At 35.7% G+C, this 72,089-nt stretch overlaps 2 protein-coding genes and 1 long non-coding RNA gene across 6 annotated transcripts; 1 reads left to right on the top strand and 2 right to left on the bottom strand.

The window, feature by feature from the left end:
* Positions 1 to 841: 841 nt before the first annotated feature.
* Positions 842 to 7,913, bottom strand: GJB2 (gap junction protein beta 2). Its single transcript, XM_012545177.2, has 2 exons — positions 7,341 to 7,913; positions 842 to 3,171 (listed from the first exon to the last, which is right to left on the bottom strand). Exon 2 carries the CDS (start codon positions 3,147 to 3,149, stop codon positions 2,469 to 2,471), a length of 681 nt encoding a protein of 226 aa, XP_012400631.1. The 5' UTR covers positions 3,150 to 3,171; positions 7,341 to 7,913; the 3' UTR covers positions 842 to 2,468.
* Positions 7,914 to 32,942: 25,029 nt separating this feature from the next.
* Positions 32,943 to 47,609, bottom strand: GJB6 (gap junction protein beta 6). 4 transcript variants are annotated; one of them, XM_012545178.3, is made up of 3 exons: positions 47,302 to 47,609; positions 44,232 to 44,381; positions 32,943 to 34,652 (listed from the first exon to the last, which is right to left on the bottom strand). In XM_012545178.3, exon 3 carries the CDS (start codon positions 34,632 to 34,634, stop codon positions 33,849 to 33,851), a length of 786 nt encoding a protein of 261 aa, XP_012400632.1. In that variant the 5' UTR covers positions 34,635 to 34,652; positions 44,232 to 44,381; positions 47,302 to 47,609; the 3' UTR covers positions 32,943 to 33,848. The 4 variants fall into 4 exon arrangements, with proteins under 4 accessions (XP_012400632.1, XP_031816687.1, XP_031816688.1 ...); XM_031960827.1 differs by lacking the exon at positions 47,302 to 47,609 and adding an exon at positions 46,614 to 46,685; XM_031960828.1 differs by lacking the exon at positions 47,302 to 47,609 and adding an exon at positions 46,345 to 46,544.
* Positions 47,610 to 47,849: 240 nt separating this feature from the next.
* Positions 47,850 to 49,499, top strand: LOC116422480. The gene is made up of 2 exons (XR_004233157.1): positions 47,850 to 48,001; positions 48,972 to 49,499. It is a non-coding gene; the product is annotated as an uncharacterized LOC116422480 (long non-coding RNA).
* Positions 49,500 to 72,089: the final 22,590 nt, after the last annotated feature.

Here is a 72,089-nt window from a genome sequence, read left to right as displayed (position 1 = left end):
GTGAATTGTATAAATTGCTTTGAAGTTCTGGGATTTAAGGCTCTTCATTTTGCAAGGGCAGGGTCAGCATCATAAATCACTACCACCACCATCATCTTTATTATTATTGCCTTTGAGAAGAGGACATATAACTAAGAGTAATCTGAATTTTGGTAGCGTCCATAACAGGTCAGGCAAGTTGGCAGGATTTCATGAATATAGTACAACCTCACACACAGGTACAAAAGTCTGGTCTATCTGGTTTATTTCCATGGAAATGTACACCAAAGAACAAAATGCAATTTTATAAAACCAGCTTTGGTTACAAATAAATACAGAAAGAACATGCTATAAAAGCATACTATATATATATATATATATATATATATATATATATATATACACACACACACACATATATATATATATATTTATTCTGCTCTGGTTAGTTTTCCCCATTTTAATTTATTTGTTATCATGATTCAGCTAATAGCCAAATGGATAATTTAAAATCAAATTCAGTGAGCTTTATATAAATATATGTATGTGTGTGTGTGTGTATGTATGTGTATGTGTTTGCCAGAGGCTTTTATGACCCAGAAACCCAAAACTTACACAATCTATATCCATCCCTTCTCTTAAGAGGTTCCTATTTCTCACTGAGCAAAAAAGAATAGTTATATGAAAAACCCTTGACAGGGTTTAACTCCTCCTTTGCTAGGCTTCTGTGTAGTGATTTTTACATAGCTGGAGCAGAAGAGTGTTGGGATGTGTAAATATATTATAACATCTGTTTTTAAGACTTTTGGCATGAAATGTAAAATAGAAATGTAATTATATACAAAATAGATTACCAGTAAAATTGAGTTGCTATTTTATTAAAAATTCAGTCTATTGAAAATAGCTATTTGTATGACTCAATTATGCTTTGTAATACTTTAAATTTTTAGATATGACACAATTATTTTAGTTATGAACTTAAAAGTTAAAAAAAAATCATTATTACAAAAGGTTTCCCAGTGCTAGGATTAGAAACTATCTGCCTTTGCAATGAATCAGATACCTCTGTTTGAGAACCATTTCAAGAAATTAGGATTCAACTTGTCCTTAAAGGAACTTCTAATCATATTTTTTACTCCAGTTGTATTTATTTAGTTCTTAGTTTTGTCTTTTATTCATCAGACTTCTAAGGCTCCTGCTTTAGAGCTCGTTTTTTTCTGTTTCCTATTAACTCTTAATAGAAACAAACTGCTGAAAATAACTGAATTTCATATGTTTAATAATCAGACTGATCTAAGCCCCAATTCAGATACTCACTAAATATCTGTTATATTCAAGACACTGGGGACACAGATGAAAATGTCAACAGGATTTGTCTTCAAGGAGCTTACATACAGTATCTGGAACCTATTATAATAAAATAATTACCATCTCAATGCCATCATCAAAATTACATTATAAAGAAGACAAATGTCATAGGGGAATATAGAATGTGATATGAGAGAATCCAACTGCTTACCATCTGATGCCAGATGTGTACCAGCAGTCAAAGTTTAAAACTAAAATTTTTTTTTATGGACTATTACGTTCCTGCTTAGGGTAGCAAAAGCCTGCTACCATGAATCAAGAGTAAATACTTCTCTGTGGATATTCTAACAAGATAAATTCTTCAGAGATGCTGATCTGCTGTTATTACTTATATCAACAATATTTTGGAGGTCTTCTCTGTTTCATTGTAAGTTATCTGTGACTAAAAGCCAATATTTTAAAGACAATTAAAAGATAGCTAAATGCATGTTATTTACATTTCATAAAACTGAAGATTTGAAATAAAAGGAATAGCAGTGCTATAGAATAATCACGGCATTTTGTCAATCATAGGTAAAAAGGATATATCTTGTTTTACCATAAAAAAACCCTAGAAAATGAAAGTTGTAGCATAAGAACTGTACAGCCTTAGTAATAGACTCTTCCAAATGACGTGTCTACATTTTTCAAAGTCTCCAATTTCTATGTATTCAGCTTTAATTTGTGGTTGATTAGTGAAGTCATTACCACAAGAAATAGACAGATCAAGCTCACCCATAACTCTTTCAGGCTCTAGTCTTCTCTTTGCTCCCACTATTACAGTCAAAGAAACAAAAGCACATTTCCACTTTTTAAAAAGAAAAGCGTCTTGGAATGAATGCTCTCAGCATAGGGTGTCATTGCAGCTAACTTTTGTTTTAAAGAACAAAAAGCTAAAAATAGGTAGAATTGGACCTTTCTCTGAGGCCTACAGAGAATAAATCTCCAACTAGAGATTACTGGCATTGTTATCAAGAGTATCATGTAAGGACTACAGGGGTTTCAGTTAATGACATATTTTAAAAAAAAGGATTTGTATTCTTTATTTAGGGTAATATTGGTGATTGTGTCCTGACAGCTAGCAAAAGTTGCCACATCCATTTTGTCTCATCTACCTTTTTATCTGGCATTTGGGCTATTATTTAAACTGGCTTCTTGGACTTCCCAGAACAATATCTTATCAGCAGATAACACAATTCAATGACATTTAGCAATATGCAAATCCCAGACACTGAAATCATAAAAACAGTGAAGACTGTCTTTTCAGTGGGTCGAGAAACAAAGCAGTCCACAGTATTGGGGCATGGCCAAGCATTACATTTCACCATCCGAGTCATGGAGAATCCGTTGTACATAAAATAGAACACGTACATAAAGACCGCTTCAAAGATGACTCTGAAGAATATGCTGCTCGTGTAGGTCCACCACAGGGCTCCTTCAATGCGAACCTTTTGTCTTTTGATTTCTTCTATGTCTTTATATTCAGACTTTATCTCTCCCTTGATGAACTTTCTCTTTTTCTCATGTCTCCGGTAAGCGATGTGCATGGCCACCAAGAGGGCTGGCGTTGACACAAAGATCAGCTGCAGAGCCCAAAGTCGGATGTGAGAGATGGGGAAAAAGTGATCATAGCACACATTTTTACACCCTGGCTGGAGAGTGTTGCAGATAAAATCAGCCTGCTCATCTCCCCACACTTCTTTAGCAGCCACGACCAGGATCATAATGCGGAAAATGAAGAGTACAGTGAGCCAGATTTTGCCAATGCTGGTGGAGTGTTTATTGACACCCCCCAAAATAGTCTGTAGTGTGCTCCAGTCCATCTTCTCTTCTTCAGACTTTGCACTAAGAGACAAAAAGGAATATAATCAAGCCCAGAACAGTAGAGACAGAGGAAAGGAAGACCAAAGGTCTCATGTTGACTGATGAGAGCTCTGAGACTCAGCTGAGCAAACTATCTTAAATTTTTCCCCCCAAGCAAATACCAACATTTAAGCAATCTCAGCAGAAGCAACAAAAAGTGGTAAAAGCAAAATCAGCGATTTTGTTTGTCATAAGGATTAAATATATAGTACCCACGCTTCCTTGGACAAGTTTTAATGTGTTCTCTAAAGGTTGGGCTAATTACAAGGAGTTAGCTCATCTGGAGAATTCACTCTTTGGCAATTTAATAATACTATGACTCGAGAGTGAAACAACACCTTAAAACTTCAGTGTTAGTACACCTATGAGCTCAGAAATTACAGAATTGTCTAAGACAGTGGCTCTCAAACTTTACTGCATGGTACCCTTCAGTTTAAACAATACATTATCGGAATTCCAATAGTGAAATCATCTAAAATAATATTTAATTCTTAGGAACAAGATTTATTTAAAAATGTGGGGTGTTTCAAAGTTTTTTGCAGCACAATTTGAGAAACATTTCCCTAAGGGAAAATATAGGGAATATTTTTGTTGACATTTCATTGTCAGTATAACTGAACCATCTTTCCATTTCCTGCAAAGAGTTCAGATTTGGGATTACCAATTAGATAGATTCTGCCCTGGGCCAAATTTGCTTTAAAGGCAGAGAGGTTGGAGAAAACTGAGTCAATAGGGGTCAAGAAACAATTTAAATGAGGCCATCTGACTGACAGTGAGTCAGGTCCCCTGATGGACCCATCACCTAGAAAACAATTGTGCTATTATTTCAGAATTTGACTTGTAACAATAGCTGATACCAGTGGTGTAGCTTTATAGACAAAGTCCCCTGGGCAAAATTTCTCAAAAGGGAACTCTTTCCCCTTAACTAAAAGCAAAATAAACAGGTCTCCAGTTCTCTTACATCCAATAGCTAGTCACTCAGTAAGTTAATTGATGAGCTACACTACAATTTAGGAGCCACCTTCTAAAAGGATATTATTTCAAGTCCTAGAAAATGTTCTTATAACCTAAGTAACTTGAGCCCTGCCTTTAATTTTGGAAATATTTCAGAAGGTAATGAATTATGAAAAAACAGTTGAGAATGACTTGACACTATTATCTTAGTAGATTAATAACCATAGCTTATGTTAGTTATATGCTAATCTACAAAAAAACTGATGGGGGGAAAGATGGAGAAATTCACAATTTGGGCAGTACCAATAGCCATTGATTCAACTCTCCAACTTTCAGGACACAGGATATGAACAATCTTCATTTACATATAGTTGCACACCTTCTGTCATAATCAATACCTTTTTTAAGAAAAAGGACCGCCCACCATACTATCCTAATGAGTAACCTGTTTTCCACCCAATTTAATAAATCTGAAATCTTTCTCTTATTCAAACATCTATGCTCTTCTGATTTTGGGCAAGTTTTGTCCTGTTTTATCACCTAAAGCAAGGACTCAAAAATGTCTTTTCATTACAGTATTACAGTTGCAGGCAACCAGGCACCTATTGACTGACATTCAATATCTCAGTTGATAACATCCTGAGGGCCATTATCAAATATCTCATTGGTCACTAAACCAGAAGAGATGGAAGAGGTTGTGAAAATGGCAAAAACCATATAATTCAGACTTGAGTATTGAAACACCTAGCACAATATAGCTTGAAAATGGGAAACTGGAAGAAAGTTAAGAATTACTCAAAAATAGATCTAACTATATAGGGTGGCCTTCCTGGAAGTCATGAATGAACTAAATGTCTTTTTTGAGTTTCTATTCTTATTTCCATTCTTATTAAGTTATTGGAAGTATATGAACTTGAAGCAAACAGGGTTTATAATAAAAAATCAGATTATGAACCTCAAAACTTTCTAGTGTCTCCTCTGCCAAAGTCGCTGATCCTTATTAAAAAAGGGAATGAAATTCTATTCTCAAAGAGGAAGTTCCTGACAGGATATATTATAGAGCATTTAAGCTTTTGACTCTTCCCTAGCAAAGAACTGGAACAGCATGGCAGAGTCGGAAGTAGGCTAGATTGGATGAGATAACATTGTAAAGTACTTTGCAAATCTTAAAGTACTTATATAAATGCTGGCTATTATTAGATTGAAGTAGAGCACCTGGATTCTAATCCTAACCCTGTCACTCTCTACCAGTCACTTCGGACACTCTTGGAGCTTTGATTTCCTCATTAGAAGCAGCTGATGAGCACAGTGAATAGAGTACTGAGACTGGAATCAGGAAGACCTGAGTTCACCTCAGAGACTTAGTAGCTTTATGACCCTGGGCAAGTCAATTAATTTCTACTTGCCTCAGTTTCCTCAAATGTAAAATGGGGATAAATAATGGCATCTGTCTTGAACAGTCACTTAGCAGAGTGCCTAGCACATAGTAGGTATCTAGATTGGATTGGGACCTTTACAACTCTAAGATTTTGAATACTGTTCTCATTCTAGAACCTAGAGATCAGTCAGTTGTGATTTGAGGAACAAATTATCCATTAATTGATTTTTAAAACAAAACAATTCCCACACACAGAATAGCAAATTAAAAGACAACTCCAAAATATCGACCATGTCAAAAGTTAAGATGATTTGAGATAAGCACTGTATTAGTGTTCTCAAAAATCTTTCAGAACTGGAGCCACCGTCATGACCCAGGCAGTGGATCCATACTCTGTGTTTTCACCCTGAACCACCCTGCAATTATGGAGTGCCACTGCCAGAGGGCGAGATGAGGCATCCTGGCAACCTGAGGCAGCATTGGATGAATCAAAGGAAGATTTTTTTGGTACCAGAGAAGGGAAACGGTGAATTCTGCACCCCTTTCCTTTCTGCCAGTAATCCAAGTAGAAGCATTGGCTAGCTAGCCCAGAGTCAATATCTGACACCCACATTGAGCTTCTAGCTTGGGTCAGTTCCCTCCACTGGTCCCTCCATCCTCAGCCTGTGATTTTGACTGACCAAGTTCTGAAGCTAGGGAGCACATAAGACTGGATATTGCCAGACTCCAAAGTCCCAATATAGCATCCAGGTTCAAAGGGTATGAAACAATGTGTGTTCATACCTCGGGTAGTCTGAACATGCAGTATCTAGTTATTTCCTCTCTTCTCCTCAACTAAGGTGCATTACTGAATGAGACAACTGTTCTAAAGAAAACATTTTCTCATCACGGTGCAAACTGCCCACAAGCCTACTGTAAATAATATTCGCAACACCTTCCGGATAAAGAACACCAAGGATGAACAAACACTTTATTTGTTTGGATAGCGTCTCTCTCTCTCTCTCTCTCTCTCTCTCTCTCTCTCTCTCTCTCTCTCTCTCTCTCTCTCTCTCTCTCTTCTCTCTCCCCCTCTCATTGGGGAGGAAAAGGTGTTTTTAAAAGTAACCTTTGGCCTGAGGCTGTTATAGAGAGAGCCATATACGGAACAGATCTTTCCTTTAATTTTGACCTTTCTCCACCAACTTGAAGGAAATTCTTATTACTTTACAAAGGTGGTTGTGGCGAAGAAACAGCGAAGGTGTTCTGTGTGGGGCATTGCCATATTACTTAATTTAAAAAAAAAAAAAAAGTGATTTGTCTTCTCCCTCTCAGCGTCATGTAAACCAAATAATTAAATGACCCCAATGAGAAACAATTGCCCAGCCGCACATTTTCTATTGTATTTGACCCTGAAAGTTCAGTGCCCCTTTCCTCCCCCGTGTCCACTCGATTTATGGCCCCCTTCCCCCACTCGGGTGTCCCCATTCAACTTTTCCTAGTCTTGCGACTTGTGAGAGCTGCGGATTGAGTCCGCGACCCCACACTGGAACGCTCGGAAAGCTGCTCTTCAGAACTAGGTCGAAGAAACTTGTTGATCTGGCCTCTCAGAGACTATTCAGATCTCTCCTCAAGGCCCCCCAAGATCCATCTAGTTCGATCCGAAGTCGTACTCCGATCACAGTTCGTCTTTTCTTACGCTCCCTCCTTTTCCAGACCCTAAGAGCCTCTCTTGGCAAGCCGGATTCCTATGAGAATTGATCTCCAGGTCACCCACCGATCCCCCGGACCATCCGGTGCTACCGGTTCTTCCCTAAGCGCACGAGAGAGGAGCGAGCCTTACCTGTGTCAGCAGCACCTGGCGGCTGGTAATCGAAAATGGCCCGGGTGGACAAGGCTGAGCTGGGGGGCCAGGGGAGGGCTCAGCCCCCAACTCGGCTGATCAGGGGACTGTAGCTCGGGAAGACACCGGCCGCTACCACCTCCTTGCGCAGGCTCGTTCCGTCGGTCCCCCGGCGGTGTGGCTGGTGTGGCGTGTGTACCTCTCTCTGAGTCACCGAGCTGAGAAGTGGAGAGGCGCCTCTGAGCTTTTTAAGTTTTAGACACCTGTTTCCAGACTTTTAACCGCACCCCCCACCCCGCCTCTTCCCTGAAGCTATTTAGAAAGTTAAGGAGGGGGAGACCGTGCAGAGGCGGCTCAAGCGAACAGGTTAGGGGTGCAGGGCTGGACTCGCAAGGTTGTGAAGGCGAGGGGGGTTGTGCGTCTGCGGATGGCCCTTGGCGAACGCATTTGACTGCGAAAACCAAAGCCCAGGTCTCTATGTCCTCAGTCCTCCAAAGCCCCTGCCCTATACAGCGAGTGAAGTCCTGAGACTGGAACTTCTGGGCTCATAGGTAGGGCGGAGAAGAAAAAATAGTGGGAAGGGGCAGGAAGGGGAGGGTTGGTATATTTGATGCTCTCACTGCTTACCCCAGCGATTCTACTCAGTGAAAACTCCAGAAAAGGGGTGAGAAGTGTTTAAAAATCTCTATGGAAGGAGAAAAAAAAAAATTAAAGATTGCGAGCAAAAAAAGAAAGAAAAAAACAAAAGAAAAATCTGAAACCTCCCACAATATATATGTGCATATGTATATATTCTCTTTATGATTTGCTTTTTTGTTATGGTGGTTATTATTAGATTATTACTATTATTATTGATACCATTACTACTGAAATGATGAGTGAAGAAGAGGATCTTTTTTTATCTATTTTCTTCTTTTTAGAAGTGAAGTTGCTTCCCAATACTATGGGACACCTCTGCCTATCAATGCTGCTCTAGTTAAACTCACTACCCAAAACTAGCAGAATTTTCAGATACACAGCAGTACAAATTTTCTTTATCTGCTGCATACAAATGAATGCATCTACAAAAGTGGAGGAAAGACTAGGAGATCCCGTGGCAGGGAAAGGGGGAAAGGGGAAAGAAGAGTTGAGTGGTTGTTGATTTCATTTAAACAAAAGCACACACACAGAATTCTCATTTCATTTCTTTCATTATTATATCTAAGAGTTTTCGGGAAATGGGTGAGCCTGGGATCAACTGTAAGTATTAAGAGAGAGAAGAAAAGGAAAATAATGCAAAAGACAATGTTCCCGGACTCTTGAAATTTTTTTAACTGAACTCTGTGTACTAAATTGGAAATACAAGTCATATATGGTAAGAGTAATTACTAACCCCACCCAGTTCTGTCCGGTAAACTTTTCTCATGCGATGAGGCATAAGGCTCCTCCCTTCTTCTCGCCCCCCCCCCCCCCCCCCCCCCCCCCCCCGCCAAAAAGACAGGTAAAATAAAAAGGAGATGCCAAAGACTGCAATCTTTCAATTCATTTGTTTCTTAAAAGCAGACAAGTGGTGGTAAGATTGGAAGCTGTAACCTTAGTCTGCCTCAGTTTCCTCATCTGTGAAATGGGGATAATAATAGGACTTATCTCCCAGGGTTGCTGTGAGGAGAAAGTGGAATAACTTTGCAAACCTTAAAACTCGATTTACATGCTAATTGTTATTTTTATTTTCTCGGGAAAAAGGCTGCTGATTTGGGGATAATGCTTTGGCAACAACGGCCCCCTAAAAAGTATTTGGTTTTTAAAAAATTTTGTTTAAGCATTTGTTTTCATTCTTCTATCCAAACTTAAAACTGTAGCTTGTTTTATGTTCTTCTGAGTAAGCTAAATAGTACACTGGATAAAGTTCAAGAGGATCTGAGTTCAAATTTGATCTCAGACATTTACTTAGCTTCCTGATGCAAGACAAGTGACTTGATTTCTGTTTGCCTCAGTTTCTTATTTATAAAATGGGCATAAAAGCAAACACCTTGATTTGAGGATCAAATGAGAAAATATTTTTTGAAAGTGTTTAGCACAGTGTTTGGCACATATAAATATATGAACAAATGCTTATTCCCTCTCTTTATCCCCTTTCTCTGGATGAAGCCTTAGTTTTGTCCTTTAGCTAATTTCTTCACCTCCTGGCTCTGACTTAGCCTGAGAGAAAAGTAGGACCTGTCCATGGAAGATTGAGCCATGACAATTTCTGTTAGAAAAGGTAGGAGATAGCCCATTGGTAGGATCAGTTGATATAGCTTATTAAAAAGCAATTAAATCAAAATAATATCTTTTGCTTGGAGCTGGTGGTGCTAATCTAGGGTTAGAATATAACTTTTGTTGTTGTTCATTGGTTTCAACCATGTACAATTCTGTGATCCCATTTTGGGGTTTGCTTGGTAAAGATGTTTGGTTGTGACATAGGAGTCTACCTGGGGAAATCCTTCCCAAATATTAAACTGTACCAAACGGTCACTTCTGAATATTATTATTATTTATGACTTATAAAAGTAGGCTATGGTAGATTTGCAACTCACTTTGCCATTTCATACTCCAGCTCATTTTACAGATGGAAGACACTGAAATAAATTGGATTAAATGGCTTGCCCCCGGTCATATATAGCTAGTAACTATCTGAGATTTAAAATTGAACTCAGGTCCTCCTGACTCTAGAGTCTAGAGCCTAGGCCCAGTGTTTTATGTACTGCATCACCTAGCTGCCTCAGAATGTAACTTAAGTATCCAGAAAAATAAAACAGGCAATATGATTAGTGTGGGCCACCCTTCAGATGGGATTGGTTTGGTGGGATTATTTTGATCAATGGATCATCTTCCTTAGTCACAACACTAGGGATAGTGATAGGGACTGGTAACTAATTTTATTGGTATAGGGAACTCCCAATTTAGGAAAACATGTACCAATGTAGGTCAGCACCATTTCTGCAATTTATAGGAAAGAGACAGAGACAGACAAAAAGAGAGACAGAAGAAAGAGGGAGAGAGAGAGACAGAGACAGAGACAGAGACAGACAGAAGAAAGAGGGAGAGAGAAAAGAGAGAGAGAAAGAAGGAGGGAGGGAAAAGAGAGATATCCGAGGACAGAGATAGGAAGGGGAAGAAAATTGGAAATAGATCTCAGGTAATCAGGTCAAGTTGGGTGGTCAGTTCATTTTCATTTTGTAGCATAGTTGATAATACATTGGAATCAGGGATACTTTGGTTTAAGTCCCATCTTTGAAATTTGCCAACTGTGTGACCATAGGCAAGCTATTGAAAATAAAATAATATACATTTTAATGTAGATACAACCTTATTGTTAAAGTAGCATCAAGGCTCCTAATGCAGTACTTGGAATTAGGAAAACTTGATTTCAGAACCTGTCACAAACATTTAATAACTGTATGACTCTAAGCAAACTACTTAATTTCTCAACCTCAGTTTCCTCATTAAAATATCTCATTTTACCTTTATAACATCCCTATGAAGTAGGTACTGTTATCCCCATTTTAAGGTCAGGGAAATTGATAGCGATAGAGGTAAAGTGACTTGCTCAAATGTCTCACATTTATATCACTTTATTGCCTGCAATGAGCTCTCGCCACTCTATTAAGTGGTTGGATAGAGAAGTCTCATCTCCATTTAGAGACTCTGAGAATTTAAGGGATTTGTTTATGGTCATAGAGCTTCTAAATATATGAACTGGGATTTCAACTTTTGAAAGATGTTGGATAGAAAGCTACCCTTGAAATCAGAAAATATTGGTTTCAAGTTCTGATTCTCTAGCAAATAGATTGTGTCAATAGACAAGTGGTTTATTAAATAATGGGGCACTAGACTTGGAATCAGAAGGACTTGAGTTCAAAATTACTAGCTGTATGTGACCCTGGGAAAGTCAATTAACCCTATTTTGCCTCAGTTTCCTTTTTTGTAAAATGAGGTAAAGGAAATGGCAAACTACTCCAGCATCTTTGCCAAGAAAATCCCTCAAAAATAGAATCATAAAAAGTTGGACACAATTGAAACAACTGAATACCAATAAGTTATTTAACCAAGAATCTCTATAAGCTCTAACCTAGGCTCTCTTAGACTATTCCTAGAGAGTTGTCTGTTTTACTAACTTTTCCATCTATGAGTAGTAGAACAGATGCTAATTTGCATTACTAAGAGCAATTTCCTCTCTTGGGATTTCCCAAAATCAATAAAATCACAGGTCTAAATCGATCCTTCCACTTCCAACAATAATAACACCAAACTATGGTGATTATAATTAAAGTAATGGTTTTATATACAGTGATTAACAATACCTTCTTATGAGCAGCTGTTATTTAATGTATCTTACTTATTGTAATCATTTAATGATTTGTACAGCAATACTTCCATTTTGCAGATGAGGACACTGAGGCCTAAAGAGGCTAAGTGGATTTCCCACAGTCATATAGCTAGTGAGTATCTGAAGAGATATTCAAATGAGGGTCTTCCTGACTCCTAAAAATTGTGAGATAGCTAGTGAATTAATTATACTCTTCATTTTATTGCTGAAGAAAAAGGCTTTTAGAAACTAAATAACTAAAATGGTAAAGCTTCAAGAAACACAGTGGTTTGACATCTCTTGGCCTCTCAAAACCCACAGATGATCAAATGGATTGAGACCATTAGTGTTTGTAGTTATTTTGTGTATCACATCTGACTGATTTATTTTTTAAATGAACCAAAGCTTGAGTAACTCAACTTCTATAGAAATATGGTTGAAAAATATCCCTTTTTTGAACTATTCTGAATTAATGATCTCTGGACAGGTGCCTAGTGGGACAGACAACACCTTGTATTTCCTCTGTGAAGGACGCTCTATAACATGAATTAAAATTCTCTCCCTTCAATTGCTGACTCACAAATTATGGGTATGTGATGGCAGCAATGTTGAAAGTCTAGCTATTATGTGGCAATAGAGGGCCAAATTCTGCCTATTGAATAAGGCTCATGAGGAGCATTGTCTGTGATGATTATTCACCCATCTTCTTTCTGGATTTTCCTCAACATAGAAGACTATTAAATAACAAATAACTCAGAAAACTTTCCTTAAAATAGTATCTGATGATCATTTCTGATGGACGTGGCTCTTTTCAACAGTGAGGTGATTTAGGCCAGTTCCAATGGTTCTGTGATGAAGAGATCCATCTGCATCCAGAGAGAGGATTGTGGGGCCTGAATGTGAATCACAACACAGCATTTTCACCTTTTTCATTGTTGTTTGCTTGCATTTTGCTTGCTTTCTCATTTTTTCTTTTTACCTGATCTTTCTTGTGCACCATGATAATTGTGGGAAATACGTATAGAAGAATTGCACATGTTTAACATATTGGATTACTTGCCATCTGGGGAGAGGGTGGAGGGAAGGAAAGAGGAATTTTGCAAAGGTGAATGTTGAAAATTATCTATGCATATGTTTTGAAAATAAAAATCTTTAATAAAAAAAGAACTGCTTTGGCTGCATCCCATAGGTTTTGATACGTTGTCTCATTGCTGTCATTCTCTTGGATGTGATTACGTTTCTATGATTTGTTGTTTGATACACTCATTTTTTGGAATTAGATTACTTAATTACCCACCCCCCAAAACCCCAATAAAAATAGTATCAGAAAACTAAAACTGTGGTGTGTCATCTAGAGAACTAGGTTATTAATAAATGTGATGAAAATTCTTTATTAATTCTATGAATACATGACCTAGTCATTGTGGCTATGTCCACATTATTCAAAACTACCATCCATCTGTACTTCTCATCTGTGTGATTTTTGCCTTTATCCTTTACAAATCCTCCACAGAAGACATATCCAGTATACTAGAGGCTTTCCTCTGGTTCTTTAAATATTTCATGGATATCAATGGAGCACTCCAGATGCTCTCCAGTTATACATTCTTTTTATTATGTTAGGTGCCCGGCTTCTCTTCTGAGCAGATATATTCTCAGTGATGCCTTTTATAACTCTCTTTACTTGCAAGTCACTGTTTGCAATTTACTGTAGCCTACTTATATAAATCATAACAAAAATAACAATATGAAATGGGAGGGGCCATTTGATACAGTTTAACATTTGGGAAAGATTTCCCCAGGGAAACTCGTGTGTCACAACCATGATAGTTTTCTGTACTTTTGATCTGAAATGTTCTCTTCTTTTTACTTAAAATAGTCAAATCATTTGAAATAAAATTCTGAGTTTGAGTATTCAAATGGCAATAAAAATAAAACTGTCTTTAGTCTTTGTAAACTAAACTTTTCCTACTTATTTTCAAGTCAAAACTTTTTAGCAAAATTCTAACGCTAAAATTCAGAGGACTTACACAGATAGTATAAGTCCACCTGAATTGTTTTACTCTACTCTTATTTTCCCCCAGAAAAATAAAAAAAAAAACTGGGAGAGAGAGGTAAGAAAATTTTTAAACAGAGGACATGTGTATATCGAGAACAAAAGTCAATATTATGATTTTGACACTTATTGAAGTAGAGAAAGTATTCTCTGAGTCAGAGTTTCTAGGTTCAAATCTCTGATTTACTACTTGTATAACTTTGGGCAACTACTTTAACTTCTCTTGGCTTAAATTTCTTTATCTGAAAAATAAAAGTCTTGCCCACATGGTTTCTGAAGCTTCTCTCAGTAATAGGTCTGGGACTGGGACTGTTTTTCAGGATAATATTTTGATTATTCTTGCAAGGACATTGACATGCCCTTCCCCCTCCACCTAAGCAAAAATAGAATCAAAATTTAATTTCAACTCTGACTCTAATCCTACAAAGAAGTTTATGTCAGATAAGCTTGTTTACATCTTAGAATACAATTAACTGCTATACTTTTTTTGGTGGAAAGTGATAAAAAATTACTACCATCATTTAATTCAATAAGCATTTACTAATAAGAATAGAAGATGAAAAATGATGATGCCTTTCATCTAATCTAGTAGGGGGATGAGAGATGTGTGCAATAATTATGATGACAGGTGGAAAATGATAAATGTGTCAGAGAAGCCAGAGTGACCTGAGAGAATAAAGGAGGGACAGATGATTTCTCATTGGAGAAATCAGGAGAGGGTTCATGGAAAATATGATACCTGAACTAGATTTAGCAGGAGGATTTCAATGAACAGAGATAGGGGTGAGGGGAAAGTGGGACTCCATATGACTTGGAAATGGATTTGAACAAATACAGTGATTCAGGAAAAACTAGGAGTTGATGGAACAACAGCTAATAGTTCATTTTGGTGAGATCATGGATAGAATGAGAGAAGAGCAATGTTATAAAAGAAAAATGGAAAGTTAGGTGTGAGCAAGATAGATCCATATAGATGTTTATACCTAAATCTCACTCTTGTTTGTCTGTTTCTGTCTTACACACACGCACACGCACACACACAGACACTTCACTGGAAGACCTTGAATAGCAAGCTAAGCAATTTAAAGAACTTTTCCCCTTAAGTAGCCATTAAGGGACTAGTGATTTTTAATTCCAACTATAAGCAGAAAGGAATATTGCCAGATCCACACATCAATCAGGAAGGATGCAAATTCCCCACTATTGAAAATCAAATTTTAAATCCAGAATTTCTGTCATGGGGGAGAAAATAATTCATCTATTATTCACAGAATGATGCAGATACCATGCAGAATATGTTCATTTGTCTTACAGCAATATTCATGTCCCAGTAAGAAATCGACAACAGGTAGGGCTGATTTTGGATGTTTTTCTGAAATTTGAGGGTCTTGTTGCTCAGAGTCTTAACTTATATGCCTTTGCCTGAAAAATGCTGATTAAAGATGTTTTAACTCCTAGAGTCCCAATGAAGTCTATGTTTAGAACCAGGGAAAGTGTTTCCCCTGGAAAAAATTGCCTTCTTTGGGGACAGGATCGGAAATTTTTGATACTGGAATTAAAATTAGCACTATCTTTTTGCTAGCTACGCAATCTAAAATTCTTGTTTAGATATCTCTCCTTTCCCTTCTCTCTTTTATTAGCAAATGGGCTTCTCTACTGAGGTAATGGTAATTTTTGTGATTGCCAGTAAGAACTCTCAGTCACTTTTTCACGTCTGCAAGGGTAATTGCATTGCAGAAAACGGACATGTGATACGCAAAGAGTCCAGTAGATGGCAGTAGGAAGACTTGACAGGCAAAGTTCCATTTAGAGATTTTGCAAAAGACCCAAAGCTAAATAGAAAAATGATCGTCTTTTCTTCCTCGTATTTTTGGATAGAAAGACAGTCATTTTTATGGAAGTCAAGAATTATAGGTCCTTAATAGTGATCAGGACTTAGAGTTAGGATCAAATCCTGCCTCAGATACTTCTTGTGTGATCCTTAATTTCTGTTTGTTTCCATTTCTTCTTCTTTGAAGTGAAACGAATGGATTCTTTAGTCTGTCCAGCTCTTGATTTATAATCCCAGGAATCTTGTCTTTAGTCGATTCGCCTTACATTCAAAACTTGTTAATTAAAGTGATGTACATTAGCAGACCCTGTGTTTGCCAGAGAGAGCAAAAAACAAACAAACAAACAAACAAAAAACCCTTTGTTGACAATTCTCCATGACTGGCAGCCCCCAAACTTTGCTTCTGGTTGAAAAATAAAGCTATGCATGAAGCTACATGAAACTTTTTCTAGATCAGTCTACACTTGGGTGGGCTCTTCTCCACACGCTCATAGGAGTGGTTAAAGAAGCTCAATGCTGATGAGTGTGATAATATGAATGTGGGTACTCCTTCCACTGAATCATTTAGAAACCATTAATAAGGATATTTCTCAAATTAAAAAAAAAGAAATCTTTGTACCTTAATATAATGTCAGTGGAGCTGTGAACGGGTCCAACCATTATGGAAAACAAATTGGAATTATACTCCAAAAGATACTGAGCTATATACCCTCTGACCCAGTCATGCTTCTATTAGGTCTATATTCCATAAAGAACAAAGAAAGAACAGGGCTTATATGTATAAACTACAGTAGTGGCAAAAAATTGAAAATAGAGGGGGTACCCATTAATTGGGGAATGATTGAATGTATGGATATACATATGAATGTAAGGGAATACTACTTTAATTTTTAAAATTAAGGGGATAGTTTTGTAAAACCTGGAAATAATTCTATGGATTGATGTAAAGTGAAGTGAGAAGAAACAAGAGAACCATTTATATAATGACAACAATATTTTAAAGACAAACAATTTTAAAAGACTTAGGTGTTCTGATGAATACAATGACCACCACAATTTCAAGGAATTCATGATGAAACATGTTTCCCACATCCTGATAGAGAGGTAATAGTCTCAGAGTACAGATTGAAATATGTTTATCTATTTATTTATTTTTGGACATGGCCGTTGTAGGAATTTGTTTTGTGTGACTATTCATGTTTGTAACAGAGGTTTTGTTATTCTCTCTTTCTCAATGTTGAGAGTAGGAGCTGGGGAAGGTGAAAAAGAAAGAATACAGATTTGAAATAAAAAAATAATATAAAATTATAAGAAAAAATAAGAAATTATGAAAATTTTGTACTATCCAGAGTGTTGAAATTGTTTGGGTTTTTAAAATCTTTCAAGGACAAAGGAGAAAGACCTAGTGTTAACAAGAGAATCAGTAGAAACATCTTGGGACCTCCTGTAATGTTTCAGCTCTTGTCTAGGAAAAATTTTTGATTAATCTAGAATCACATTCATTTCATGGAACTCTGTTGTTTATTCTTGAAGGTCCCTATTCACATGTAGCATGTTTCTGTTTGTAATAATCTAAGCAATATATCTGTGTACAGTATGCTAATCTGTATAGGTAGAATTTGTAGAAAGAAGACCGGATCTGAAATCAGACAACCTGAGTTCAAATCCTAGCTTTGCTTTCTGGTTCAGAAATTAACCCCTCTGAGATTTGGTTTCCTCAGCTGTAAAATGAGTTATTGGACTAAGAGCCCCTTAATTAAAACATTTAATTTGCATTATCAGACCCTATGTCTGTCAGAGAGACAGGTGAGCAAAAAACCTTTGTTGACAATTCTCCATGACTGGCAGCACCCAAGTCTTGCTTTTGGTTGAAAAATAAAGCTATATATGAAACTCTTTCTAGATCTGTCAGCACTTGGTGGGCACTTCTCCACCCTGCTCCTAGGAGACTCTTTATGACCCTATTTGGGTTTTCTTGACAGACACTGGAGTGGTTTGCCATTTTCTTTTCCAGCTCATTTGACAGATGAGGGAACTGAGGCAGAGTTAAACGACTTGGCACAGTTGGTCAATGTCTGAGGCTGGACTTGACTTTAGGCCTTTCTGACTCTAGATCCTGTGCCCTACCTATATCTAGCTGCTCATATCTAACATTCTACGAACCTACAATTCATTTATTTCACCTTTGCATTTGTCCCCTTTGTTTTGAGGGATCTTATTAAAGCAAAACTGGTTAACCTCAAAGCCCCCATGTAACCACTATGACAGAGGCAGGGTAGCTGATCTTTGGTGAAATAAGGTAGCAATTATTGTTATTAGCCTTAATAAGAATACCAGCCTCTTGTCTACTCTGGGCATGTATATCAAAAACAAATATACAAACAACCCTTCTCTCTCCCCCTTAAAAAAACACCAAATAAACCTTACCATCACTACTACTACTGCTACTGCTTCTGGTCCCACTACCACCACTACTACAGGAGGTCCTAATCCTCAGGGCTAGTGTTTAGGCTGGCTTATTATACAGTAGTGTTGAATTTTATACACCATTGGCAGGCAGAGGATCTGATAAAGCATATCATTTAAATTATTAACAAGTTTTGAATATAAGGCATATCTATTAAAGACAAGGATAAAACACCATTACAGATTCCTAGGGTTATAAATCTAGAATTGGACAGCATTGTATAGACTAAGAAAATAGCTGTTTCATTTTAAAGACTAAGAAATTGAAACTAACAGAAATTAAGGATCATATAAGAAGTGTCTGAGGCAGGATTTGATCCTAACTATCCTCTTTGTGATGGAGCAATGTGACTTACTAGCTGTATGACCCTGAGCAAGTCCCTCAACCCTGTTTGGCTCAGTTCCTCATCTGTAAAATGAGCTGAACAACTGAAAAACAACAATGTGACTTATGAGGTTTGTTTTCTTAGGTTTCCCCCTTGTGTCTGCATATGACCTTAAGAAAAGTCATGGATCATAAAAAAGGGAAAAGGACCCACATGTGCAAAAATGTTTGTAGCAGCCCTTTTTGTAGTAGTAAGGAACTGGGAACAGAGTGGATGCCCATCAATTGGAGAATGGCTGAATAAATTGTGGTATATGAATGTTGTGGAATATTATTGTTCTATAAGAAACCATCAGTATGATGATTTCAGAGAGACTTGGAGAGATTTACATGAACTGATACTAAGGGAAGTGAATAGAACCAGGATATCATTGTCCACGGCAACAACAAGATTATGTGATGATCAGCTGTGATGGATGTGGCTCTTTTCAACAATGAGATGATTCAGGACAATTCCAATGAACTTGGAAAGAACTGTCTCCATCCAGAAAGAAGACTGCAAGGGACTGAATGTGGATCACAACATAGTCTTTGTACCATTTTTTGTTGTTATTTACTTGCTTTTTTTTCTTGCTTTTTTTCTCATTTTTTTCTTTTTGATTTGATTATTCTTGTACAACATAATAAATGTGGAATATTGTATGTATGTATAGAAGAATTGCACGTTTAACATATATTGGATTGCTTGCTGTCTAAAGAAGGGGGTAGGAGGGAAAGAAGGGAGAAAAAAATTTGGAATACAAGGTTTTGCAAGAGTGAATATTGAAAATTATCTATGTATATGTTTTGAAAATAAAAAGCCTTGATAAAAAAAGAAAATAAAAGAAAATTTAAAATCTGTTATTAAAAAAGAAATGCATTAAAACAAGAACAGAAGAGAGATTTTTAAAAATAAAAAGGAACTTGAGGGTTAAAAAAAATCTTGGTAAGGCTTCATTACAAACAGCTAGACTTTTTCTTGACAGAGAACACAAAGACAGAATGACATCGGTTTTGTATTACAAAGTCAATGATAGCTAACATCCCTGATAACAACTTTATCTTTTCCCTATTCTCTTTGAATTGCCTGAATGAAAGGCCATGGGACTCTCAAAAACTAATATATAAACCACAAGACCTATGAGTTTTTAGGTTGCCTGATGATACCTTTTATTTCATCCCTGCCCCTCAGTCCATATGCATTCTCCTTCAGAAATGGAAACTCTAAATCTGCTCAGGTGATGTTTCTGCCAACAGAGATTCCATGTTGTCCCATGCTTAGTTTCTTTACTTTTACATAGAAATAACAAGGAGTTAAAAGCCAGTGCCTGATTGGTTGAGATCCCTAGTGCAGGGTTATGTTCTTATCTTCTTGCATCATACTACAGTAATCCCTTCCATATCTTGGCTTTCCCCATTGTGGTTTTATGGAAGTGGCAAAGACTTCCAGTGGAGTATACAGAAAGTTTTGAAATTCAGAAATGCATAAAATATATGTATAGTATTGAATAATATCACATATTTTATGTTAAAAATAAATATGCATATATAATTTATATCAGATTGCTTGCTGTCTTGGGGAGAGGGGAAGTAAATGAAGGAGGGAAAAAAATTTGGACAAAAATGAATGTTGATAATATTTTCACCTTTTTTGGTGTTTGCTTACTCGTTTTTTCCTCATATTTTTTTGATCTGATTTTTCCTGTGTAGCTTGATAAATGTGGAAATATTGCACACATTTAATGTATATTGGATCATTTGCTGTCTAGGAGAGAAGGGAAGTGGGGAAGGAGAGAGTAAAATAGGGAACACAAGGTTTTGCAAAGGCGAATGTTGAGAACTATCTTTGCATGTATTTTGAAAAATAAAAAGTTTTTAAAAAAACAAAATAAAAATGAATGCTGAAAACCATCTTTAGATGTAATTGGAAAATTAATATACTATTAGAATAAAATTTATTTTAAAATAATATCACATATTTTATCTTTTAATATGATAATAATGAAGACTTCTTCTCTAATATGAAAGGAAGGCCAAAAATTTTTACATGAATTGTCTAGATCAAGGGAACAATTCTTCTAAACATCTTTCCATATTCTTCACGAACAAGTATTTCTCAAGTGCCTATTATGAACCAAGTATTATGCTAAGGAGCTCACAGTCTAATGGGGAAAATAAGATGCTAACAACTCTGAGCAAATATATAATAAATTGGATATTGTCCAAGAAAGTAAGTACTAAGACTAAGGAGGATTTCTAAGGAGGACTTCAAAGTCTAATAACAGATCATTTCCTCTTTCAAGACACATAATATTAGCTAATTTTACTTAGGGTAATTTATCACTGTTCACAGCTTATAGTATTTAGTTAGTGTGATTTACCACCATTATTTATTAAAATACTACAAAAAAAACTGTATAGCATATAATAAATTCCAAATGGCTCATCTCAGGATTCTCAGAAAATGAAAATTTGGGCTAGTCCTTTTCCATGTTTTGAAACTTTTTGTTTCTGGACTTATGATTTCATTAGTGTAAAGAGTTTCAGATGAAAAACTGCCTCTGCAAATGCAGGGTCTGGAACTTGTTCATCTTAATGACCATAAAGACAATTGATGAAGAGGCTAAGTGACTTGCCTAGGATCACATAGTCAATAAATATTAAAGAAGGAATTTGAAACTAGGATTTTCTGATTCCAAGTCCAACTCTCTATTACTGGATTACATCCACTGTCTGCCTCCTCTACTCCTACAAATGAGATGATGAACACAGCTAGAGGAAGTCTCATAACTGTTCTTCTTACTGGGTATATTTCAAATTCATCTTACCCAATCTCATCTTGGCCCTCATTGAAGTGACGCAGTCCTTTCCTTCCTTCCTAATTGATTCTCTAGATTTTTCCCCACAAAAGTTATTTTAAATTCTTTTTCCTTTGTCAAATTTCCCATGCTTCCATCTCTTTCCTCCAGCTAGAACACTTGCCTCTTACTTTACTGATGAAATTGAGACCATTCAGAATGAGCTGGCTCTTTTTCCATTTTCCCTTGCAAAACTCCTGATATAATTTCTCCTTCTTTCCCCCATCTCTGACAAAGGGATAACTCTTCTTGCTGTGGCCAATCTTTCTATGTATACACTTGATCCTAACCCCTCTTGTCTTCTCTAGAAGATTGGGTCCTCCCAGGAGATCATTATATACTTCAACAAAAATACTATATGACGATCAATTCTGAAGACGTGGCCATCTCCACCAATGAGATGAACCAAATCAGCTCCAATAGAGCAGTAATGAACTGAACCAGCTACACCCAGAGAAAGAACTCTGGGAGATGACTATGAACCACTACATAGAATTCCCAGTCCCTCTATTTTTGTCCACCTGAATTTTTGATTTCCTTCACAGGCTAATTGTACACGATTTCAAAGTCTAATTCTTTTTGTACAGTAAAATTACTGTATGGACACGTATACATATATTGTATTTAACTTATACTTTAACATATTTAACATGTATTGGTCAACCTGCCATCTGAGGGAGGGGATGGGGGGAGTGAGGGGAAAAATTGGAACAAAAGGTTTTGCAATTAATGCTGAAAAATTACTCATGCATACAACTTGTAAATAAAAAGCTATAATAATAAAAAAAAAGAAGATTGGGTCCTCAATCATCTCTGCCTCTCACCTTCCACACTTCCTATCTACTGGTTCTTTACTGTCATCTCCAAATTTTTTCCTCAGACCTTTGCAACCTGGCTTCCAAACTCATCATTCAGTTACAGTTAAAACTTCATAATTGCTAGATCTAATGTTCTTTTCTCAATCCTCACTCTACTTGATCTTTCTGATGCATTTGAATGAATCTGATACTATTGATTACTTTCTCCTCTTGGAGACTCTCTCCTCTTTGTTATTTTTGGACATTATTTTTTTCCCCTGGTTCTCATCCAACCTATCTGACTGCTCCTTCTCAGTCTCTTTGCTGATGTCATTCATATCATATCCCCTAACTGTGGGTGTCCCCCTGGATCTGCTCTCCCCTCTTTTCTTCTTCCTCTATCACTAGTTTCCCATGGACTTAACCATCAATTATATGCAGATGATCCACACATACACACATATGCATGTATATTGACAAATGCATAACACACACATATATATACAAAGATAAAAATGTATCTCTCTCTCTCTCTCTCTCTCTCTCTCTCTCTCTCTCTCTCTCTCTCTCCTAGCTATCTCCAGTCTTTTCTCTAAACTGCATTCCCACCTCACCAATTGCTATTGGACATTTCAAACTAGACATCCTGGAGTTATCTCATATTTAAAGTGTTCAAAACCAAATTTGTTATCTTTCCGCAAAAATTCTTATCTAGTTAACAAGTCAACAAACATTTTTAAGCTCATACTATTCATACTATACTTTCCCCATTTATATCAACGGCATAATCATCCTTTCAATCACTCATGTTAAAATCTGAGCATTTTCCATGGCTTTTCATTCTCTCTCACCCTCTGTATCTAATCAGTTGCCAAATCATACCATCCATAGTAATCTTTGTATGTGATCTCTTTTCTCTTCTCACAGCTACCATTGCCCTTCGGCCCTCTTCACCTTTTCACATCTCATTGGTCATGAAGGTCCTTTATAGCCTTTTAAAGGCAGCACCAGCAACAGAATCTTGCTCTGTCCTTGGTAAACCTGTCTCACTTTTGTGCTATAGAAGATAAGAGTAGTGAGGGCATATATGATTTTTTAAATTATAGCTTTTTATATGCATGGATAATTTTACAGCATTGACAATTGCCAAACCTTTTGTTCCAATTTTTCCCCTCCTTCCCCCCACTTCCTCCCCCAGTGGCAAGTTGACCAATACATGTTAAGTATGTTAAAGTATAAATTAAATACAATATAAGCATACATGTCCAAACAGTTATTTTGCTGTACAAAAAGAATTAGACGTTGAAATCGTGTACAATTAACCTGTGAAGAAAATAAAAAATGCAGACAGGCAAAAATATAGGGATTAGGAATTCTATGTAATGGTTCATAGTCATCTCCCAGAGTTCTTTCGCTAGGTATAGCTGGTTCAGTTCATCACTGCTCTGTTGGAACTGATTTGGTTTATCACATTGCTGAAGAGAGCCACGTCCATCAGAATTGATCATCATATAGTCTTGTTGTTGAAGTATATAATGATCTCCTGGTCGTGCTCATTTCACTCAGCATCAGTTCATGTAAGTCTCTCCAGACCTTTCTGAAATCATCCTTTTGGTCATTTCTTATCAAATAATAATATTCCATAATATTCATATACCACAGTTTATTCAGCCATTCTCCAACTGATGAGCATCCACCCAGTTTCCAGTTTCTGGCCACTACAAAGAGACCTGCCACAAACATTCATGCACATACAGGTCCCTTTCCCTTCTTTAAGATCTCTTTGGGATATAAGCTCAGTAGTTACACTAGTGGATGAAAGGGTGGCATACATGATTTTTATGAAGCAGCTTCTGCACATTTAAGATTGGGATCTCCCTCGTCAGGTTTTGTGCTGGTAAATGTTTAACAATCAGCAGTCCAAAAAAAAGTGCATAAAAGACACCCTTTTTAGTTTAATCTGTATTATTAAGATTTTCTCCATCACTTTCTTGAGTCTAAAGAATCTATAAAACAACAAATCAAGCTGTAGTTTGCAATGAAAATTTAAGAATTAGCTTTCAAGAGTTGATGCCAGCTGGCTCCGTCCTTTGATGGATCACTGCCCCCATCCTTTGCTCAAAATCAGGCTCTGAAGAATATCGTTTTTGTATATCCTTCTTCTCTCTAGTTACTAACAGATCCAAGTCACAAGAGAGAGTATAAAGTATCCATACCTATTTATCTTGACTTTAGGGGAGCATAAAAAGGTCTGGGTTTAGGGAATGAGATTAGCCCAAAAGTATAACTTCCATGGGAGGGAAGTATTTTCTTCACAGCAGGACTATCCTAGGAGGAGCACCCCCACTGGGGGTTCACTCAGACTGGATCTCAGACTGGATTGGCAAGTTGGGTCATTAGAATGTGACTAAAGCCAGATTACACATCCCTAAAGACTGGAAGTATTGAATTCTTTCCCAACTTGATTAAGTAAATTGTCCCTTTGATTAACTAATTCAATAGAAGTGTCCAAGAATTGTTCAAACCTAGTTTACATATTTAATTCATTGGTCAATTCAAAGAAATCTTTTCACTTGTTAAATGTATTAGGGCTCAGAATGTCTTCTTAGCTAAATTAATTGTGAGTTGTTCCACAAGACACACCCCTCTTATACCATGAAGAATGCTTATGGAATTGGAATCTATTGAATTAAATGACCTATACCATCTCACCCTACATGGGACATGCACTACCATTGTGTTAGGAGGAATATGTTGTCAGCCAGTTGTTATAGTAACAGCCATAACAACATAATCCAAGAGATTCTATGAAAACAAATACCATAGTCAAGTTTTCCATTTGGCTTCCATTAGTCTGATGCAAGGAGCTGTCAAGGGGGTGAATGATAGCAGGACAAGACTGGCTTGGCAGGGCCCAAACTCAGTCCTAAATTTATCTAGGAGGGACCTAGCAGGTCAGAATTCTGGGCCTAAGTAGGAAAATACTTGTTCATAGTCTTATAATTAATATCCTACTAGATATCAGCTAATCCAGGAAGATTTTGGTAGGTTCTATAGGCCTAGGCAGACAAGAAGCAGGTTGGTATATTCTAATCCCAGGGAAAGGGAAGAAAGGGAAATGAAAATTTATATAGAGTCTACAATGTGCTAGACCCTGTGCTAGATATTTTAGGGCAGAAACTGTTTACTATTTGCTTTTTGTGCTGCTTTTGGAGTGATCCAAGACCTTCAGGCAACTAAAGGGAGATCACTAGGTTGATGGAGACAGGGACCAAGATACAGGGATTTTCAACCACTTTTCTAACCCTACTTTTGTCTTTCTGCTGTGGAGAGCAGTCATTCAGGAAGCAGATGAAAACACCTTTCAATGATTGTCAACCAGCAAGTGGTTTTTAAGTGGCTATTATGTGCCAGTCACTGTACTAGGTGCAAAAATAAAACAATTTCTACTTTCAAAGACTTATCTGGGAAAATGATACACACATATATGACTGTTTTTTACTTCACCCTACCATGTTTAAGGTAAATGATAAGATGCTCAATCAATCTCATTCATAGGTCTTAAACTAAGTATGGGAAAATCCTTCAAGTTGTCGTGACATTCCCTTAAGGATCTTGTTCAGATAGGATGAGCAAACTTACCCACATCAATAAGTTAATCTTTAATCTTTTCCTTGTCTGCTCAACGTTTTGCTGCTGCTTACAAATGCATGCATGTGTTTCTCATTCTCAAAAATTTTTTTTAACTTTTAAGAGTTTGTGCAAGCTGTCTCTAGAATACCATTGCCATTTTCCAATAAATATTTCCCCTTCCCTTTTTGTAGCTAAACTCTTTGAGAAGGTTGTCTATAATATGTGTCTATACTTCACTTTTGGATGATTGCATCATTTCACTGGAGCTGCTGTGTCCAGATCTCTTAGTGATCTTAATTGTCAAACCTAGTAGCATGGTTGTCTCACAGATCTGTCCTGGCCCTCTTTTTTTCTTTCTTTCCTGTTCTAACTGTATAAAATCAGTCCAATGGGATAGAATTTGAAGGGAAGGAATGAGGAATTTTTCCCGGGAAGTATTGTTATTTGACCCTCAGTGATGGAAACTGTTAAGTTAAAAGTAGCAAGGAGTCAAATGAAGGCCTTTCTTATGCAGCATCAAATGTGCTATAGTTGAAATTAAAAAAAAAAAGTTCTGAATTGAGAATTGACTAGATCATGGGATTTAGGTATTACTTTTTCTAGTATGACCTTGGTCAAGTGGCCACCTTTTCAGACCTCAATTTCCATATTTTTAAAATGAGGAAATTAGACTAAAAATGATCTTTAGGCTCCTTTCTGTGTCTAGAATTTGAGAGGGGAGTCCATTCATTGTCAGGTTTATAATTATCAGGGGTATAACTTTACAAACTCTCCAAATCCAAAAACCAGTAAGTAAATGAGACATATGGGTCAGTTGTGTCTCCCAATGAGCCTCCCATTCTCCCACATGCAGAATTCTAAATTAGATACTCTATATTTTTATGAACATCTTATGTGCTGTTCATTCATTCATGGTCTGAGTCCCTTTCTGGGAATTTGCTTTTAGAAAATGGTTTCTATCCATTTCTTCATCATGGACCCTTTGGGTATTATTTTTTATAAAATCATGGTGTTTTCATTGTTGAGTTTTTTATTATTATTATAGCTTCTCATTGAATTTCTTTTTCATTTTATGATCTGGTACAAATTTCAGATTTGACCTAAAATAGCTATGTAGGAGCTAGTCTAATAAATGTTGACAACCATGAAAACTCACAACTCAGCATTACTTCCTCCCTTGGAATCTTTCCCTCTCTCTGATAGTACAGTTCCTGATATATAGTAAGTACTCAATACATGTGTATTCACTGAATTAGTCACTGAAGGGAATAATAAATTTCAGTTAGACATTAATGAAAATAAAGATGATATTTTCCCCTTTTTTTTATACTAATGGACCCTCTGAAATCTATCCACAGATCTCTTGAGTCTGTGAACCTCAGGTGAAAAGCTATTTTAAAAAGACAAAAAAGACCTACATCTATAAAGCTTACTCTGGGAAGAAGTTAAATTGGAGATAAACACATTTTTACTTAATTATTATTTTTTCTTCTTCTAAATGCTTAAAAGTCCAAAAGAAATGCCCATGATTGTTAAGGCCCACAGTACCTCCCAGAAGATTGCCTCTGGGGTTCCATAACATTAATTTATAATTACATCTCAAGCAACTTTACCACATTTGATTAGGAAAATAAATTCTTGTTAATAAGGATGTCAGTGTATGCCAATAAATCATTGCTTAATTGTATCAGAGTTTGGGATCTTGGAGGTGGAAGTTTCCAGTAGCTGGGAAAATATAGTGGGAAGAGCATTGGATTTGGAATCTAAGAAACTTGGTGGATTCCAAGACTGGCTCTGGAATGTAGCCACTTATTTGACTATGGGCAAGCTAGTTCATCTCCCGAGCCTTAGTCTCATCTGTGAAATAAGGGTGGATGATTAGATGATCCTTAAAATAGCTCCAGATTCCAGATATAGATAGAAATTAAGCTTGTTAGCTATGTGGCTGTGGATAGTTGGTTTGATCTTCTGAGCCCTTGTTGCCTCATCTATAAAATGGGAATAATGGCTATCCCATAAGGATGCTGTGAGGAAAGTATTTTGAGAACATTGAAAGTGCTACAAATGTGAATTATTATTATAATTATTATGGAGACAGCTAAGATATCATCTACTAGTTTATAATTGTTAGATGGCTCAGTGAGTAGGACACTAGGCCTGGAGTCAAGAAGACCTTAATTCAAATCCAGTGCCATATATTTACTATGTGACCCTGGCAAAGTCATCTAACCTCTCTGCTTAAATTTCCTCAACTGTAAGATGGGGATAACAGCATCTTTGTTTCAGGGTTGCAGTCAAGATTAAAATGAGATAATATTTATAAAATACTTGCATGTAGTAGGTACTTAATAAATGTCTGTTTTTGCTCTCTTCCTTTAGCCTACAAAATCCCAGAAATTTTAAGACTGAGGATAGTACTAGAAGGCACTGCAAAGTTACAGTGATCTATGAAAAATGGTTCTAGAGGGAGATTGTTGAGGTTCAGAAGGGACTTTAAAAGGTTGGGGGTCACAGATTGATGTTATGAGGTTTTTCAAAAGAATTTGCAGGCCTGAACCTATCTCCAAGTCAAAGGGCAAAGTTTATTATAATTGTAGTGCCAATTGAAGAAGGCTAAGTTCCAATAGGATTTAGCAAAGAACCAGGAGCAAGGAGATAAATTTATAGGGAAAAAAATAGAGATCAGGTGCTTCATGTCACTGATATGCCAATTTTATGGTCTAGAGGTAGAAATAAGGAGTTAACTCAGGAATTTGGTTATCATCAACTAACAGATTATGAACCTGACAGTCAGAAATATTTTTAGGACTATCCTAAGGCCTGAAGACTTAGAATCATTGAAAGACAGATTGCTAGAACAATAGGACTCTAAGGTCAAAGAATCTCAGGATTATTGCTATATTTCCCTTAAAAGCTGTACCCCCTTCAAGATCACCAGATCTGAGGTCTACGAACTTGATTTTTAAAAAATAATTTCAAAAATTGTATTTTAATATAGGTGGTTTCCTTTATTCTCTTGTGTATTTTACCTTATGCATTTAAAACATTATTCTGAGAAGATAATAGGTTTCACCAGACTGCCCAAAGGGTCCATGACATACACAAAGATTCAGAATCACATCTATTCTAGAGGAAGAAGGTTTAGTGTCTGAAAACCAGAAGGTTAGAATTAAGATTGACTTTTTCATCAAAAACACTTTGTCTTCCAGGAAGGGAATGGACAATTAAAAGTGATTATTCTGCATCACTCTACTTGATCAATCTTAGGTTTGTAAAGCAAATCTTGATATCTATTTATTCTTAAATTACATATATATTTTTCCCACAACTGAAGGAAGATACAGCGTCACTACTATAGGCCACTGAAGGAGGATCTATCAAACTCCTGTGACTTTTTTAGGTCACAAAGAAACAGATGAATACAAGCTCTATATTTCTTTGTCTCCTCAAAACTATGAATCAGCAGGCAAGGATTTTCTGAGGCAGGATTTTCCGAAGGGCAACCTGCCCTTCTCTCCACCCCCCAGAAATCATATTTTGACCATTAGGCTGTCTAGGGCCCATTGGAAGGCAACTTTATTGAGGCATAGCACTATGAATAAATAATACGTTTTACAATTTGAAGGCTAGTTACTTTTAATTTTGGATTTATGCTGTTTTTTTAAAATAGTGATTTCCTGATCTACCTCCAATGAACAACTCTTTTGTAGCAGAAAAAAGTTATAATTAATTGACAAAATGACTATCTTTCAGGGTGAATGTTACTTTCGTTCCAAGTTTCTTCTCTTTCTACCAAATGGGAGAAAATAATAAAGTTGGCGCATTGGTGATCCATTGTTGTGTAATTTGGAGTTAAAGATATCATTGACAAGAAGCAATATGAAGTATTTTCCAATTTTTTTCTTGTGTACTATTGAAGAATAAAAACATATCCTTAGTTCATTTCACAAATACCAGTAGCTTGCTCACTTTTAGGGGTCAGAACCATCTTCATGGAAGCACCTAAAGCAGATGATAGATTTCTGATTTGTTCTTATATATATCTTGTCAGTCTGTCCTCTTGTTAAAGCTAATCATTATTATATTTCTGAATAGATCCAAATTGCAACCCAATGCAATCTATTTCTTACATTCACAGAAGTTATAGCACATTAGCCAGGCTGCTAACTCAGTCAGCAGCTGGTGTTTCAGGTCTTCCAAGCTATGAGGATGATCTGAAGTGAAGAGTCATTGCTATATATCACCTCAGCTAGTATGTTTTTTTTTCTACTTCTTCTAAATTGCAACATGGATGATGAGTTGGACTTTGAGGAGATTATTATTATTATTATGTTTTTAATATGTTGAAAATATGCCATTTAGAATTTGATTATATATTTCTAGAGATATATAACTGGGAAAAGTAGACTTGTTATGCATCCAACAGTTCTTAGACAACAGATGCAAAAAGGATTTGAAGATTTTGACTCTGACTTACAAAATGGTGGTGCCATCGACAGAAATAAGGACTTGAGAGGAGGGGCAGATTTTGAGGGAAATAGTTGATGGGAATAATTTGGGGCATATTGCATTGAAAAGTGTTAACGTATTGATACAATACAATAAATATTTATTGTGGATCTACTATATGCCTGAGTGTGCTAAGTTTAAATGGAAGCTTTGGGAGGATTTTTATTTACTCAGTCATTCAGCCTTCCAGTTAGAGGAGCAGAGGCAACTGAGGGTATTGATGAGGTAGGAATACCAAAGATGATACAATCTCTATGACGATGACTTTCCAGGTAATGAGCATCTACTGAAAGGTGTGGAGGCAGGACATGATGGTGAATCATATCTAAGGACATAACTTACAAGAAACGAAGGTGTTAGAGGGTGTCAGTAAGTGAACTCTAGACAGTAGTACTGGAGATAAAACTAGGTAATGGTGGATAGAGCTCTCACACCAACTGTATGATGTTGGGGAAAACACTGAATCTCTGCTTCAGTTTCAACTATAAAATGGGGCAAAAAACTGCCTACCTCATAAGGCTGTCATATAAGTCAAATGAGATACCATATATAAAGTGCTTTGTAAAGCTTAAAACTCAATATGAATGCTAATCTTGCAGCATCTACATAAAGATAACAATTAAAGCTACAAGAAGTTGAAAGACTAGAAAGACAAGAAATAGAACCAGGAAAATAGCCTTGTAGGAATAACTATACTAAGAGGGCAAGAATAATTGGAAATGTCAGGGATCTAGGAAGATTATTTTGGAGACAGTTAAATTATAAAGGAATATCACATAAGTCAAAAAATGATGGAGTATCACAGGAAGAATGCCTAAATGCTGAATATGTCAAATGCTATAGAAAGGTTGAGGAGGTCAAGGACTAAATTGCCAAAGACTGAGGTTGGCAATTGGGAACAGAGATGATTCAATTTTGTGGTGGGGATAGAATCTAGATTTGTGGGAGTTAAATTGTTGAGTAATGAGAATGTAGAGGCAGAAAATATAAACCATTCTTTCCGAAATTTCAACAATGAAGGATACTAGAGAGATAAAATGTTCATATAAGAAGATAGCAACTTAGCAACCTTTTGTTTTTTAGGATGAGAAAGTTAGGCATATGTATAGGCCTTTCTGTCTTTTATCCTTTTCCCTGTACCAACTTTTACAACAATATTCTACATTCTATTCCTCCATTTCCATTATGTCCTCCTTTCTCTTCCCTATTTCTCTAATCCTTATAAGCTTTCTTATACTCCCACCATTCTCTAGGAACTGCTATCACAAATGTTATCAATGGCCATCTACTTAAACTATCAATTGCACATGACAATTTTTTTAATCAGTTTTATCTTTTGAAATCACCCTAGTGCTTTTTGAATACTTGTTTCTTTTCCTTAAAACTCTTTTCTTATGGTTTCTATGACACCCCAGCATTTTGAATTTCTTCCTGTCCCTCTAATAGTTCTCTTTTTTCTTATGCTACCTTCTCATGTTTCTATTGCACTCTAAGTGTAGATGTTCTCCAAGATTCTTTCATCAGGCTTTCTTAACATTTCTGCCCTGTAGCAGGGTTTCTGACTTCAAATCCAGTACTCTAATTACTGTTACACCTAGTTTTGTCTCTAGCACCAAAATTTCTACTGAGTTCTAATCTAATCCAGTTAAACATCTCTACTGGGATAGTTCTTGTCCTGGTGATTTTATTCATGCTAACAGGTTCAACTTTCATATTTTAATCAATGGTGCCCGTTTATGTTTTCAGACATATGTCTTATCTCAATTCCATTTCCACATTTTCATTTGCTCACAGGACAGGTCCACTTTGAATGCCTCATCTGACCCTCAAATTCAATGTCTACAAATGAATTTATCATATTCAAACCAGCTCTTCATCCTGATTTCCTTAATTCTATTACTGGCACTACAACTTTCCCAGGTACCCAGACTCAAAACCTAAATATTATTTTTCTTTACTATCTTCTATGTACAATTATATGCTAGCATCCATTTGCCTGCCTGATAAAAAGGACTTTCCAATTATGGAGTCAATGCCATTGGTAATATTTTATGGGTCATAGTATATTTCTATAGGTCATAGAATTATAAATTAAGAGCTGAAAGGTATTTTAAAAGCAATTTAATCCAACCCCACTCTCTTAATTTTACAGTTGAAAAAACTGAGGTCTGGAGAGGTAAAGTTACTTGCCCACTATAGGAAATGGAAGATCTTAGGTCTGAATTTGGAGCTTTATTCCTCCAAATCCAGCATTCCTTTTCATCTGTAATATTGTGCCTACCTAAAAACATTGGGTATGAGGACTGACGAACATGAGATTCCCTTGTTCTAATCTGCCATAATAATGTGCCTTTAGGGAAAGTTATTCTAAGAGCTGATGAAACTTAATCATTCTTCTCACTATCAATGCAGAGCAATCCCAGAGGGGCCTTAGGCTCCTCATTGGTAAAATGAGAACTTTGGACAAGATAGTTTCTAAGCTCCTTTTGAGAGTTCTATGTCTCATGATTCTCAGATAATTAACTAATGCCCAGTTGTGCATTTTTCTAGGGTTGAAGAGCTGAAAGAACAGCTGTCTTAATCACTTCTTCTGATGTCAGATGGGACAGCAATAACCTCCAGAAGTCTCCAACCCATTGGAAATTCCACCCATAGTAACTTGACAGGTTTCCAGGGCAGAACTCTTTATGAGTCCTACAGATATTCACAGTAATGGTACTCCTAGGCATTCAGATAACAGATCCTATAGAGCACCACAGTGTTTTAAGCAATAGAGTTTTTCTTTTATTCAGGTGATCACATTCATGTTTCAACTCTTCACAGGCTGAAATCCAGTTTCCAGGCTAGTTTTTTTCTTTCTTTCTTTTTTTTAAAGGCACCCAGATTCATATAGTTCTGTATGTCTTCTGAAAGGTACATTTTTGCAGTGAAAACACATTGTACGACAAACAAAGCACTTCAAGTGTATTGAAGAACACATACAAGAGCCAGAATTCTCCCCTCTTCCCTCATCATTTGATAGTATCACTATTGGTCATATGGTTGTCATTGAGCCTTGTAACATACTGCATTTACAAAACAGATTTTTCTATAATTTAAAAGTTTAAATAACTGCAGTGTCATTATTAAAACTTACAGTTTCACTCACCCCCCCCAAGAATACTGCAGCTATTTTCATGACTTACCTGTGTACTACATCATACTTAAGTAACATGGAACACCTAACATTATAAAAATACTTTTTATATGAATAGGAATTCAGAACTAAGACAAGTAATGCTATAAAAAACATTTGTAATAATAACAGTATTACTCTCTAGACAAAATATATCCTCCCTCCTAGCAGTTGAATATTTAATAACTTTTTAGGAAACACACCCCCTGAGAGGGTAAGACAGATGTCTACTCAAGATAGACTTAAAAATATTTTAGTACACAACTGTCAATTTAGTCTTTCCATTTTTACAGAATTTTTCACTACATTTCTGATAATGTAGATGATTAATTCTCCTAAAAAATTTCCTTTAAATCTCTATTTGTTATGAATGTCATTGGTAGCCATTAAAAAATCAACCTAGAGAGAGTAAATATTTGGTATTGGTACCCAGCTGCTGTAGGTGAAGGTTACAGGTTTCTCGTTAGTAATTTTATTTTAATTTAAAATCCTTTAACTTGGAAAACCTGTGATTGCATTTTGGCCACTGTCTGAAATCAACTCATTCATTTCATTTTGTTTGCTTTCTTTTATGGTGTGATTGGGGTGATTTCTTTGAACCTGTGCTCTTCTGGACCTTCTGAAACACAGTTTCATCAGTAAATAACATAATTCAGCCACGTTTAACAGCATGCAAATCACAGATGCTGCAATCATGAAAATGGTAAAAACAGATTTTTCAGTGGGTCTTGAAATAAAGCAGTCCACAATATTGGGACAAGGATCAATACTGCATTTCACCACCCAGGGTAGATTATAGCCATTGTAAAGAAAGTAAAACACATACATAAAGGAGGCTTCGAAGATAATTCTAAAGAAAATACTGCTAGTGTAAGTCCACCACAAAGACCCCTCTATTCGAACCTTCTGTTTTTTAATTTCTTCTAAGTCCTTGTATTCAATCCCTTTCTCTCCTTTCCTAAATTGTCTTTCTTTCTCATGTCTATTATATGTAACATGCATGGCTACCAGAAGTGCTGGAGTAGAGACAAAAATCAGCTGCAGGGCCCAAAGTCTGATGTGAGAAACAGGGAAGAAGTGGTCGTAGCAAACATTTTTGCATCCTGGCTGCAGAGTATTACAGACAAAATCTTCTTGCTCATCTCCCCACACTTCTTCAGCAGCTACAACAAGAATCATGACTCTAAAAATGAAGAGGACAGTAATCCAGACCTTCCCTATGCTGGTGGAGTGTTTATTTACACCCCCAATGAAGGTATGCAGTGTACTCCAATCCATCTTCTTGGTGACTTATTCCTAATGAGAAAAAAAAAAGCAAATGTTACTCAAAATTTGGACAGGTATTTTTGGAGAAGCATTTAAAGACTTCAATAACTTTATTTTCTCCTTAAGTATACTGTGTCTGCCCCTTAGGGGGCACGGTGGTTAGATTGCTAGGTCTGAAATCAAGGAGAACTGAATTCAAATTTCGTCTTAGACACTTACTAGCTGTGTGACCTTCACAAGTTACCTAACCTCTGCCTGAGTTTCCTCAACTGTAAAATGGGGATAATAAGATAGGTGTTAACCTATCTTGTAGTGTTATTGTGAAGAGCAAATGAAATATTTGTTAAAAAAAGTACTTAGCATAATACCTGGCTTCTAGTAGATGCTATAAAAATACTTATTCCCTCCTCCCTTCCCAATAGTTCTTAATTACAGGAGGTTCACAGAATGTCCTTTGGGAAATTTATTATCCAATAACAAAACTGATAATTACTGTTCCTATTCAGCCGTCTTTACTGAAGTAAAAGCAAAACTGTATGCAAAGTATGCAAGTAAAAGCAGACTGTATGACTTCTTGGCATTCATACAGAAAGATAAGTAAACAAATTAATTCCCATCACTTTTTTATTCACTGTGTAAATATGTATTATGTAATCAGTTTGATTTTCCAAAAGAATTAAAATATAATGATTTTTAGTCATTAAAATAGTTTATAAAAAGTCATTCTTCAAAGTTGAGTTACATAGAATCTTTGTGTTCAGTAGATTAGAAGAATAAAGTTGAAACTGAATGCCAGTGATTATATATTACATATACCAGTTATGTTTACCCAAAACTTGTGGTCAGTCTTCCACTTCAAATATTTGCCATAGTATTTGGAAGCCCAATTTTAGAGATATCAAAAGCACTTCTGGAGAGGAGGACTAGCTTCTACAAAAATAACTTTAAAATTTTTGTTTTAATTTAAAACATTATTTTGGACAGTTTCTTTTCATGCAGCTACTCCTGATAGATGCAATGAATGACACCAGGAACTGAAGAAAAGGGAGCTAGTTATGTTAGAGCTTGTGTTGCCATTTTATTAACCTTCTAAAGATGTTCTTCCTTATGCTGAGAAATCTGTTGCACTAATTCTTTCTTATTCTCCATCACCAGAGAAGCCCCTCAAATAGGCATTATTTTCTTTGTAAAAAATGTTTTAGTGATGTGTTTTGGTTTTACATTATAAAAATTTACAGATTATCCCCATTCCATGAAAACAAATGCGTAAAACTTATAATATAGTAGCCTCATCTGAAAGTGCATGATACATTCCATGTTTGTAGCATCTCTTCCTCTATTTCAAAAAATAAAAATCTATTTTATGACTTTTAAAAGTTTCCTTTTAACAACTTTAACATCTTGTACATGGATGCAATGATTATGGTACAATCTGATCTCTTTTGAATGAACGAAAAGCTATTTGTTAAGCTCCCACTATGTGTTAAGCATTATGGTAAGGTTTAGAGATACAAAAATAGAGAGAAAAGCTGCATTCTAAGAGCTTACAAGGAAAAACCACATGCAGTCTTTTAATGCATAGCAATGTAAAGGAAACCAATTGCATTGAACTATAGCTATCCATTTTTTTTTTAATGTGACAAAGGAAAAGAGTGTATTCTGGGAAGCTGTAGCGACAGTAATGGATATGATACTTCCTTTCCAAATCTAAAGTTACAACTTGATTGTTGCTTTTACTATTCACATATGTAGCCATTTTATTTCTTTGTATACCTCTTTTTGACTCTCAGGGATATAAATTGTTTTCTTAGATAGTCTCATCTCAGTGATGGCAACACTATTATTATCTCTTCAAACATTCTTGGTTCCCCTGTCACCATCCACCTCTGAGATTCTCTTGGGTGCTAAAGTGTGCATACATCTCTATCCATAGCCCTGAGATATTACAGGACTTTGCAAAACAATGCTAGTTGCCATTTCAGTTGCTTTTCTTGGGCACTCCTCCCTTCTGTTTTTACAAAAGATCATGCTCTAGGGACAGCTAGATGGCACAGTGGATAGCACACTAGACCTCAAGACAGGAGGACCTGAGTTCAAAGCCGGCCTCAGACACTTCACACTTACTAGCTGTGTGACCTTGGACAAGTCCCCTAACACCAATTCCTTGCCTTGTCTTTCCCTCCCCCCCCCAAAAAAAAGATCATGCTCATAGATACTAGGAATTTGGGGACAGGTATTAGAAACACACACTTCCTTCACAGAATTACAGACCATTTGTTTATAATTTTCATGCACTTAAACTATAGTGTGGGGATATTAAAACACTTACTTTACTATACTAGGAGAAGGCTTACAAAAGTTAGGAAAAATAGGACTTTCTATGCCACACATTCCATTCTCTCCCACCCCCAATCTTGCCCTTTGCCAAAAATGTACAGACACAAATTATGGGAAGACTCTTCCCTCCACTGTGCTTATGTGAGAGTCATGGTTCATTGCTAGTTTTGAAAGAATTCAAAGAGATTCTTTTATAGTGACAATAAAGTTCATTTACATCATAACTGACAGACTAGTCTCTAAGAGAGTCTAAGAGAGAGGAAATTTGGGAGAGTTTTTATATACTGATACTTGGGACTTAGGTAACAGACTAACAACCACACATAGGGAGACCAAGGTTCAGATAAGGGAGGAGCCAGGATGTCTGTTCATCCAGGTAAGGAGACAGGATATCTTTTAGCAAAGTTTTGTCAATCAGACTTGATGGGTCACTTATTCTACAATGAACTAGTCTTCTAGGCACTCCAAATGATACAAAATAATTAGAGGATTTGAGATCTGGAAGAGAGTTTAGAAATCATCTAGTGCAAGAGTTCTTTGGCAGTCTTCAAACTTGTTTTGTTTTTTTTTTCTTATAAAATATTGATAACTATATATAATTTATATATTGATAGATATAATTAATCTTTTTATAATGCTATGTATTTTCTTTAGCGCATTTAAAATATTATTCTGAGACAGGACTCACAACAAAGGGTAAAGAAGCTCTGAGTTCAGTTGCTTCATTTTAGATATGTGGTAACTGAAGTCCAGAGTGGTTAAATATTTGGTCCAAGATCATAAATATAATAATAAGCAGCAGAGTCAGGATTCAAATCCAGGTCTTCTGAGTAAAATCCAGGATTTTAAAAATTATATTATATGAATTATAAGTGAAGCTGATTAAGAATGTATTGAAAGAAACAAACATGGCAATCAATACAGAAATCAATAAAAATTAAGTCCCTACTCTGTTACAGATATTTTTCTAAGTGTTGAGAATACAAAAAGAGGCAAAAGACAGGCTTGCCTACAAAGAGTTTATCATCAACTCAAGCTAATCTCGGAACACATAAAAGATAGAAGCAGATGCCCACAAACAAATCATTATTGATATCAAATAAGACATTAAATAGGGAAGATGAGTCCTTAATAATAGTTAATTTAAAAAAAGGAATTACTATAACTTTTTTGGGGGGTGCGTGTGAGTCAATTGGAATTAAATATCTTGTCCAGGGTCACACAGCTAGTAAGTGTTAAATGTCTGAGGCTGGATTTGAACTCAGGTCCTACTGACTTTAGGGCCAGTGTTCTATTCACTGTATTCTTTTAGCTGCCTTCTAGCATAGAACTTTTAAGAAGTGTCATGAGACTTAAAGCCCAGAATGAAATGAGGTTTGTGGAATAGCCCAAGGACAACAAAGCTTTTTAGAGTTATGCTTGGAACAAGATGCAGAATAAAGAAGGTAAAGGTTCACAATTTAAGGCAAGTAATGTTATGTCACATAAAAGAAAAAAAAATCTATTCAATTTTAATTTTGCATTTGTATTCTTCATTAAAACAAATGATCTTCAAATTGTAAAGGGTAGACAGAAAATGGGAATTCAAGTCTTAGGAAAAAGCAAGAGATTCTATAAATTCCATTAAATGAGGCCAAATTACAAAGCCTAAATAAATGATATCATAAAATACTGAAGAAAAAAAAACAAATTTGCAGACTGAATTTATAAATTGTGAAAAAAATGACAGACAGGATTAGAGACATTCAAAAGTTGATTCAATTTTCTGAAAGGAGAGCAAAAGATTCTGGAAATTCCAAAAGGGTAAATTTAAAAATGATCACCAGAAAAACAAATCTGCATCTTATAGAGCAACCTTTGCAAAATGTATTGATTACTGTTAATGTGGAGAGTGCTGTGTAATAAAGCTTTGGATTGTAGGGTTCTTTTTTGTGGCCCTGTCTTGTTCAGTGCATTTTAGGCATGGTTTCAGCCAAGCCATACAAGGTATTCTCTGCATCTTACCCATATTCTCCTCCTCAGTATAAGTTCCTTTATAGCAGGGACTATATTTATTTTAGTCTTTATATCTTTGTACCATGAAGATACAGATCTCCCTGGTATGAAGCAAGTAGTAGGATTTAATAACTACTTGCTGAATTTACCCACCCAGACAGGTTTCTGATGTTTGTAAGATGAAGGCTTATTTTCTAATTCAATTAGAAACAAAGTTGGCTTAATGTATTTAAATCAATGTAAGTATAGTCTTTGGAGTACTTATGTGTGCCATTTAGGAAGCTCTATAATGTTTCAGAAGTTGATGCAAGCAGAAAAATATCACCTCTAAATAGGAAAATAGAGAGAACATCTTCTATTTGGACATTATGCTGAAAATCATCCACAATGGTGGCAAACACTTTTTGGCAAATATACATTTTTTTTGTTTTAAGCCTTTCTTGACACTAACAAGTAGAGAGTTGGACAAAGGACTCTGTTATTGCATCTTTAAGGAATTCTGTATAATTTTAATATATTTGTGGGAGACATCATGTTGGAGGAAAACTTTCAAGGCAGCCTTTTGCTTTACTGAATCAAAAAATTTTAAAAATAGTTAACAAATAATAAGTACAAGAGAGAACTTACATTCTTTGTACTTTTGTGTTGTACAGTTTTGTAGTTGTAAAGTGGCAGTCTTTTATAGAAAATAATTCAGTAATGTCTTCTGCTCCCTTATCATTCAAAGGATTTGGGCCTTGTTATTCACATAAAAAAGTATATTAAAAATACCTGCTGTTCACATTATGGTATGCAGTTGGATGGACAACCAACTGAGATTATTCATTAGCACGTATCTTAGGCAGACATTGCATGGACAATTAGCTGAGCTCAGGATTGAACAGAAGAACAGCTTCAATGCCCTCTGGAAAACGTGCAACACTTTTAATAAGTCTGAATTTCTACCTGAACCAAGCCCATCATTTGAATAAAATTCTTCTGATGATGCTCCATGAATTTAAATTTTCCTTTACATTCCATTTCATTATATTACATGTCCATCAAGAGGCACTGTAGCCTTAGCAGATAGAGGTTGGATTAAGTCCAATTTGGGTTTAAGTGCTTCCATCTAACACCCTATCTGTATGATCCTGGATAAGTCACTTAACATTGCATTGCTCTAGGCAGCTCTCAAAGACTCAAGTTTACTAGAAAGTTGGTAAGCACTGGCGCATAGATTTTCCTCACTAGGGAGTTCCTGATACTAGTGAAATCACAGTAAGGAGATATCCTCTTCCTACTACTCTCTACTCACCAAAAAACAAACAAACAAACAAAAACAACCCCCAAATAATTGAAGCCTTTCTTTTAAGAGAGAAGCACATCATAGTGTCTACATGAAACTGATACACTGAGTTTAATGAATTTTGAGATGTGGAGGAAAAATTGAAGGGAACTATAATCCCCAGTCAAAGCTCAGATCAGCTTCCTTTGAGCCTCTCTCCACTTAAAAAAGAAGTAAGGGAGCCAAAGGGAAACTTTAGTAGGAATAGTGCTGTGTTTTCTTTTATGGGCCCCCAGCATATGTGATATAAAGAGAAGGAAATTAAAGAAAGCAAGAAGAGGAGAAGGAAGGTAAGAAAGTATAAGGAAAGTCTGAGCTGAAAAGCAGAATGTGCTGTTTGGAGAGATCATGAATTTCCCTTTCTCTGGAAGTCTTCTAGGACAGGCTAGATGATGTCTTGTTAGGGATGATTTGAAGGGTTCTACTTCAGGGAGAAACTGAAACAGCTTCTGAGTTGCTTTGTTTCATTTTATTACAAATCTGAGTTCCTATGACCATGAAGCAAAGGAGAAAAGAGAGAGCAGTAAACTAGATAAAAAAGCTCCGGATGACAAAAATGTCTTATTACAGTTTGAAGGTAACATCATAATTAACACATATCCTTAAGAAAAGAGACAAAAGTACAACATGGTGAGCTTTTTGAGAGTAGGGATCACATTTTACATGTCTTTGTATTTCTCTTAGAGCCTTGCACTTTACTTTGCATAAAGTTAATTTAATATTTCAAAAACCGCGGATATTTCCTTCCTGCCATGTTTCCTTAAGGGACTGTTTCATCATTTGCTGTGACAAAAGGTCTTTGGTTATGACCTGGCAGCAAAATGCCTAGTGATGCCCCTCTCCAAAGCTGGTTCTTAAAGGATAAGTATATGATAATTATCAGGACTTTCTTTAAGTATTTTCCAACTTTGGAAGACCTCCAAGTAGTTTGTTCTTGTGAGAGCCTATAAGAGCCTAGAATCCATTCTTTGGCAAAATGAGTCATAGGAATCTGATCTTAGTAGAAAGCTTTGTATATAAAAGTGACTTAATGTGTATATATTATATCTTTAAAGAATTTTGTATAATTTAGAATATACATAGAAGGCATTATTATGAATTGTCAATTTGAAAACTAAATAAGTTGGGGTCACCCATTATTATAATTTTACCATATATTTCCTTTGTATGACATCTAACTTTTCCTTTAGGTCTTAATCACTGCTTGGGGATTGTCTCACTCAAACTGCGACCTGCTAAAAACATAGCTTAAAAAGATAAAGGTCTCTCTGGTAGGCTGTGGTCACTCAAGATGACTAATCCAGCCAACAAATGATCTGATCCAAATTTCCACTTATAATCAGAGGTATATTTTGATAACGATGACCTAGTGAGATTCTGGGATGAACATATGTGAATTACAATTACAGAACAAAGGATGTTCAACAAATCTGAATTGATTTTGTGAAATAGTGGAGATTTTTACTTTTCAATTATTTATTGCCTTCCATCTAATTACTATCATTACTAGGTAACTTGACAATTTAATTCTATTAATATATTCTCTGTGTTAGTCAATAAACACTTCCTACTTAGTCTCTGTAATCATCATCATCATCATCATCACCATCACCACCACCACCACCACCACCACCACCACCACCACGACCACCATCATCATCATGTCTAAGGGAGCTGGATAGTGCAGTGGATAGAGCTTCCTGAAGTTAGAAGGACCTGAGTCCAAATGTGTCTTCAGCTACTATTTATATAACTCACTCTCTCTCTCTCTCTCTCTCTCTCTCTCTCTCTCTCTCTCTCTCTCTCTCTCTCTCTCTGTCTCTCTCTCTCTCTCTATATATATATACAAAACCTTATATAATTTATATAACTTAAATCTTTTGGCCTCCATTTCCTCAACTGTAGAAGGAAATGACAAACTACTCTAGGATCTTTACTAAGACAATCCCAAATGGGGTCATAAAGAATCACATATAACTGAACAACAAATATAATGCCTACTTTATGAATATTTCATTTGATCTTCACAATAACTGGTGAGATAGTTGTGACCCTTTCCCTCATTTACAAGCAAGGAAATTGAGGTAAACAAAGATTAAATGACTTGCCCAGGATTATACAATTGATAAGTATCTGAGGCTACATTTGAATACTTCCTTTTTTTTACTTCAAGCTCGGTGCTTTATCCCTTGCACCACCATTGCTCTGGTGATCTCTCAGTGATCTGTCATTCTCTGTGATCTAGTTAGAGTACAGCTATCCCAGAAATGTAATGGATAAACTATGGAGAAACTTTCAAATGAAGACAAAGAGATTGTATAATTTACCATATTTTCACTAGAAACTACAATCTTACAAAGTCCTACACATATTCATAGGAATTTGACAGATTACTATTCCAACTCCCTTATTTCATGGATCAGGAAATCAAGGCCCAAGCACCAGCTGCTCCATGAATTCTTTGGGCCATAAGTAATGGCCCAAATACATGACTAATAATAAGTGTTAAAAATTTTTTAATAACAAAAGTCTGGAAAATCTTTGGTTGGTTTTCTAACATACTGAACATGAAGAGTTTAAGGTCCCTTGAGGCAAGAATTGCCTTTTTTGCCTAATCAAAAAGAAAATGAATCTGGGAGACCTCCAGGATAATTGTCTTAAAACAAGAGCAATTGCTATTTACATTCACTCTGAGGCGATCAGAACTAAAACAAGACTTAGCCTGGGAGCTTTTGTTGGTTAATCAATGAGAGGTCATAGTAATATGCTCCTTTTTTGTGAAGGTCCTATGTACAGCTGAGAAAAAGTTATATTCCTTTTTATTTCTATTTTTTTCGATTTCTATTTTCCAGAGATCCATATATCTAGTTTTTCTAATATTCTCTTCCTCTCCTTAACTTCTTTCTCATTTATTCTATGTATGTTTGCCTAACTCTTAGAGAAGAAGGGTGGTTTTATCAATTAATATAGCTATACTTTATATTTTCTTTATATGTCATCTAGCTTTTCCTTTAGGTCTTAATCACAGATTGGATATTGTATTACTCAAACTGAGACCTGTTTAAAAAAACATTGCTTAAAAGGGTCAAAGTCTCCCAATACATGCAGGATTGTCCTGATCTTTATCTGGTCACCAGACCCAGATGGCTCTGAGGGGAAAGTGAGGCAGGTGAACTTGCACAGCCTCCTTCATTTAAGAAAATATGGTGGCATCTGAATTTGTAAGAGGTTGATAGAATTTTTTTTAACATATGAAATGCATAATTAACTTGAGTAATTCAGCATCACACCCATATTACAAAAGCCATAATCACAGTACTAAACACAACTAAAAAAGAAAATTCGTGGCTCGAGTGATGATGTCAAAGTTTAGGCATTTTTGTGTATGAGGAGATTGTCTTTCCCTGCTCCAAATTAACCTGCTTTGAAGTATCTGGATACCATAATTCTACGAAAATAGTATAATTTTTATGTTTGTTCACTGATGACTAGTATATTCATTAAGTGGCTACTATGTGCCAAATACCGTATTAGATACTGAAGGAGATCTTAATTCCAGTTCTTCTTTCTACAATAATATGATACTGACTTGTAGACTCTGTAATATTTTAGCTTCACAGTGAAAGACACCAAAAAGAAAAACACCCCACAAAAAACTTTGTGATCTATCTCAAAATATTTCATCAATTCTCAGCAGAACTGTTTGTGTTAAAACTTTATTGTTCTGGTTATTGACTCCCCTTAAAAATAGATAAACTGAGTTAAAGACTTGAAGTGATCTCTTTAAGGTTTGCAAGATCACTTAATGAATAATTAACACATAGGGGATGACAGGCCTTTTAATTCTTAGTTTATTTAAAGTTGGTGCCTACATTGGTAAATGGAGGAAAAACTAAATAACTTCCCTCACCCCGATTTGTTTTTTTGTACAAGCTTTAGTTCAAGGGACTTACAGTGATTTTGGAGAAGATAATTAGAACAAGATCTTTATCCTTAAGAAGTGGGATCCTCAATCTTCTCTAACAGTGGATTGCCCAGAAGTCCCAAGTTGCATCATCATGCAATTCTTTATTCTGTTTTCAGAATTTCAGGGTTATTGCCACCTGTTAAAAAAGAAAGAAAGAAAGAAATGGTAATTCTTATTAAATTGCCCTCAGATTTTAAATTAATTTCTATGCTGTTTTTGGAACCAATCCCTTATTTATATACAGAGCTTTAGAAAAGGGTAAGGTTAGTCTGATATTCAAAACAAACAAACAAAAACCAGAACCTCTTCCAAGTTAGTAAGTTTTGGGGTGCTGAAACTTATTAATTGAAAACAAGTAAAATTTTTTCAAACAAAATTTAAAAATCAAAATTTCTCCCTTTTCAGATGATCACCTTTACTAGAAATTCAGAAAAACCTCTGTCCTTTTCTTGATCTCCTAAAAAACTGAGCTTCATGGATTTTAGTTTATAAAGATCTTTTTTATTTATACAAATAAAACTTTAGTGCATGCTTATTTATTATAACTAATATCAATCATACATATCAATATAATTTTATGATCTTCTATGTTTACTAAAATTCAGAATTTTCATGGAGATATGCCTAAAACTGGTTGATATTTGAGATGTTCTTTAGACTATCTGATAAAATTTTTACTATCTTCTAATTTCTTCCTGTTGACTTACATAAAGTTAAATCTTGACTCTAAGGCTTATTAGCAAAGTCTCTATTCATTCAAGCAAATCTGTTTCCTTTCCAAATATTTTAGTATAATCACATTGAAATAGCTCTGGAAATAAAAAAATGAGAAGTCTTTCTGCGTACCTAATTCTGTGTTCCAGAGGAGGTAATGGGAGTCTTTTAAAAGACTCAGAGCTCATGAACTAGAAAACTTGACAAAAACTAATTTCGTGCCCTGATTCCAATATTTGATTTTTTTTATTACTTTAGAAGAATCAGTATAAATTCATGAAATATGCAAATTCAACCAATGAAAACCTTAATGATACTTCATAAATTATAATTGAGCTAAGAATTTTGTACAGTAATTCATAATGCTCTACATGCAAAGATGAGACTAGAAGGATGGAGATTTTTTTCCCTTCTAAATTAATTCCATTCACAAAGTATTTATTAAATACCTACTATGTGTGAGGAACTGATGTAGATCCTGGGGTTATTAAGAAAAACAAAATAGTCCCTGTTCTCTTTGAATTTATTGAGAAGGGTGATGATAGAACAGGAACAAGCATTTATTAAATGCCTACTATGTACCACAAACTGTATTAAGCACTTTACAAATATCATCTGATTGGATCTAGAAAATGTTTAGTCTGCCCCCATGTGTCACTTTCTTATCATCCTCTACCTCCAAATTTAGCCTTACTTAAACAGATAAGATATTCAAAACAAATGCAACGAACTTCTCTTCAAACTAGCAAATCGCAGTTTAATTTCTTTAACAAAACAGTTGTTTAAAAACACACACACACACACACACACACACACACACACACAACGTTTCGGCTGTAAATTGAGAAGGGAGAAAGTGATTTTAGATCTTACCAAGGTAAACTAGAGTTTAGAAATGCTGAAATTGCCAATTAAAATATGGAATTAGCTAACCTTTTCCTTCCAGCTCTCAGTGCTTCCTTGGTATTTCTCTTCTTGGCACAATTGAAACAACTCCCAAATATTGTGCCTGATCCAAACAACAGACAAAAGTCTCTACAAGAACAGTTTTGAGCTACATCCCAAAGATCAGTAATTCTAAGGGAAGTGGAATGGGGGCAGAACATTTTCTTCTAGAACATAGGCTACCTTAGATGAAAATCAGGGTAATGAAACATACTTTATACTAGAAAATGAATTCAGCTAAGGGAAATAAAGCAGTAGACCTGGAATCCACGATCAGATCAGTTGGTAGTGAACTGACAATTGAATTCTATCTGTAAACACTGACAAGGCTGGGACAATAGAAATTTTGGAGCCAAAGCTTCATTGGCTATGTGACATTGGCCGGCTCTTCTGGTCAGTTTGGGCCTCCCAAGTTGATATCTTGTCAATCGTGCACTCACCTCAACTCCATCTATGCTCTTCCAGGAAGGGAGGTTAGATGACACATTGTGATACTTTGGGATGGGTCTCCTTTGCTGGACAGGGAAGTGTCCTTCCTCAATTTCCTTCTTTATAATCAGGTGTGTCACCAATTACCCTTAATTATTGTTGTCTACAACTCTAGGTTTCAGGGCTTGACAAATTTCTGAAGGTGCATGCCGTGAAGGCAAGGTGATTAGAAGTATATGGGAGTTACCATTGATTGAAAGATCTTCTAAAGATTTCTTACCTTTCCCCCACGAATATTCAGATCACACAAATACAAGAGAAGGGCAATCAGGATGAACAAGAAAGGGTTGGGGGTGGGGAAAAACCAGACACTATGCCTTTGCTTGCTTATACACAATACGTTTATAAAACCTGTTGTGCAAGCCAATTAGGAAGAAGTCTGGGTTAAAAGTCAAACCACGAACGTCCTCTTGTCTAAGCATTGGGGGTCACTTTAGTAAGAAAACATCCTGGGTTCCGCCCCCCCCCCGCCAGTTCTACTGGTACAGCCACTGGGTCTGATGTACCCGGTGGAGGATGCAGATGACAAGGAAGATACCAGAGTTTCGATCCAACGCGCATCTTCAACTGTGTACTTAGCGAACCCCTTTCCTCATAACTCCCATACGAGACCCCCACAGGGCGCGAAGGGTCTCTGCTCCTCCACTTTCAGCAACCACAAATGGACTATCCACTAGCATGTAACTCCCCAGGGAGGAATTGATTATTGCAATTCTGGGGTCTTCTCATTTTAGGGTAGGGATAGAAAGGAAGAACCGGAAGGAGAGAGGCGGACCACCCCAAGAATACTGAGCTTCCTTAAGGGGGTGCGCAAGTTCCCAGTTCCCGACACTACCAGACCCCGAACCTCAGCTCCCAAACCTCTCTTTGCTACCAGCGCATGCAGAGGAAGGCGGCGCAAGGCTTACCTGTATTAGTGGCGTGTGGACGAGCCGTGAATGATGGAGGGGGCGGTCGGGGAGGGAATATTGAGGGAAGGGGAGTTGCGGGAGAAGGGTCAGCTGGGCAGCATGTGAAGAGGCTTGGGGCCCGCGCTTGCTCCCGGGGTCGGATGCCCAGGTCGCTGCCTCCGCCCGGGTGAGTGGCAAATACTTGGCACCTTCCTCTGTGGCGGCTGTGTCCCCAGCTTCAGCCCAGGCCTTTCCCGGGGTATAGGAAGTTCAGGGGTTTCCTGTGGAGTTTAGATTAGGGCTCTAGCTTTCCACCTGCAGCTCCTTTTAACCGCACCCCCCACCCCGCCTCTTCCCTGACGCGGCTCGGGCGGACTCCAGTCCCGTTGCCCTCCAGCTCGGAGGAGCGCAGCGGGCACGACGCCGGCTGAGCAGCGAGTGCAGGGCAGTGCCCCGGGCGCCCACCACACGGGAAGGGCGGCACCCAGCGCACTCCATCCCCGTCTGCGCCCGCTGGCTCTGCCGGGGTCAGCTGTCAGGGCCAGTACAGTGGCCCGGCAGGGCATCGCTTGCTGAATTTCGAGTCCCATTCCTCTCCTCTCCTTTTACTCTCCTCGGGCAAGGGGTCAGCTCAGATCTTTAGGGGAGCGAGATAAGGAGAAGATGGGTAGTCCTGCCATTGGCCAGCAGAGCAGAATACGCTTTTGCCTCCCTCAAGGTAAAAGCTTTCTAAACAGTTCAGGACCATTTTTCTTTTTCTTTTTTCTTTTTTTTAAAATCTGTGTGTGCCCTTGTGTCTGTGTGTGATTCATAAGAGAGGACCCCTCTGACTCTCATCCAAGACCTCTCTTCATCTCATTGTTTATATAACTAGCATAATAACAATAACAATAATGGCATATGTAATACTTTAGGATTTGCAAAGCACTCGATAAAGCATCTCATTTTAACTTCACAACTCTCTGAAGTAGATGCTATTATTACACCCATTTTGCTGATGAGGAAACTGAGACCAAGAGAAATTAATTAATTTGCTAATGAGTATCTGAGGGAGAATTCAAACTGAGGTCTCCCCAATTCCAAATCCAGCAATCCGTCCACTAGCTCATACCGTTTACCTTATACAAGACCTTGTACAATTTACTCTCTACCTTCCTAGAGAGCTGCCTAGGGACACAAATATCATTGTTGTTGTTCCTATTTATTAATGATACCTAGTGGCACTTATACACATTTGCATTTGTTTAATGATCATTTAAATTAGATACCTCAGTACTTGTCTGGCTCCTTCTAGGACAAACAGTTAACTGTAAATTATGATATTCTCTTTCAAACATTAGTTCAGAATAGAGGGGTGATGTACCAATGCTAGGGAGGAAGTTAGCCAAGGGAACTACTGAAGACCTTTTAGGAACTTAATCTTACAGGTTCTAACCTGATTTAATTCAGACAAGAGATGCGTGATTTGCTTATTTAAAAACAACAAAGATGAAACAGTATTTAAGTTACCCATGAAGCATGGTCCTGATGTTGAATTAAATTCTCTTCTGCAGCCAAGTATACTGACAAGTTTTTAGGCATCTCGTCAAAGTCACAGAGGTTCAAGTAGGGTTGTAAATTATGTCTTGAAATATTCTATTGAGAACTAGAACCATAATGCTCTTTTCTCTCCAAATCCATCCTTCAAGGTCCAGTGCAAGTCTCATCATCATGAAGCCTTCTCTGATTATTCCAGCAGAATGATCCCTTCTTTCTTCAAGTAAGGTGTATTCTTTGTATATTCCAATCACGTATTGCCTTTTAAAATTTTGTCTGCTTCTCTGTGACTCTGGGCAATACACTTCATCTCCTTAATTTCTCGCAACTTTAGGCAACACTCTAAGATTAAAGTTGGAAGAGAAACTGGTATATTTTTTTCACTCAGGAGTATACCACGACATACTAAGTTCCTATTTCTATTTCTTTTAAGTGAACTTAATCAACAAAAATTACATGTAACCCAAAGCAGAGTGGAAAGATTCATGACAGTCAGAAGTGGTCCACAGCATGTTAATAGTGATGATATGCATCATGAGTAGACATCATTAAGGACCACATATAATTGGAAAAGGGGTGGTCTGATCTTGTTGAGAAAGAGATTCAGCAGGACAGACACACTGGTAATATGGCAACAAGAAGTAAAACAAGAGAATGAAGAGGTCTTAAGTACCTTGGTAGACTTTTGGGAAAAAATGTATGGTTACACAGACTAAGCAGGTAGTCTATAATCTGGCTGTCTTGAATGCCTGCTGGACTCTCTTGGTTTTACTAGCTTCCCTTAAGTCCCAACTAAAACCCCATTTTCTACAGAAAACTTTCCCCAGTCTCTCAATTTTATTATCTTTCCTTTTAAAATTATTTATTTTTCCTGTTTATAGCTTGTTTATTTGTTGTCTCCCTCATTAGAATGTAGACTTCTTAAGCACAAGACAGAGTTTTTTTTTATTTGTTTGTTTATTTTTGCTTGTTTTTTGTATCCTCAATGCTTAGCACAGTGCCTGGCACACATAGATGCTTAATAAATGTTTATTGACTGATTTACATTAGGAGTAATCAGACTCATAAAAATCGAAGGCCTTTTACAATACTTATTTAGTCAACTAATCAATCAATCAAGTAGTATTTATTAAGTATTCCTTTTGTGCCAGGCATTTTGTCTATATACTAAAGATACAAGAACTAGCAGGTGAAGTATATAGAGTGCTACAATTAGGAATACTCATCTTTCTAAATTCAAATCCAATTTCAGATTTTAATTGTGTGAACCTGAGCAAATCACTTAACTCTGGTTTCCTTGTCAGTAAAATGAGCTGGAGAAGGACATGGCAACTCAAGTATCTTTGTAAAGAAAACTCCAAATGGAGCCATGGAGAATCAGATAGCACTGGAGAGCAAGAACTAAGGATACAAAGTCAAGAATAAAACACCTCCTGACGTTGAGGAGCCTACAGTCTGTGTTTGGGGGCAGGGAAGGAGAGAAGGGAGGGAAGAACCATATAACTCTATATAAGAATTTATAAAACATGTGTACATACAAAGTCATTTGGGGGTTGGGAAGGGGGACAATAGTTTTTGGATCAAGAAGCGCCTCTTGTGGGAGGTAGTACTTGAGCTGGGATTGAAAGGTAGCTAGAGATTCTAATTTATAAATATGAGGAGAGACTTCATTCTAGTCATGGAAGATAACTTATGCAAAGGTACAGAGACAGGAAATGAAGTGTCATTTGTGAGTAAGAGCAAGAAAGTCAGTCTGGTCGAACTATAGAGTGCATGAAGTGAAGTAATATACGGTAAACCTGGAATAGCTGACTATAGTCAGATTGTAAAGGACTCAGCGAATGTTTACTGAATAAATGAAATCATGAATACTAGAAAAGGGACCCAAAAATTCCTGTATTACAATAAAGGAAGAATATCTACTAGATGTTTAGTACTCTGGAGGTAAAGAACAACTGCAAATATTCATTAAGCATCTACTAAGTGTTGAACAGTGCTAAGGGATTGGGGGAGCAAGGGCTTTGACAAAATTCTTGCCTTTATTGAGATTGCAGTCTAACAATAGAATAAAACACCAACAGATAGCTATAATACAAAGTGTACATAGCAAGTGCCTTTGAAACATATAAAACAAATATGCTATATGAGGACTGAGATTGAAGGCCATTATTATCTGGAGGAAATCAGGAAAAGCTTCCTGGAGGAAATGATCTTTGAACTGGGCTTTAGAGAATGGGGTCATTTTTTTAAATTCAAGAGGTGAAGACAAGAAAGCATGCAAGGATAGCAAAGGCACAAATAAGATACATGTGTTTGGAAGCAAAAATAATATTTATAAAGCATCTAGAACATAGAAACCACTATACAAAGGATAGCTATTATCATTCTTGTTGGGATATAGTGAAGGCAAGGGAGTTTTGAATTTTATTTGATGGGAAATTAGGTGCCATTGAAGATTTTTGAGCAGACAAGTGGGATGATCAAATCTATTATCAAATGAAATAATGTGCTTTGAAGATCATAAAGCAATATATAAATATAATTGATATCATTTTTAGCAGCAACAAGTGAATCTATATATAAGAAAAGTCATTTTGGTGACAGAAAATTGAATGGATTGAAGCGGGAGAGAGTATAACTAGGAAGAGCTCTAAGGAAGTAAATACAAATAGTACCAGTTAATGATAATGAACACCTTTATAAGGATGCAGTGATCTAGATTCCGAGAAAGGTAAAATCAGTAGGATCTGGAATCTGATTGAATATCCAAGATAAGAGAGATGAAGGAATTAATGACAATTCCTAAATACCAAGTATGAGTAGACAGAAATAATGAATTCAGGAGAAGTGGGTATATGGGGAAAGATAGAGATACGGTTCTGGACTTATTTTAGAGGTGCCACAGAGACATTTAGCTGCAGATATCTATCAATAGCTAGAGGTATGAAGAAAGCTCAGGACCAAGAGACATAGATTTGTTATTTGTCATCAAAAGTTTAAAGCCATGAGAATAAGTGTGTGTGTGTGTGTGTGGGGGGGGAAGGTAAAGAAGAGAGGGGGAAGGGGAGGGGGAAAAAGGAAGGGGGAAGGGGATGTTATAATGATTGCATATCTGTTTTTTCTTAAAATATTAATTGAATAAACTCAGAAAATCTCTGGAAGTGAAAGAAATGAGACAATATGTAGAAATAGGGAAGGGTCAACCATATAAAAAACTGCACTGATTATCAAAAATAAAGGTCATTGGATTTAGTGATTAGGTGTGCAAGACATGACTCCTGCTTTAGGGGAGTTTATAATGAGATAAGAGAGCTATTACAGGTGAATACATCAAGCACTGCGTGATTTCATGTAAATGCAGATTGTATTCCTCCATAATTTAATCCAATTTCCTGAGGCTCAAAGACATTTAGAAATTGGTCCAATGTTTATAATTGAGTACATATGCATTCGAGAATTTACTGAGACTCAGAAAGATGAATGAAATACTGTTAGCCAGGGAGGGAAACAATACTAGCTCTGGGGTCAACCAGAGGGCCTGGGTTCGAATGCCACCTCTAATGCTTACTACTAGTAAGAATTTGGACAAGTGATTTTTTTTTTTTTTTTTTACTAGTAAATTTTTTTTTTTTTTATTTAATAGCCTTTAATTTACAGGATATATACATGGGTAACTTTACAGCATTAACAATTGCCAAACCTCTTGTTCCAATTTTTCACCTCTTACCCCCCCCACCCCCTCCCCTAAATGGCAGGATGACCAGTAGATGTTAAATATATTAAAATATAACTTAGATACACAATAAGTATACATGACCAAAACATTATTTTGCTGTACAAAAAGAACCAGACTCTGAATTATTGTACAATTAGCTTGTGAAGGAAATCAAAGATGCAGGTGTGCATAAATATAGGGACTGGGAATTCAATGTAATGGTTTTTAGTCATCTCCCAGAGTTCTTTTTCTGGGTATAGCTAGTTCAGTTCATTACTGCTCCATTAGAAATGATTTGGTTGATCTCGTTGCTGAGGATGTGGACAAGTGATTTTAACCTTCTTGAGCCTCATTCCTCTCCAGATGTTTATCTATTCCATGCTTTTAAGAGTCAATGGTGGGATTTGAATCCAGGTCTTTCTAATTTCAGATTCATTATATCAAGTAAAGTCTATCAATCAAAGAACATTTTTAAAAGCATCTACTATGTGCCAGGCACTGTGTTAAAGCACTGGTGATTCAAAGAGAGGCAAAAGATAGTCCCATCCTTCAAGCAGTTCACAATTAAATTCTAAAAAGAAAATTAGTCTGATACTGAATAAAGGAGAGACTTAAGAACAGCTCTAAAGAGCTGTTCAGGTATGAACTGTGTGGAAATTAGATTAGCATGCTTATAGTAATAGGAAATAAAAGTAGAGATATGAGAAGCATTTCAGGGAAGAATCACATAATAAGCTTGATAGATTGGCATAGGAGATGGAGAGGGATGAATCAACTGTGAAACTCATTATCTCACTTCCTCATTACCCTTTGCCCTTAGGGCCTCTTCTTTCTTTTGATTGGAGAAGATGGAGCTTGGTTATTGGTTATCCTCCCAAATCCTCTGCTACTTAAAAAAAAAGGTACCCTGGACATTCACCTCATCATTTAGAACCTTTTTTTTTTTTTTTTGAATGAGCATCATTTAGCATAGATGGTCTTCTGAACTTTATTATTTTCAGAAATTCATCCTACAAGATGACTTTGTTGAGGAGAAAGACACCCAACAAAATTAGGATTCCCCCTTGTTGGTGTGATGAGTTTGGCAAAAGAATTCACATACTCAGTTTCCAAGTTACTTATTCTAGTCTGATTTAACTGGGAAGCAAGTAACTGTTTCCTCTTATAGGGTCATTGTAAATATTACTTTATTATAGGAGACAATATTGACCATTATATGTATATATATTTTAAATTGACATTATCCTATATCATTATTATCTATTCAGAAGGATATTTCTGATTGAAATCATGTATTTCTATATAATAATTACGCTGCTTGACAGTGGGCTAACGTTCCAAAAGAGTTTTACTTTCTCAAAGCAATCCCCTCACCCAGGAGACATTGTTTACTTTTCCTTTAATCATTAGACAAAATGCTGGAAGTCTTGATTGAACAATATGCCACTGAATTTTTATTTTTTATTATTTTTTTTACATAGTAAGCCTGCTAACAGAATTTAAATCTAGTTTTTTATATCATATCTAGAATGAACATAATTATGCTGCCTTTGACTGATGTGTAGTAGGGAGATGGATTTAAGGCACTGAACAAAGACCATCTGAACATACCAGGAATCAGATGAGATCAACAGTCACACTAAAACTAGGATAAAATCATTTTTTACGTCTTCTCAGGTCAGGCTTCTTTCCATTGTTTTCCATGTAATTTTGCAAACATCTTTTGCCTATTTTTTCTAAAACACAGGTCATTTTAAGGGATCTTTTTTATGCTATTTTTTGTTATTAATTCTTATCACACTTCCTGCTTTCATCTAGCATTAGGATATAAGAGAAAGAAAAGCTGATATTTTTAACTTTTATTTTTCTTTGACTATTTTCTTTATACCCAGAGTCCTTGAAAACTCTGTACTTTGGGAATTAGAATTTACTTCAATAAATCAGGACCCTGGTGACAAATGACAGGTCATAAATAATTAGGAGCAGAGTAGTAGAGCTGATTAACTAGGTGGTGAAGTGGTTACAGCACTGACCCTGGAAAACTTCTTCCTGAGTTGAAATCAACACTTAACTAGCTGTGTAACCCTGGGCAAGTCACTTAACTCTGTTTATCTCAGTTCAGTGAGCTAAAGAAGACAAACCACTCCAATATTCTTTGCCAAGAAAACCCCAAATGGGGTCATGAAGAGTGAGAGAAGACTGAAAGGACTAAAATGAAGGGTGGTATAGTAGAATTAAATGGCTCTGGGCGTCAGAGGATCTGGGACCATTCACAACTTCCCAAAATGTCAGTTTTCTGCTCTGTAAATGAAGAGATTGGACTAGATGGCCTCTGATGTCCCTCCTAGCTCCAGTTCTATGAATCATGAGATTTTAGAGCTGGGAGTTTAGATATCATTTAATTTAACCTCCTTGTCTTACAGATAAAGAAATAGACCTAGAGAAATAAAGTGGCCATCTTATGATCTCCTAAGCCTTCTGAGCTTTCTCAGCCAATTTGAAGCTATCCAAAGTTACCAACAATCTCTTAATTGTCAAGTCTAATGCCTTTTCTCAATTCTCATCCTTCTTGAACTCTCTACACTCTTTTTTATTTTTATTTATTTATTTATTAAAACTTTTAATTTTCAAAACATATACATGGACAATTTTCAACATTGACTCTTGCAAAACCTTGTGTTCGAATTTCCTCATCCTTCCCCATATCCCTTCCCCCAGAGGCAAGTAATCCAATATATGTTAAACATGATAAAATATATATTTTAAATCCAATATATGCGTACATGTAAAGGGCTGCAGATAGTGGGGAAATTCTGAGTAAGATATAAGACCCTTTAGCCCAGAGGGAACCTGCTGATAATCTCTGATTTGGCTCCCCACCTCCCTTTGGTACTCTCATCCTTCCTGAGAAGTCAGGGAGGGCTTGACCACCTGTGTTCTATTTGAAGCAATAAAGAGCATTTACAGATCAATAGTAGGGTGCTTATAGTTAGCACATGCTCAATATGATGTGATGATATAATGCTACTATAGTTAGCACTTGCTCAGTGTGATGTGATGATATAATGGTTCTCTAGTTGGCTCAATGTGCTATAATGATGTAATTATACTAAGGTATTTAAGAGCTGAGAGGACTTGAAATAAGGACTCCATCTTTGACCATCCTCATGAGACTCCTGCCTCCTTCACTCCTTCACTAAGACAAGGACTCGGATTGGTCCCAAGATCCTCCAGAGAGCTAGTCTGGACGGTATATTTTGGTACCCCAATTTGGGGGCTCTAGAGAGCATACTACTCATACATATTTATACAATTCTCTTGCTGTGCTAGAAAAACCAGATCAAAAAGGAAAATAAATTAATAATAAAGCAAAATGTAAGTGAATAATAATAAAATGAGTGAGAATTCTATGTTATGATCCACATTCAGTTTCCACAGTCCTCTCCCTGGGTGTAGATTGCTCTCTTTATCACAAGATCATTGGAATTGGCCTGAATCATCTCGTTGCTGAAAAGAGCCAGGTCCATCAGAACTAATCATTGTATATTCTTATTGTTGCTATTCTACACTCTTAAAAATTTTTTTAAATAGTATTTTATTTTCCAATTACATGCACTGTTAGTTTTTAACATTCACTTTTGCAAAACTTTGTGTTCCAAATTTTTCTCCCTCTCTCTCCTCTTCCTCCCTCCCCAAAACAGCAAGAAATCCAACACAGATTAAACATATCTATACTCTTTAACACTCAATTAGCTTTCTTCTTTCTCAAAACTTTGCAGGTTTGTTGGACACTAATCTCTTACCTCGACCAGTGCTCTGTCCTGTGCTCTCTTTTCTTCTCCCTCTTACTCTTTTGTTTGATTATCTCATCAGCTCTCATGGATTCAATTTTCATTTCCATGCTCAAATCATCTTATCCAGTCATAACCTCTGCTGACTTTCAGTCTCACATCTCCAACTACCTATTAAATATCTTGCTTTTCCAGCTACCTTGAATTGGATTGACATCTCAAACTCATTATGCCCCAAACTGAACTCATTATCTATCTCCTTCAAACCTTGCCCCATTTAAAATACTCCAATTAAATATGTTTAGAAGAATTGCACATATTTAACTTGTATTGGATTACTTGCTCTCTAGGGGAGGAGGAAGGTGAAAAGAGAGGGAGAAAAACTTGAAACACAAGGTTTTGCAATGGTGAATGTTGAAAACTATTTTTGTATGTATCTGGAAAAGTAAAAAGCTATTATTATTTAAAAAATAAAGCTCCCCAATTAATGTAGAGGCAGCCATGATCACAACCTAGAGTTCAAATTCAATTCAATATCTCTCACCTTCCATATTTCAATCTCATGTCAATTTTACTTTTGTAACATCATTTTTATCTGTATCTATAGATATATATGTATATGCATGTGTGTATGTATGTGTGAATATATATATACACATATATATACACTTACACATACATATATGTATATATATATATATATATATATATATATATGTTATATACTTCCTTTTCTCTTCTAATATTGCCGCTATCCTGGTGCAGTTCCTCATCTCCTCATGTCTGCACTATTGCAGTAACTTACTGGCTGGTCTGACTGCTATAAATTTCTTCTTACTCTAGTCCATTCTCCATTCACTTGTCAAAGTGAATTTCCTAAAGTGCAGATCTGACCACATCATTCCCTTACTTAGTAATTTGTTTCCCTGTCATCACCAATATCAAATATTAAATCTCCTTTTTGGCATTCAAAGCCCTTTATAAACTAACCTTCCTCATTCCCACCTTTCCAGTCTTCTACATTTTACCAATCCATGTACCCTTCAATGCAATGACCTCTTTGATATTCCTTGAATAATACACTCTGGGCATTTCCTTTAGCTGTACCTCATACCTAGAATGCTCTCCTTCTTCATTTCTGTCTCCTGACTTCCTTCAAATCTCACCTTTTACAGACAGTATTTACCAGTAATTCTAGTACCTTCCTTCTGTTGACTTATTTATTTAATCTGTATTTATTTGTATTGTATTGTCTGTAGTTTTTTTTTTATTTACACACTATTTTCATGTTGTCTCCCCCAAAAGATTGTGAGCTCCAGAGATTGCCTTTAGCCTTTCTTTCTGTCTTGAAAGTTTAGCACAGTTCCTGACCCATAGAAGGGAAGGAAATAAAGAATGGAATAACCATTCATATAGTGACTATTATGTGCCAGACACTGTGCTAAGCACTTCTCACACTGATATTTTTAGATCCTTATAACCAGCCAATGAAGTAGCTGCTATTAAATATTATTTTCATTTTCCAGTTAAGGAAACTAATTCAGTCAGTGATTAAGTGACCTGTCGTGGGTCAAACAGCTAATAAGTATCTGAAATCAAATCATCCTGATTGTAGGCCTGGTGCCCTGTTGACTGGACCATTAGCTATTTGTTCATTGTCTGGCTGACCACTGATTTCTTTTTTTTTAAATAGCAGCTTTTTATTTTCACAATATATGCAAAGATAATTTTCAGTATTCACCCTCGCAAAACCTTGTGTTCTAAACTTTTCTTCCTTCCTTCCCCTCACCCTTTCCCCTAGACAGCAAGTAATTCAATTCTTCTATACCTATTTCCACAATTATCATGCTGCACACACAAAAAAAATCAGGTCAAAAAGGAAAAACAAAAAATAAAAAACAAGCAACCAACAAAAAGGTGAAAATGCTATGTTGTGATCCACATTCACTACCCACTGTCCTTTTTCTGGATATAGATTACTCTTTTCATCCCAAGTCTATTGGAATTTGACCACTGATTTTTAAGTGCTTTTGCATAAATAGAACTCATAATCTAGGAATGACTAGAGAAGACTGATGGAATAATGTTAATAATTAGAACTTCAGCTAGGCAGCTAGGGGATTCATAGGATAGATTGCTGGGCCTGGTGTCAAGAAGACTTGAATTCAAATCCTGACTCAGACATTTATTAGCTGTGTGACTCTGAGCAAGTCACTTAACCCTGTTTGCCTTAATTTTCTCATCTGTCAAATAAGTTGGAGAAGGGAATGGCAAATCACTCCTGTATCTTCACCAGGGAAACTCCAACTGGGGTCACAAAGAGTTGGGCATGGAAAAACAATTAAACAAGTTTTAAAGTATGACTATTCCCCAGATCTATAAAGTAATGGTTTTCCCCTACTACTTCTTTCCCTGATCCTTTTACTCCTATTTCCTTAAATTCTTATTTCTACTCTGCCCCTATCTAAGATGTCTTCTCTCTTCTCTTATTCCTCTCTAAGTCTTCCCATATTTAGCAGTCCTGAGCAACTGGCTATTAGGTACCCCTGTATTTTTTGAAGAAAACAACATCCTCTAGTTCTCTACATTTTCGTATTTTTTAAAAAAGTAAAAGCTTATCAAATAAAATTAAATGATAGAAGTAGAAGTTCCCTTGAGTATCATAAAAGACAATCTGTTCGTTTACACTAAGTACTATAATTCCAGAAATTTGACTGGTTGAATTTAACAGTTTTTTCTCTTTCCTCTCAAATTTGATTTTATTGTTTTAAGAAGGACTATTTTCCCTTTTCAAAAACTTTGTGCTGTAGTGTATGAAAACACTGTTCAAATGGCTGTGTTTGGGTGGTGAAGGATTTTGGAATAAAATTTGTGAGCAAGATTTCTTTTTGTTTTGTGGTGGACTTAATCAGGTTTCTTTTAGCATTAGGAATTTGTTGAGTAGAGCTAGCAGAAAGAAGAATCTTCCAGCTATTTCACCTCTTTTATATATTATATTATATATTAGGTTCTAGTTGAGGATGAGAAGGAATGCAGAGGACTTGGGTTTCAAATCTACCATTTTGTGTTGATGTGATATTGAGTATTTAATGTTTCTGAATCTTCAGCAAAAAATGAGGAGGTTATACTAAAAGGTGCTGAAAATCTCTCTCATCTCTTATCTTTGATCCTATAAATTATATCTGTGTGGTATTCTTTGAACAGTGTCTCTGTTTTCATGATGCAGCAACATACCCTGATTCAGTATACAAATGGCCACCTGTCTGTAACTTCCTGGAATTGGTTTCTTTCTTGAATTTGGATATATCAGTTCTGGGATCTGATGTATACCAGACATTAGCTTGTACCTGTTCCAGATAAAATCTCTACCCCAAAGCAGATTGTACTTATTGTAATATCTACTCTGACTGGAGTGTGATTTTGTAAACTGATGTAGTGTTTAACAATTGGCTTTCTGGGAGAAGGGGAATAATGCATGCAGGACACACTTCATTAATAACATTTTTCTAGAGAATCAACAAAACATTAAATCGAACCCTGATTTGTGATATATGCTAACTTCTGAGGTCTAAATGGAGCTGGCTTTAGCACACCCTACAATTTTATTTTATTAACACTTATTTGTAACAGATTCTCAATAATTTTAATAGTATAAACATACTGAGAACAAAAGTTTGAGAATCATTGATCTATATTACTTCCCTCCACACTCCCTAAAACATAGTCAAACTGACTTTACTGCTATTCCTTACAACAAAGACTGTCACCAATTGCTGGGTTTACACAGTCAGTGTAAGTGACTTAAGTGGCACTTAAGTGCCAATGTACCAGGCACTGTGCACTGGGAATATACAGAAAAGCAAAAAATAGCTCTTGCTTTCAAAGAACTCACAAATCTAATGGGGGAAGATAACACATAAAAAAACTAAAAATGAAGTGGGGAGGGTTCCCTAATGGAGGTAGGGGAGGATGCTGAAGTCCTGTAACTGGGATGGGAAATGATCAGCTCAATCACTTCTGCCTCTTCAAATCCCTTGCTTATTACTAAGCTCATCTTTAATGCCATCTTCTACCTATTGCCTTTCTTGACTCCCAACTGTTGGTGTCTTTCCCACACTTCCTCCCACTCCTCTACCCAGCTACTTTGTATTTATTTACTTATTTTGGATATACTTATATATTACATACTGTCTCCCTGGAAAGAATATAAATTCACTGAAGAATAGGACTTTGTTTTTGTCTTGTATCACTGGCAAAGTATTTGACTTATGGTAGATTCTAAAGAAATTTTTGTTAATTGATTGGTGGATAGATGAACTCAGTCTAGTTGTTCTAGTTGCTTTGGACAGGAGGGTCCCAAGATAGATAAAAGCCAGAGAAGAATCTTCTATGCCTCAATGGTTCTCAAGCTTCTGTTCTCAGTATTTTATACTATTAAAAATTATTGAGGATTTGTCCAAAGAGTTTTTATTTATGTGAGTTATATTTATAAATATTTGACATAATTAGAAATAAAAATAATCTTGAATTTGTAGACCCTCTGAAAAAGTTTTAGAGATCTTCAAGATTCTCTGGATCAACTTTGAGAATACTGTTCTATGGTGGCAGACTCCAGATTGAGCTGAGACACTGAACACTGTATCTATCCACCACCCAAAAGAGTACTTTGATGCTTCATAGAAGACCACTAATCCCTGAAAGAAGTAGATGTTGTACAGTGATATACCCCAGAATGCTTGTGGTTTTGGGAGCCAAAGATCACCCTAGGTGGAGAGCACATCTTGCTAACAAACATCCTCAGCCAAGTCTTTCCCTGGATCAAACATGTGACATGATAACCCCTGACTTTGTTCACTCAGTCTAGAAAGTCACCTAAAGGAGGTACTTGATCTAGCTTTTCAAGTTCACACTGAATCTCTCCCCTTTCCTAGGTTCTGTGGCAGTTAGAGTCACCACCATGCACTTTAGCACAGAATTATTTCTTGCATGTTGATTTTATCTCCTCAATTTATTTTAAGATCTCTGGGATTTATATTTCATTGTATCTGTTATTTGTCCTAGTCTAGGATCCTTAAAAAGGAGATACTTGCTGTATAACAATTAGTTGGTTCACTGATGGTTTTTGTATTTGTTTTACTTTTTTCTTCTCTAAATGGATGGACTGTTTTCCAGCAGACCTTCCTCACTCTTCAACTCTTTATCGATTGTCTATGTAAATTTTGCCTCACCCTTCCCCCTTTCTGGACTTTGCAGGATGTTGTTGACAATGCTTCCACAATGCTTACTTTTCTGGGTTCTAATGGCACAGTTTCTAATCTAAACTCCGATGCTTTTATTGTTGTTGTTGTTTTTTTAATCCATCAGTCTCTTTGTTTCTTGCTTTTTGCCTGCGTCAATCAGCCTTTTGGTATTTTGAAGCTGGCTTGCTGTACTGTTTACTTTGGCCTTATGGTATCAGATACTTCTAGGTTCATCTGTTTAAGCCTGTAGACATTCCAGGGAGACTTTTTTTTTTTTTTTTTTTTTTTTTTTTTAAGTCTGTGGTTCATTTGAGTAGTTTAGCTGAGGAGGGGCTGGATTGGGTGTGTGGGGAAAGGGTTTTGAGAACACTCTGTGTTTCTGGGTCTTGTGGCTCAAAAAAGTCCAGTAGGTTTCTTTTCTTTTTTTGTCATTTACTTATTTTATTCATTCCTCAGAGAATATTTCTTTTCTTGTTTGTCTTTTTGAATTTGTTTGGCATGAAATTACAAATCTACTTACCTGAAGTTTTAAATTGCTTGATTTTTTTTTTCCTGGAGGCTTTTCCTATTTCATTAAATCCTACTTGACAGAAGTTCAAATACCAGATGCTCCCTAGGATAAAACTCATTTACCTGCAGTTATAAACTTCAAGTGGAATTGAGATAGGAGGAATTGAATTGGAGAGAAAATGGAAAGTTGGGCAATTTTTAGTCCCTTGTTGAGTTGCCTTTCCAGTGTGGATTTCTTATTTGGTTTGAGATATTGAGAATGTCTAAAACTCATTTTCTAGCAATGTGGTTTAGTTCTGAGACAACAAAATGTGGGTGACAGGTGGCTGGATTTGGAATCAGGAAGATTTTCATTTTGATTTCGTTTCAGCCATTTATTAGATGTGTACTCTTGAGTCACAGTTTCCTCCTTTGGAAAATGAGGATGATAATAGCACTTATTATACAGTTGTTAAGAAAATGAAATGAGATTTTATATATGTACATATGTGGGTCAGCTATGTGACCCAGTGGATAGAATATTTGACCTTGAGTCAGAAAGAGTTCTTTTCCTAAGTTCAAATCTAGCCTCAGATAGGCTCAGATTATGTTGTCACTTTATCCTATTTGCCTCATTTTCCTGATTTGTAAAAGAGCTGGAGAAGGAAATGGCAAATCACTTCATTATTTTTGTCAAGAAAATCCCAAAAGTCAAACAACAATATATATGTGCATATATACATATATATGCATTGGAAATGTTGGAGAACATTAAAATTAACTATTGGTATTTTACAAGTTTTAATATATTCTACATAACAACTACTATTATTAAAAAGGCAACAACTTGTTTTGATTGGGAAAATCACTTAAGTTAGTAAAGATTGATAATAGATAATTTTAAAATTATTTCAGCCTTTTTACTTTTGAAGATAGTAACTAGAGCTAAGCTAAAATGTACTGCTAAAGAGAATTTCTTAGAAGACTTATTTTAATAAACTTTTGATAATGACTACTTAGAATTCCTCTATTTTAAAAAATGTATAAATAGGTATGTCAGTGGTCTTAGGAAAACTTTTTATCTTTAATAGTTTAATATCCTTCTAATCTTTTTCATAGTATTCATTTGTTAAATATTCTCAAAAACTAAAAGGTAAATTTCATTCCATTTACATTTTTATCATAATCTTTTGCATTAATTGAATCAGAATTGTGTTATCATTCCAAACTATATCTATATACTTTTAGCTTTGATTTGTAGTATGTGTACCTTTTGCTCACCTATCAGTACAAATATGTGAGATCTGATAATATTCTTAGTGGGTTAAATATAAGTAGAAATCCTTAAAGTACTTACCTTTATTTTATTCACCTAGGTGTCTAGTATAGTCAATGCTTTCCTGCCTCTGTGCTTTGGCTAATACTATTCCTTAAGTATGGAGTGTCTTGTTTTCCCCTACCCCATATCTGCTTATTTTAACTCTGCTCATTTTTTAAGGTTCATCTCAGACTCCATTTTCCCCAAAAAGCCTTTTATAATTTCCCTAACAGGAAGTCAACTTTCCCTTTTCTGAACTTTCAAAGAACTTTTTTTTAATCTCATATATTACTCTGTATTATGGCTAGATATGTACATGTGTTATTTTCCATACAAGACTGTGAGCTTCTTAAAGGTGGAGATGATGACTTATTTATCTTTCTGTACTCCACAGTGTCCAACTAATATTTCCATGGGAAGGATTCCAATTCTTCCCTGCCCCTTTCCTAGGGAAGGCTGTGGCCTTCTCAAGGAACAAAGAGAAACATTGTAGATTCTTTCTTCTTTGATGGAATTTTTCACTAATTTACCTTCTGTAAGATGAAATTGCTAGAGGTGAAGATACTGCCAACTATCTAAATTGATAGATGTTAAAATTCTACAAATATGCATTGTCTACCCTCATTATTTCTTCCTTTCATCCAGTGGGTGGTAATTAGTATTCTACAAAGCATGAAGTCAGCACTGTTTAGCAGCATGTTCAACCATCTTAAATAATATTTTAGAAGTTTTATTGATATATTTTTGATATATCACCTATATTTAGCAATATATTCTTTATTTCTTTCTCCAAGTACCAAACCTTATAACAAAGAATTTTAAAAAGAGCTAAAAGATGGTTATAGGATTTCTTTTTTTTAGTTCATAAAATGAAATCTTTATTTTTCTCTTTATTCTTCAAATCAAAACACAATTGACCTCTTATTTTGATAATGCCTAAGTAAAATCTTGCTGGTAGAGACCAAAATATCTTTCCTATAAACCTTACAGCATAAAATCCATGGCATTTCCTTCATTCTTTCTTTTCAGAAAGCTAAAGGACTGGATTTATTGAAATAAATGTTGCCAAGAGAGAAAATTCAATTCAAATACAACTATTCAACTATTATTCATTGTTAAGCATTGTGAAAAGACTTGAAGATTATTAGTAGTATTTGGCCCCTCATCAGCTAAAAGAAACTATGTATGAGCCAAATGTAAAACCTTGAGAGATTACAGATTTAGGATATTTGGAATGGACCTAAAAATGTTAATTAATGAGTTGATGACAATTAGAAAGAGAAATTTCTGGGGGAGTAGAGGAAAGCTGGAGAAAGTTTGGCAAAGGTTTTGTCCTCAATACTTTTATCAATGACTTAAACACAGAAAATATGCTTATCAAATTTGCATGTAATACAAAGCTCAGTAGTATAAATAATAATCAGAAGTTCATTGGACACAATTGCCTCTGTGGTTGTATTTATGAAGGGATTTTTTGAGATATCAATTTATCTGAGTAACTTTCCTTATTAGAGAAGATGTACTGAGGCTGGTTTGCTATATATACTGAGTTAAATGTGTTTTGAAATAAAAGCAGATATTGAGGGAATTTGTATTCTCTGCAAATTTCAATCTCTTATATGACTATAAAGATGTGATCAGCTATAGAAAACCTATTTTATTTCTTATTTTTATTAAAGATAACAATTTAATTTTCTATTCTACTTGTTTCACTTTTTTCTCTTTTCAATTTTTTTTTCTTTTTCTAGTCCCTCAAGGTACAAATTTAATTTATTTATTTTATCCTTTTCTTTTCTTAACATAATCACTGAATGATATAAAGTTATCCCTTATAATAGTTCTGGTGGTAACCTATAGGTTTTAATGTGTGTTGTTGTCATTGGTTTTAAATATTATTTGGTCATTTTTCTCTTTTCATCTTTAATCTTTAATCATTATTTAATGTATTACTCTTTGTTTTCCAAAAGGGGGAGGAAACAAGTGTTTATTAAGCACCTATTGTGTACCATATGCTGTGCTAAGCACTTTACAAATGTTATCTCATTTGGTCCTCATAATAAGGAGGCTGGCACTATTGTTATTCCCACTTTACACTTAAGAAAATTGAAATGGACAGAGGTTAAATGACTCGTCCAGACATATACAGCTGTCTGAAATCATATTTGAATATAGATCTTCCTAATTCCAGATCCAGTTTTCTATTCTCAGCACCTAGAATTTCAGAATTTTTGCTAATGTTTCTATTTAACTTTATGGATGATTTCAAATTTTTTTTATAAAGATAAGAAAGTAGGCATGAGTTCATAGTTTTGTGTAATAAATAATTTAAAAAAATAAAATTAAGTTATTAATTAAAAGTAAAAATTTAAAAATATAAGAATTATATACATACATATTATCTTTAAATTTAAAACTTTTAAAATTTAAATAGACATCAGGGAAGGGATGCCATGACATACAAAAGTGACTTGGATTTCAGTGAGGAAGAGCTATGCAAGGTCATCTGCCTCACTTTCCCCTCCAGAGACCTCTGGGTTTGGTAGCCAGGTATAGATCAGGATGACTGGAGGTGGCTCCAGATGAAATGGAAGATTGTGGCCTTCTTAAGCAAAGATCTTCAGCAGGTCTCACTTTTCCCGAGGTCACACCTATTCAGTGATTAATACTAGGTAGCAATTGAAGCAAAGAAAGTGCTAGGGATACAGAGAAAGGCAAAAGACAAATTCCTTTGTACAAATATGGTAATATACACTGGATAAATTGGAGATAATCAGAAGCAGGAAAACCTTAGTATTAAAGGGAATGGGAAAGGTTTTTTATGAGAATGCAATTGTACTTGGGACCTAAGTGAAGACAGGGAAGGCAGTATGAGGAAGCCACTGAAATTTATTGAGTAGGGAGGTGATATAGTCGGATCTACTCCACTCTATGTTTCCTTTACAAGGAGAACCTCTGAGCTATCCTCTCATTTACAGGCAATTTCCTTTGTGTCTTTTGTAGGAGTATGAAGGTTGCATCATGGTTAGAGTTCAAATCTGGTCTCAGACGTCTAATAACTGTGTGAGACTGGATAACTCACTTAACTTTTGTCTCAATTTTCTTATCTGTAAAATGGGGATAATAGTAGCATTTACCTTGCAAAGCTGTTGTAAGGATCAAATAATAATAAAAAATCAAACCAGTCCCTGCTGTCAAGAACCAGTCAAGAAATCTATACAGTCTAAAATACTACAAAGGTAACCAACTATATTGAAATAAAGATCATTAATTTAATTTAAAAGATAATTTATTATGTGATCCTGGATAAGTCACAACCTCAATTGCATCACAAAAAAAAGATAATTAAAAAAATTTTTTCCCACTCAAGTTCACATCTTCTTAAATTTATATATAGACTCCTTGGATGATCATGGACTTCAGGCTATGAAAATGCTGATTTAGACCAATGAATGAAAGTAATAGGAAAGTAGACTTCCCCCTTACCCAATAGAATGGAAAAATTTTTGATGATTAGAACTATTCCAAAAATGGAACTGACTCAGGAAGAGAATTGATCAGCCATACTAAAAATCTTCAGAGACTGGATATTCACTTACTAGGAATATAGTAGAGGAGATTCATGTATTGGTAAGGAATTGAAAGTCCCTTCTAACTGATATTCCATAATTATAAATCTGGATGAGATTTTAGAGATTATTTAGTTTGACCACCTCTTTGGGGAAGAGAAAACTGAGATAATCTCTCATAACCTGTGGAAAGTTACATAGTGAGTTAATGGCTGAATCAAGACTTGAATCTAGATATCCTGAATTAGGCCAGTGTTTTATCTACTATACCACACAACTTTAGCTATTCATGCTTCTGTAAAATGCCACTACTGAAATTCTAATTAGATGATGCAATTCTAACTTTAAAAATAAATTATGTCACACAGGGCTGTGTCCCTATTATCCCACCTTTTAAATCTTTATTTAAACAACTTTTGTGCAATTATTAACATAATTGGATATTTGTCTTCCTGCTTTATTGAATAGAACAAGTGTCCTTCTTTATGATGACATGGTTTAGGATTTTTGAGCAGGAGTGGTCTCAAAAAACAGTTGGATTTGTTGGTTAGCCATAATAAAAAAGAGAACCTTATTATTAATTACTCTAAAACTAATCTCCTCCTAATTGTAGGTGTTCACCATTCATCAAGATTTAAGAGGGCAATATTAAATAACCCTATTTGACAAGTCCCTACCAATTTTGTAAGCAATTCTTCGCCTTGTTGCTCAGGGCAGGTAAAAGTTTATGATGCAAGTAAAGGATATTTATTTTCCTTTTGTTTTGAATTTCTCTAGGACAGAGAAAAGGGGAGTTAAGGGGTAAGAGTAAATTAGTTTACATATATATCACAAATGCTAGTAAAGTTTTGTTTTTCTTTGCAAAGCTAACTATATTAAATGATAGTGAGGATAGATAGAAAAGAATGAATGAAGGAAAAAGAATGGAAGAAAAGAAAAAAATGGAAGTGATTGAGATTCTCCCTAAGGATACTTGATATTATAGGATCATAGAATCATAGACCTAGAGTTCTAAGGGGCCTAAGCGGCTATTTGGCTTAACTCTTTCATTTTACAGATGAGGAAAATAAAATGCAGAGAGATTAAGTTAACTTGACTAAGGTCATTCAGGTAATAAGCAAGCATCAGAAAGGAAATTTGAATCTAGACCCTATGTCTCTGAGGCCAGTTTATAATATTTTACTGTTGGCCTTGATTAAATTGAATCTATTTAACAAAATAGTCTTTCTTTCTGAGAATTCCAAGGCCTAACCCCAAATCTGAAGAAGGCTTTTCTTTTTAATAGGCAATTTTTGTTGAATAATTGTGACTTGAATATATGAAAGTGACAAGTCTGCAGGTGTTTTACACGTAATTAAAAATTGCCCTTCCTTTACTATAATAACATGTCTAGGACTTACCGTGAAATCAGTATGCATGAAGCAATTCCTAAATGTTTTTATGATGAATGAGCAGAGTTAGAAGTGGAATCTGTTTCTCCATTGTCTGTATAATTAGGAAGGTGTCTTAAAGAAAATTCGTAGAAGGATAATATATTTATTCTGCTTCTTGCACAGGTAATAGTAGAATCAAGGCAAGGTTTTCACTTTTTCTGATGATATAGTTTAAATTTCATTCATGATAGTTGCTTTAAAAAGCAGTTCACTCAAAGAAGAAATAACAAACATACTCAATATGGATATAGAAATCTCTCTTATCCTGCAGGAAAATAGGAGGGGAATGTGATATGGGAGGAAGGGAGAGGGTGATAAAACAGAAGTTATATTGGGGGAGGGAGTGGTTAGTACCAAAACACTTTTGATGAAGGACAGGGTGAAAGGAGAGAGAGAATAAATGGGGGGAAGTAAAGTTAGCAATAGTGATTGTAAAAAGAATTTTGAAGCAAGTTTCTCTGATAAAGCCTCATTTCTCAAACATAGGGAAAACTGAGTAAAATTTATAAAAAAAAATTATAGCCATGCCCCAATCAATAAATGATTAAAAGATATGATCTGTGTCCAAAGAATTATAAATTCATGCAAATCCTTTGACCTAACAACACAACTACTAGGCATGAATACCAAAAGAGATAAAAAAAAAAGAAAATGACATGTACAAAAATATTTATAGCAGTTCTTAGGGCAAAAAAATTGGAAATTGGGGGATGCCCATCAATTGGGGAATGGCTCAATAAATGTGGTATACTATTGTTCTATAGGAAATGATGAGCAGGATGCTCTCAGGGAAAAAATACAACCTGGAAAGCCCTCCATGAACTCAAGCAAAGTGAAATGTACTGTATACAAAGTAATAACAATGTTTTGGGATGGCCAGCTGTAAATGACTTTGCTATTCTCAATAGTACAATCATCCACAACTACTCTGAAGGACTAATGATGAAAAGTCCTAAGCATACTCAGAAAACACACTATCTCTCTCTCTCTTAATTTTTCTTGAAGGGTTTTATTTTCATTTGGGTGGGAAATCTATGTTTTCTTTCATAAGTTGACTTTAATAAAAATGTTTTACATAACTTCACATGTGTATTTTAAATTGTAGGATGGGGATAAGGGAGAACCTAGAACTCAAAAATGTTAAAAACAAATGTAAAATGGAATTATTAGAATTATAAACTTTCAGATTTAGAAGTGATTTTAATCATCAATTTCTTTTATTTTATAGATAAGGAAACTAAAATACAGAAAATTCTATATGATTTACCAAAGTTTACAAAAGTGATAAGGTATTGAGATGGGATTCGAAGTTCTATTTTTTTGGCTCCCAATTTGGCTCCTTAATGAGGCAGAAGGGAGAATTTGGTAGACATGAAATTAATAAAACTCAAATCCCCATTCCTGACACTTACTATCTATGTGGCTAGGAGCAAATCAATTAATCTCTTTGGCCCTCTTTTTCTTCTCTGTAAAGTGGGGATAATAATATTCACACTACCTACTTCACATTACTGTGGTGAGAATCATATGAGATAATGTATTTAAATACCTTTTAAACCTTAAAAAAATCACTGTATAAATTTTAAGTTGTTCTGTATAAGATATTCTCTCCAAATGATTATGTGTCTTGTCATCCCAAGAAGAGGAGAGAGAGTTTAAAGTATGGGAATGAAATCTTTGAGGGAAATTAAAAATTGGGAAGATATGAAGATGAAGATTGGTGGGCCTGACGTTGATTCTTAGAAACATTAGAATGATTATTAGAGAAATGTTTGAAAACATTTAGAAAGAGAAATAGCTATCATTAAGAGTGAAGATAGGTTCATTAAAAAAAAATCTTTCCCCCACTTCTTTTTCTCTCTGTCTTTGCCTTTGTGTCTCTTTCTCTTTCTGTTTCTGTCTTTCTGTAGGTGTTTCTTTCTGTGTCTCAGTGTCTTTCCGTCTCTCTGTGTGTCTCTCTGTCTGTCACTCTTTCACTCTCCAAGATTATTAGGCTGATAGATTTGGAGACTGCCATAGATAGAGAGTACTTGAGTTTTAGTACAGTATTGGAAAAATCTCTCACAATAGTTTTGCAAACAAGATGAAGAGATATGGACTAACTATTAAAACAATTCAGCATTTCAAAATTGGTTAACTAACTCAAACCAAATATCAATTAATAAATCAGTGTCAACTTAAAGTATATTTTCATTAGAGTATCCTGGGATTCTGTTACTGACTCTTCTTTTGTTCAGTATTTAAAATAATGACTTATTTAAATGAAGAAATTGAGGGATTTTTTTTTTTATCAAATTGGCAAAATGATGTAAAGATAGGAAGGAGAGTTAATGCTTTGTATAATTAATGCTTTGGATGGTTCACACTTTTGGAATCAATATCCACAAAGACAACCTTGGACAAGGCCCTCTTGGGCCCTCTGTTTCTTCATCTGTAACATCAGTTGGGTTGAACTAGATGAATTTTAAGGTTTCTCCTAGTTCTATCTCTACTATATGTCCTTTATTTTTGAAGAGGACCAATGACTTCATGAATGATGTGTTAACTTGTGAATTGGAAGTGAAAGAGAATTGCACTAAGTCATCAGCCTCACTCTTTCTTCTTGAGTCATTGAAGTTCAGTGGCAGTACAAATGTCCAGATGACTAGTGATGGCCCACGATACAGGGGATGACTTTGGTATCTTTGATGCTTAACCAAACTCTAAGCTTTCCATAGGCTGCTGTTTTTAACTATCTTCATAGTTGTTGGAACAAATTGTTCTTATCAGCCTATTCCACTGGGGAAAAGTCTTCACATACTTAGTGTAGAAATTTCTCTAAATTGCTAACAGATCTGAGGCCTGTCAGTTACCCTTATCTGGTTTAGCCCATCTGGGGAGAAGATTTACCAGGGTGTGTGTTGCTGCACATATTTTAGAGTCACAGGTGAGAATTGGGTGGAGTGGACACCAAAGGTGGATGAACAGTCCTGAAAAGGGCTTGATAAACCTAACACCAAAGGTGCTAATCCTTCCTGAACACCCCAAACAACCTAGCTCTTTATTTATGAAGAGGTTAGAATAATGGGCTAAATCTAATAAATATAAAACTTCATAAGGATGAATATAACATCTTGTACTTGGGTTTGAAAAAAATCAACCACATAATTATAAGACAAGGAAAACATAATAATTATAGTAATAATGATAGTTGACATTGATATTTTTAGTCTTTTTTAATAGTAGGTTTTAATTTTCAAAATACATGCAAAGACAGTTTTCAACATTCACCTTGTGTTTCTAAATTTTTCTCCCTTTCTCCCCTTCTCTCTGTTTCCCTAGACAGCAAGCAATCCAATGTAGGTTAAACATATGCAATTTCCTCTATACACATCTCTATATTTATTATTCTGCACAAGAAAAATCAGATCAAAAAGGGGAAAAAAAAACGTGAGAAAGAAAAAAACCAACCAAACTACAACAAAAAGATGCAAATACTATGTTGTGATCCACATTCAATCCCCATAGTCCATTCTCTGAATGCAGATGGCTCTCTCCATCACAAGTCTAATGGAATTGGCTGAAACCTCTTTGCTGAAAAGAGCCAAATCCATCAGTTGATCATCACATAATTTTGTTGCCACCATACAATATTATCTTACTTTAGCATCAGTTCATGTAAGTCTCTTTCTGAAATCATCCTGCAGATCATTTTTTATAGAACAATAATATTCCATAG

The sequence above is a fragment of the Sarcophilus harrisii genome, chromosome 3 (assembly GCF_902635505.1).
Source record: "Sarcophilus harrisii chromosome 3, mSarHar1.11, whole genome shotgun sequence".
In the NCBI taxonomy this organism is placed as follows: domain Eukaryota; kingdom Metazoa; phylum Chordata; class Mammalia; order Dasyuromorphia; family Dasyuridae; genus Sarcophilus; species Sarcophilus harrisii.
Note: the sequence above shows the minus strand (reverse complement) of the source record. Positions and strands in the feature narration are given on the sequence as shown.

Coding starts and splice junctions, on each gene's coding strand:
- GJB2 (XM_012545177.2), bottom strand. CDS start 3,149: ATGGACTGGAGCACACTACAGACTATTTTGGGGGGTGTCAATAAACAC.
- GJB6 (XM_012545178.3), bottom strand. CDS start 34,634: ATGGATTGGAGTACACTGCATACCTTCATTGGGGGTGTAAATAAACAC.